Genomic DNA, 72,089 nt, shown 5'->3' on the forward strand with positions numbered 1-72,089 from the left:
CATAAAGGTTGAATTCATTAATCATGCTACAGAGGAAAAAAAAAAACTTCTTTTTGGAGAGAAAAAACAATTCACTTCTTTAAAATATTTAACAGTATATTATAAGGTAGGCTTTGTTTTGGCTTGCTTATTTCTCTTATGTCTCACTTGTATCTACTGTGTCTATAATCCCTTTCCACACCAGTGCTTCGTGTCCTTTTGTAACCGTCCTCTAAGTTATAGGTCAGTACTCCGCTTTTGTGCCCCTCCATTGGACAGCATCATTTATTTATGCCCATTTTTAATTTTTTTATTATTATGGCAGCTACCAAAATGACAGACATGCAGGATGCCTGAGTAGCAGCCCGGCTACTTCAGGCTGAAGATCTCTTCAGTGAGCAACAGGAACTTGCTGTCACTTTGCCCACTACTGGGGCCAGCAAAAAGACTAATCCTAATGTTAGTAAAGAAGTGACTTTATTAAAAGAGCTCGAAAAACTCTGGAGAAAAGAGATATCTAAGTGGTGAAGGAGCACTCTCTTCAAAATTACCTGGACATTGGCAGGATACCTCGTGGTCTGCGAATTATGACCACCCCCTCCTTTGAGGATCAAGACCCACTGATGCTCCAAGAGTGGGGCTAAGCTAGTAAAGGCTGCTCTTAGTTCTTAGACATTCTTGTTAAATATGCCAAATTGGATCGAGAGACAGCACTTAAAGAATTTGCCACAATCGAGATTGAGCCGACCAAAATTCCACCTACAGAGGAAGGCAGACTATTACGCACTAAAATCGATGAAGGTCTAATCCCATACGAGGATGAGATAAAACAATGGAAGCATAGAAAGTTCCTCAGGGATAAAATAGATTACGAGATGGGACGTGTTTTCACTTTTGCCAAAAGCTTCGATTCCCTCCGCAAGACCACTGCCACACAATCAGCCGCTAGACAGTCTGGTGATTCAGTTGCTGCCACATCCGAGTCAGATGTTTCTGCGTCTAAAACAGATGAGCCTACATCCAGGCTGAATTCTTTAGACGAACTGCGGTTCTTGTGCCAAGATGGGAAAAATCAAAAAAGAGGCAAGGGTCGCGGCAAAACAAGAGGAAGAGGACAGAAATCCAAGGCAGAGGGATCAACCGCCGAGGCCGACGTGGGGAACGGTCCAAAGGGGCACCAACAGGGCAGATCAATGCGCTCTGGGATAAAAAATTAACAACAGATACTATGAAGTGTTGCCAAATAATCAATCTATCGTCCCACGTCCTCACTGCATCGCAAACATCGCTCCTCTCTTTGGGTCTAAACATTTGCCCCACCATGAACTTTGACTATGTACAAACACGCATCGATCTGGATAAGTTCTTGCGTAAAATTAAACTTAAGAAGTTATTTGTTGCCAACCCCACACTGGCTAAGCCTTCAACACCACGTACTGGCGGCACTGATCTACTTATCACCGACATACCTTCACTTATGGATCTAGCTTGCCTCAATGATGACACATTCGATTCAACTAACTTTGATTATGCTTGACTTTGATATCAATCCGAATTGGGACATATGTATCAAATTAAAGAGCAAATCAAGATTTAATCCACAATTTCTGGTGGGCGGCTGCATTGAGGCATTTTATGATCTCTGTGTAAGTGATCTGAGAAGACTGCGACAAAGAACCAGTACCAATAAGCAGAATCTTACTCCTGCTCAACGTCTGGCCATTGGTGAACAGTTATCTAGCATTGTTATCAAACCAGCCGACAAAGGCTCTAACATCGTGATACAAGACAGAATCAAATATGTGGCAGAAGCCAATTGGCAATTGAATGACCGTTTGTGCTATACTTATCTCTCCAAAGATCCTTTTGTGGAAATAAGAGCTGCACTTACTGCCCTCTGCACCAAGTGGGTGAGTGAAGACCTATTAGAGGATGATTTGATCAAATTCCTCATCCCTGCATGCCATACAGTTCCTACCATTTATTTTCTTCCAAAAACTCACAAATCACTTAGATATCCCCCTGGTAGGCCTATTTTCACGTTATGTGGCTCATTATTAGAGCATTTGACACAATTCATTGATGAAACTCTTCTACCGTTTGTATCAGTACTGCCATCCTACCTTAGGGATACTAAGGATTATTTACAACATGTGACTAATACACCTTGGGAAGAAGGCTTGATCCTGGCTACAATTGATGCAGTCTCCTTATATACCTCTATTGAACACGCTGTAGGTATTAATGCATGCAAATATTATTTGGACACTTGCTCACTTAATTATATTGGACACAGTTCTATGATTTTAGAGATGCTCCTTTTCTGTCTACAAAATAATGTTTTTCTGTTTGAGGGGTCTTTCTTTCCTCAAGTTAGGGGGACTGCCATGGGCAGCACATTCGCCCTGGCTTATGCTAATCTCACGATGGGGTGGTGGGAGGCCACTTTTCTATCTGATTTACTCTTGTCTTGTTTTCCGACACAGATTGTTTCTTGTGGCGGTACATCGATGATGTGTTTATTATTTGGAAGGGCATAGAAAGTGATGGCTATCTTTTGTCAAGACTATTAATACCAACAAGGCCAATCTTGCCTTCACTGAATGCCATAGCCATTCTAAGATTATTTATCTCGATGTCATCGTTATGTTGGATAGCTCTGGTATTCATACGGCACTCCACAAAAAACCCTCCAACACTGGTCTGCCCCTTCATGCCAACAGCTGTCACCCTCCGGCATGTAAAAAATCAATTCCTTACGGTGAATTCATCCGTTTCTGTCGGAACTGCACTAATATTGCCTGGTTTGACCACCATTGTGCGTTGGCAGATGCTGACTTTGTGAAACAAGGATATGACAAGAGAACCTTTGAAATGGCCTATACTAAGGCACGTGGTATGTCCAGAGACAGACTGCTGTATGATAACAATCGGACCAAATTTAGTATTGATGATGATCCTAGACTGATTATCTCTTTTGACATTGCCTCTAATGACATACGTAAAATTGTTGAGAAACATTGGCGTGTCTTAACTCTCGATAATGACCTCAGATCTGTATTGTCCAAACACCCCACTATGACTTTTAAACGCGTGCCATTTCTTAGAGACAAATTGGTGTCCAGTTTTCTGTCTCCAGCGTCTGCTTTGACCTGGCTTCCCGTCTCTTCCATGGGCTTTACTAAATGCATGAAATGTAAAGCTTACGCACATGCCACTGTGCTGAAATCATTTGTACACCCTGTCACCAAAATCCATTTTAAGATAAAATATTCCATCAATTGTGACACTACCTTTGTGGTGTACGTTCTCTCATGTCCCTGTATGAGATGGTACATTGGAAGTACAACATGCAAACTCAAGTTGCGTATCCTTCAACATCTTAGAGCCATCAAGAACTCAGACCCAGCGTACCCCATGGCCAAACACTTCAAACAGGAACATGGGAATGATTCTAATTTGTTAGAATTCTTTGCAGTGGCACATGTGCCCACACATCCTAGAGGTGGTGACCACGTCTTGAAACTTAGACAACTTGAGACAAGATTAATTTTGGATTTCGACATTAAGTCTCCAAAGGGGCACAATGTGGATGAGGAGCTGTATACCTTTCTGGGGACTTGATTTGCTTCTCCACTTTGTATTCGATTTTATCTTGTCCTTACTCTTTTCTCCTCTTTTTTCTCTTTATGATAACGTGTTCATGAATTTTCACTGTGTGCTTCTATATGGACCTCTTTAGCCCTGCATATGATTTTTACTTTTATCTTATCCTTTTATTCTTGTTTATTTTTGCCTATGATCTGGCTGCTTACTATCGCAATCTGTGGGCAGCGTTATTTGCTTATATATATCTATATTCTTTAGATCCTAGGAGGGATTTAATTCTGATCTGTTTTTCTCTATTTATTGGTGGTCGGTTTATTTAATGCAGGAGACTCTGAGTCATGGCATCTGACTTTTTGGGCTCTTTTTTATCATATGCTCATTTCTATTGCCACTGTGGCTTTTGTTTCTCTGGACTATTCCAGCTTTCTCCTGCATTTGCAATTTAGATTGGCGCCGTCATTACGTGGCCCTAAAGAGATTTTTCTCCTAGCTTGTTGATACTCATGCACTTTATGCGTGGAAGGTCTGTATTTATATTTGCATTATATGTCATATTTATACTCTGCCCTTTTTCTATGATTCGAATAGCGACCATTATGTATACCGGCAGCTGTTGTTGGCCCTCATGGTGGAATGAAATTGCTGTAATTATTTTACATTATGAGGTGTGCACCTTTATACTGTTCTTTCTTTACAAACCCTGCTTGTATTTAATATATAGAATCGTGCTTCTCTATATACAGGACCGTGCAAAATTGTTATGCTTCATGGATAGGCATGGTTGGGCTCTTGCCTTTGACTCTTGACTGTAGGTATTAGTATATTTTACTTCTACTGGTGGTGATCTTATCCACACCCCAGCACTAGCACTTTAGTCATCTTTTTGACTTCAGGTTGCAGTAGCCAGCCTGTTGCATGTTTTAGATTGGGTTTTTAATATTTGCTTATTCGTGTGCATGCCTCATGTTGGTTATTTTATTTCAACTTACAACTCTGTGGTTTTACCATCTATGTATATGGCCCTTTTTACTATGAGGTGCTATTTCATTGACAAAATGCATGCATTGCCAAACCAAATTTGGGGAACATTCTGCCATACTTTGTTCTTATATTTGTCATTATTATTGACTGTGTACTTTACATGTATTTATGGTACTTTGACATTTTTTCTGTATTTTCACATAAGACGGCTCTGCTTTTCCTTTTTTTAGCCTTATTGTCATTTATTCGTACCAGTACTCGTGCACTATGCACTTAAGTATGTGTCTTTTGCCCCATTTGTTTTTGGCTTTCCTTTGACATGCATGCATTTCCACTCCATTCCATCATGACCACCAGCGTGTTCACTCGACTGCTTGGCTTCTACAGAGTTAATCAACAGAGTAGAAGGACCAGTTGTATGATTAATACTTATGTCAGTTATCCCTCCTCCCCCCTTACGTGATCAAGCGCTCAGTGTAGCCCGAAACGCATTGTTTGCAGGTCGTGCAACACGGCGCCCTGCCTCTGTCTGTGTTTTGTGTTGCTGCCCGCTGTGCATTTTATTTTTTGTACAACCTTGTCTTTTTTTAATCATTAAAATGTACATCTGTATTCAGTACATGGTGTTCTTTTTGTCATTTTCCTTGGAGTCTGGCAGCCATTGGCCCGCCGGAGTGCGGTTCATCCCCTCCTCTTTCTTTTTGATATATATATATATATATATATATATATATTACAAATGATATACTATCTCACTTTCTACAAGTATATCTATATGACAGGTTAAACAAAATGTTTAACAATTGTATAAATGAACATGTAAAAAAAACTTCGAAGAATAACAGTTTTAAAGAGAAGGGTTAACTACAGTGTAGTATAGAAAAAATAAACACTGTATGATTACCTCAACTTTACTAAACATTTAGTTAACTACGAACTTGGTTTTGCGTCAGCAAATTCTAAATAGAATTGACCACAATGTCAAGAGTTTGTGCAGCCATAAAGGCATTTCACTAAAATTAAGATATGTTTCAATACTGTACAACCATTAGTTAATATCAAATGATGAGAAATGTGCACATTAATTTATGCAACTTAACCAGGAAACCAAGACATATAACGTAAGTATGTCTTCAGTTTTACAAATAAATGTATGAAGACATGCCAACATTGTACAATTATTTTGAGTATACATCATTATAAAGTGTAGTCATACCAATATTTCAAATAATAGGTAAACAATAAAAATGTTTGTGTGTATATGTATTAACACTTACCAAAAGCTACACCAAGAAGCTAAAAAATGTAATTTTCATACTTCTTGTGAAATATGTGTGTGTCCTTTGTTTGGCCATGTGCACACATGATAAGTTAATAATGACATTTCAACATGTACACACCATATTTGAAGTTTTTAAAAACTGGTAATTGTTATTTAATCTTCAATTTGCACAGATAGTTGTGTACAGTGTGGAATGCTTTTTTCATGAAATCAAACTTCCTTTTAAAATATTATCATTAACTCTACATTGCCAATAGTTCTTTTTTAATATGGTGTGTGTCCTTTTTTGGGCCACCTACATATTTAACAAGCCATTGGAAATTTTGGATAAACTACTATAAAAAAACAAAAAACGTCCACAGAGTAATGGCACAATACATTGTATGACATTTCTGAAAACGTCCACACTGCAAATAGAAGATCTTTAAACATTGAACAAACTAACACTTAAAGTAAGCTATTTTTATGTTTTAATTGAATTGGAATACTCTTTTAAAACGTTGTGTGCGTCCTTATTTTGGCCACCTGCACACTTGACAAGACACAATATATCTAAATCCTTCCCTAAAACTGTTATTAGTAATTAGAGGTAATTTATTTTACGAGCATTGTACTTTATTGATTTTGTATCTACATCCTACTGTTTATTTGTTTCATATGTAAACGGTCATGACCTTCTACACTCCCAAAAACTCAAAATAATGTACATGGAACCATTTATGTAACCTAGTACTTATAGGGAACACTTGTATATATTAAAATGTACAGTGTTTTACACAACAAATCAGAGATAAAAGATTGCAGAATGCTGTTTTCTCTTCTAATGTGTGTAATCTTCGGGTTATTACATGTATTTCATACTGATTTCAAAATAAATTCTAGTAACAATCAATTTTCTACTTTATATAAAACACTTATTATCCTATTTTTCCATTTAAAAGTTATAGCGTGTTTATATTCACAAAGAATATAAAGCATATATTTTAAACCGTGGTTCTAACAACAACATGTAAGCATTGTTTAAACCCTTTGGCAATCTATCTTGGGTGTGTGACTATAGTGTAATTACAAACGAGCCAATATACTTCTGTATCCACTCATGTTGTGAAATGTCCACAGTGAATGGATGTCCCCTCATGAAGAATAATTGCATATGTCTTAAAAGCGTTCTTACTAATAGAAACTTGACTGTTTACAAAATTCATGACTGCATGTTAATTTTCCTACCATCTACACTGTATCTTTGAAACATAATCAATACATTCATAATAAAAACTAGATTATGCAGTGTAGATTGTAAATTACAACAACAGTCACTGCATTGCATGTCATGGAGTGCATTAGTTTGAAGATCAGAAAAATGTACACAGCTTGACAGTGACGCAGAGTCAATCACAGATAAAGTTGCTTGAGACTGCAGCTCTTCTAAGGACTGCCAACGCAGGAGACAGACAGCATCAGGCCTGAAGACTCAGTCTGCCCAGGAACCAGGCCTCTCTTCCTTCCAGTAGTTCTGCCTCCTTCGTCAGTGAGTGGATGCAATGACCCAGTCCTCTCTGCCTCAAGCCTTTTTCACAAAGCACTGTGTCGCTCAAAAAAACACCTCCCCTTGACAACTTGTCACATTCAAATGGCGCGTGATTTCCTTTGTGTCTTTGCTCAAGATACAAACTGCATCGCTGAAGAGTAAATGTTACATCTCTCTGGTGCTTTCTGCCCCGATACAATGCAATGTCTTTAGCAGAATGGATCTCACATTCTACATCTTACAACACAGCGCGTCTTCAAGCCTGCACATTTAAAGTGCATTTTTTTCTTTTACAGACAACCACGCATTCCCATCAACGTGAATCCAGTTTATCATGGACTGATTTGCAATAAATGTTATTATGCAATTCTGTTACATGTTACATGGGAGGGTAAATTAGTATATTAGATTCATGCTAGTTTCACTTTTTAGTGCAACTCAGCCCATTATAATAGCATTGTGGAGCAAAGTGGTAATTTCCCAAAATGTGAATGATGAAATGCAGAGTTTACATCTCAACTCTACCACTCAACTTCTCCTCCTCGGTGACCCCCCTTGGCTTCCTTGCCCTTTCTCTCTTCCTCCTCCTCTGCCCCTCCTAGTGCTCCTTCCCCACAGCAGGGCATACCTCTGATCTGTATCCCTCCCCGGAAGGTCTTTAAGACTGGCAACCTTTTTCATCTTGCCACTCTCAACTCTCCCTCTGATGTCAAACACTCCTCTGACAAATGCCACCTCCTTGAAGAACTAGACCTTGATGTTCTTGGTCTTATTGAGACATGGTTCATGGCCAGCTCTGTCACAAGCTTTGACACTCTCCTCCCTGATGGCTACAAGATCCTCTCTGCACCCAGATCCTCCTGGTCCGGTGGGGGGAAACCCTGATCTTTCCTGAGTGGATTCCTGCCTCTATCATTTCCAATCAGACCTACTCCTCTGTTGAATGCCTTGTCTGTAGGCTCTCTCTCTCCTAACCATTCTCTTACAGTGGCTACTATCTACCGGCCTCCTGGTCAAATCACCTAATTTCTCTTGAGTGGGTGGACCTCTCCTTCTCCCTCCTGGCCTCTACCACTCAACGTCTCCTCCTCGGTGACCTCAATATCCATCTAGACTCTCCTGTTCCTTGTCTTTACTCTTCCGCGATCTCTGCGACTCCCTCTCCCTGTCCATCCTCCCTTCTGGCACGACTCACTCTGCAGGGCACACACTCGATGTCTTGATCTCCTCTGACCTCCCCCTCTCCATCCCTCTGACCACTCCTTTCTCCTGGAGAGATCATTCCTTCTTCTCCTCTCATCTCTCCCTGTCTTCTGCCCAGGCCAAGCCCACCTCAACATTGCCACCTACCTTCTCGGACATCCGCTCATTCAAGCATGTGTCAGTGGGGCTTTCACTACCACCTTCTGCCCCCCTCCACCTCTGGCTGACTCACATCCTGACATAGCCCTGTCTCTGCTCTACTCTTTGATTTCTGATACTCTTGATGCGCTTGCCCTTGTCATGAGGATCCTTTTGAAGTCCAAAGCCAAGTGCAATTCCTGGTACGACTGTGACCTAGCTACACTTAAACTTAAGTGTAAGGTGGCTGAGAGGAAATGGAATGCTTCTTGTTCATCCTCTGCAAACTGGCCTGTCACCTGCTCCAAAGGCAATACTGAATCACTGTCCTCGCCAAGAAGAGAGCCCACATTCAAGCCTGTGTCTCTGCGGCATCTAACAACTCGGCTGAGCTCTTTAAAATCTGCAAGAAGCTGGCCAACCCTGCTGCAGTCTGGACCCCTCCTGTTGCCTCCCAAGCTCTCTGCAACACCCTTGCTCCTAATTTCACCTCAAAAACCCATGACATCCTTTCCACCCTCTCCTACCCTCCCCTTCCCCCCTCGTCTTTACATGATGACCCTCCTTCAACCTTCCCCCACCTTCTTTCTCATCCTTCCCTCTTTTCGCCCCCGATGAAGTTGCGAGACAAGTCCGATCTATGAAAACCTCTTCAATTCAGGTTCTTCCCTGTTCCTCTAAAACCATCAAGGACCAAATTGATACCCTTGCTCCTGCACTTGCCGATTTCTGAAACCACTCCTTTGTCTCAAGTTCCTTCCCCTCCCAACTGAAGCACTCCCTTGTGCAGCCTCCTCCCAAAAAACCCACAGCTGATCCTTCCTGTCCGGCTAACTATCGCCCAATTTCCATCACTCCTTTTCTGGGTAAACCCCTGGAAAAGCTGGCCATCTCTCAGTTTAACCTTCATTTCAATTCTGTTGGTTGTCTCCATGACCACCAGCCTGGCTTCAGAGGTGCCAGAAGCATGGAAACTGCTCTCCTGAACATCCGTGAAGATCTGCTCTCCAACCTTGACTCTAACATTCCCTCTGTCCTCATCCTACTTGATCTCTCTTCTGCCTTCGACACAGTCAACCATACCATTGTGCTCAACCGTCTCTGTGATAACTTGGGTATCACCGATCAAGCTCTGGCCTAGCTGACCTCTTTCCTCTCTGATCGACCCTCCCAGGTCCAACTTGGGTCCTTCCTATCATCTATCTCCCTCTCTACCTGTGGTGTCCCCCAGGGGTCTAACCTCTCGCCCTGGCTTTTTTTTTTTTTTTAAATTTGGTTTTATTGATTTTTAGACAACATGAAAAGAAAAAACAGATGGAACATTTCACTTGTTACATCAATATAAGCGAGTGGTTTCATCAAAGGAACTACATTAAGATCTTTTCGTTCAGCAAGTCGTTGCTATATTCAAGTCCGTTCTTTGGTTATAACAGAAAAGAAAGGAAAAAAGAAGAAAAAAAGAAAAAAAAAAAAAAAAAAGGGTAACATAACCCCCTCCCTCCCACCACCCTCCCGCAGGTTGGACGGACTCCTTTGCGGCTTCATTTTTCTCTTTTTATGTAATTGCAGTGGGTAGAGTTCGACCCACTTATCCTATGCTTCTCTACAGTTCTAGGGTCAGCACCATCTCTCAATGTAGGCCATTGTGTCCTATTTTAACTCAGAGCCCAGTATTATCATCTGATTGGGAGCCCATCGCCTCAGAAAGATGTTTACTGCGGAATTCTGACCATAAGCTCTCACATTGTGACGCTTTGTCGTGCAATGAGGCAGTAATTGTCTCCATTGTGTAGATATTGGTGGCTAGGCAGATCCATTCTTTCTTACTTGGGACTGTTCCAGATTTCCATTTTGTCGCCAGCAATGCTCGGGCTGCGAGGAGTAGCTGCGGGGCAAGACCCCTGAGTCTGGACCATCCATCCTCATCTTTCTCCAGTCCGAAGAGGATCAGGCATGGATCTGCATCTCTTTGTATACCATCTATGTCCTTATTCCATGTTAGGACCTCTTCCCAAAATACCTTTATGTGTGGACAGCTCCACCACATGTGCCAGTAGTCGGCTGTGTCTCCACAGTCCCGCCAGCATCTGGGGCTCAACGTCTGGAACATCCGGGACAGCTTGAGCGGATCATATTGCCAGCGATGTAAGAGTTTAATGACATGCAACTTGTATTGGCTCGAAAGGGACGTTTTGGATGCTGTTTTACACATCAATTCCCATTGTTCAGGGTCTATCTCCTCCCCCAGATCTTTCCCCCATCGACTCCTGAGATGTTCCGTGGATCCAGTGCCTGCTTCAATAAGTTCCTTGTACATTAAAGATATCAGACCCTTTAGCCCAGATTTGGAGTCCAGGATTTTTTCGAACGGGGTGAGTTCCCTCTGGATCTTCTCCTTCCACGCAGGTTTCATAAGGATTCCTTTTATCTGGATGTATTGGAAGACGGATAGTGGACCTATCCCTAGGGCTTCAGTAAGGTCAGGGAGAGATATGAAGACGTCTCTTTGTAGAAGTTGCCCAACTCTTTCAAGGCCTGCCTCATACCATGGTTGGTATCTGCCTACGTCTGGAATTTGGTCGTTCATACCAGGGGACCATAGATGGCTAAGCGGGGACGGCCAGGTGGTGATCTTGCTCATTGCTTTGCCTGGTTGCCAGATTGACCAAATAGTACTCAGTATTGGATGGCCTTTAGTTTTCCGTTGAATTCTTCTACGGGGAGTCCATAACCATTCAGACACCGTGGCAGGGGAGAAATAGTGGTTGTCCATATGAATCCACTGTAAGTGTTTGTGGTTACGTAAGTGTGGGATAAGGAGCTGTGAGGCATTGTAGTATTGTCACAAGTCAGGTAGTCCCACTCCTCCTCTGTCCTTGGGGAGCGTCAAGGTGTCATACCTAATTCTCGCCTTCTTCCCCTGCCAGAGAAATTTCAGCATGAGCTTTTTGGCCTCAATAAAGAACTCATTTGGCAATTCAATAGGTAGCATCTGGAAGGGGTACAGGAATCGGGGAAGGCATACCATTTTAATGGCGTTAATCCGCCCTAACCACGAGATTGTAAGCTTGTCCCATCTTTGCAGGTCCGCCGAAAAGCTGCGGAGGAGGGGGGGGAAGTTAGCTTTATATAGATCCGTGAGGTTTTTAGTGATCTGAATGTCCAAGTATTTAAGCACATAGTGTTCAAGCTTGAGGCCCAGTGGAGAATATCTAGTTTCGTTTTCTTCTTGTGCACCGTGTAACGGGAACAATATTGATTTGGACTTATTTACTTTAAACCCAGAGAGCTGGCCGTATTCCTCTAATAGTTGGAGAGCGTGCGGGACAGATACGGAGGGGTTCGTGATGTGTAAGAGTATGTCATCAGCGTAGAGCGCTATCTTATATTCCTTGGTACCCAGTCGCATACCCTCTATTCTAGAGTCAGCTCGTATATTTTGGGCTAGGGGTTCAAGGGAGAGCGCGAAGAGAATTGCGGAAAGGGGACATCCCTGTCGGGTACCACGCCCTAGTTCAAACCACCTGGAGTATTCCCCGTTGACCAAGATGGACGCCTTGGGGGACGTGTATACTGCCTGTATACCCTTCATAAATCTCGGCCCAATCCCCACTTTGCGAAGGACCGCCCTCAGAAATCCCCACTCCACTCTATCAAAGGCTTTTTCTGCGTCTATCGATAGTAGAGCAGGGTCGCCTGGTAGTTCTGATGATGAGTGGATGAGATGGAGAGTTTTGCGCATGGTATCCGCTCCTTGCCTACCCAGTATGAATCCGACTTGATCGTTATGTATAAGGTGAGGGATTAGTACTTCAAGCCGAGCAGCGAGGACCCTAGTGTAAATTTTGGCATCTAAATTGAGTAAAGATATTGGGCGGTAGGAGCTACAGTGTTTGGGGTTTCTCCCTTCCTTCGGGATAACAGTTATGAGGGCATTCGAGAAGGAGTCGGGGGCTATCCCTGTCTCTAGTATTGCGTTGAAGAGTTCAGTCAGGAATGGTGTAAGTTGAGCGGCGTAGGTTTTATAAAACCCAGCAGTGTACCCATCTTCACCGGGAGATTTGCCCACAGTGAGTCTCTTGATGGCTTCCTGGACCTCGAGTTCAGCTATCGGGGATTCTAAAAGATCAGCTTCGGAGTACGAAATTTTGGGCATGTTTACTAGGGAGAGATAGTGGTCTGTGTCTGAGTGTCCTAGGGTGACTTCTGAGGTGTATAAATGTTCATAGAAATTGGCGAAACTCTCTGGTATAGTGAGGGGGGTCTGGGGAGTCGTGGGATTTTCCTCAGTTATTTCTTTCACTTTTCGTTCTGCCCTTTGTATTCTTAGTCTGGCTGCCAGTAGGGCATCGGCCTTGTCCCCCTTCTCGTAAAATTTTTGTTTGAGAGATCGGAGTTTGCGTACTATTTGTTCATGTTCCAATAATCTTAGCTCTTCCCTTTTACGTTGGGCTACGATGACATTGTCGCTGTTTGCTTCTGGGTGTCCTCTATTCTCACTCTCTAGTTTGCATATTTCCGACCTAAGCCTGTGCTCGATGATCTTTCTTTCCCTTTTCTTGATGGATCCTTCACGTATCAAGATACCTCTTCAGGTGGCCTTACCCGCCTCCCATACTATCTGCTTGGATACTTCCCCATTATTGTTCAGTGTAAGGTATTCTTCGATTTCAGTTGCCATTTCCGTTTTGAATACTGCATCCTTCCACAGGCTTTCATTGCAGCGCCACTTCCCTCCCGGAACAGGCAGCGCCGCTCATTTTATCTATCTATCTATCTATCTATCTATCTATCTATCTATCTATCTATCTATCTATCTATCTATCTATCTATCTATCTATCTATCTATCTATCTATCTATATTCTTGTATAGCGCCACCAACCCATAGGCCTCAGGGCGCTCACAAAAGAAGGAAAGGGACAGAAACAACAAAGAAACAATGGACAGACAAAGGACTAAAAAAAAGACATGAAGACTTGGTGATAACGAAGCCTCGTGAGGCCAGCAGAAGGGGGAGGAGATAACGGAAATTAATTTCAGATGCCGAGAGGTCTACGCTAAGAAGGCAGAAAAGGACCTAGCCTTTATCGAACAGGAAGGTCTTCAATTTCTTTTTGAAGATAGGCAGAGACTCACTATTAGAGAGGTATTTAGGGAGAGCATTCCAGAGAGCTGGAGCCCAGGAATTAAAGCTAATACCCCCAAATCTTTTTAGGATAGATGGGGGCTGAACCAAGACAATATTGCTACTTGAGCGCAAGAGACGGGTAACAGGTTTCTTTTTGATCCTGGTAGCGAGATAGGATGGAGCTTGGCCATGAAGGCATTTAAACACAGTAGTAAGGTCTTTGTGGTGTAAGCGCTGTTTCACAGGGAGCCAGTGAAGGCTACGCCTGGCGCCAGAGACGTGCATATTGCGCTTAAGGCCCATTACAGCGCGTGCTGCGTTGTTTTGTATGATCTGCAAGGTTTTGATGTTGGCCTGGGAGGTACCGATCATAAGGCTGTTGCAGTAATCGAGCTTGCAGTTTACAATGGCGGCTGCAATCAGAGCAAGGTTCTCTTTCGACAGATAAGGACGGATCTGCCATAGGAGCTGGATGTAATAGTGACACGAGGATTTGAGATAATTAGCCTGACGGGTAAAAGATAACTGCGGGTCAAAGTAAACTCCTAAGGTCTTTACTGACTTAGATACAGGAATTGTATGTTGTCCAATCAGAAAGTTGTCGTAGTTTGTGTCTAGTTTCTTCAAATTTTTCTGGGTGCCTAAAATCAACAACTCTGTTTTCGCATTGTTGAGGGCTAGTGAGTTTAAGGCCATCCACTTCTGGATTTCAGTGAAAATTGAGTTGATGTGCTCAACATCTTTTTGATACTCACCAGTGAGTTTAATAACCACCTGCGTGTCGTCAGCATAGTTGGCAAAGTAAATTCCTAGAGCTGACAGGAGGGCACAGAGAAGACGAGAGTAGATGTTAAAGAGAAGAGGCGAGAGACATGAGCCCTGTGGAACACCACATAGTAGTAGGGAGGCCATGGAGTGAGCATTATCCTTAGTAACTCTCATGTTCCGTGGTCCCAAAAATGATTTGAACCAGGCAGAGGCTTCAGGGGAACATTTGCCGATTGTGATTAGTCTATCCGCCAGTAGTTGATGATCGACTAAATCGAATGCGGCGGATAGGTCTAATAATAATAACAGGGCAGTATGTCCTTTGTCAATAAGGCCAGCAATGTAGGATTTCAAATCTAGCAGTGCAGTCTCAGTCCCGTGATTGGGGCGAAACCCAGATTGTTGAGGGGCCAGAATATCATGTTCCTCGACAAAAGTTTGGTATTGACAATAAGCGATCTTATCTATGATTTTCAGCAAAAAGGGAACATTAGTAATTGGGCGATAGTTTCCTGCCTCTGCAGGATCCAGATTTTCCTTCTTAAGCAAAGGAGTAACCCATGCTTCCTTTATGTTTTCGGGGACGTATGATTCACTGAAGGATCTGTTGACAAAGGTAGTGACCCATGGGGCAAGGGTGTGGATATGATCTTTAAATAAGGAGGCCGGAAAGGCATCTCCCCTACAGGATGTGGGTTTAAGTTTTACGACGATGTCAATAACTTCCGCTGTAGAAACGGGTTTAAAGGTGAAGACATGAGAGTCATTAGGCGAAGCCATGTTATCTAAAATGGAGGGGGTATTAGTCAATAGTTTGACCTGAGAATTAATATTGTTTTGATGAGTAAGAGTTTTTTTGGTGAAGCTGTTGTGGATGTTTTGACACCAGGTACTGTCTGCCGTGGGCAGTGAAATGGTAGTACAGCCTTTAAGCTCCTGGAGAATGACGAAAAGCTCTTTGGAGCTAGATTTGGCTTTAGAGATCCTAGAGTTAAGATGCGATTCTTTTGTTGAACGAATAAGGGATTTATACTGAAAAAGCGCCTGCTTATAGGCGTACAAACTGGACTCAGATGGTTGTTTGTGCCATTGTCGTTCCATTTTGCGTTTTTTAGAGCGGGCCTCAGTAATTTCAACTGAGAATGGGGTATAGGGAGCATTTTTAACCTTTTTTTTGTTAGAGGGTTTCAAAGGGGCTAGTATTTCTAAAGTGGTATCGAGTGCGGATCTTATGTTAGCTACAAAGTTGCAAAGTGGCATGGTCATCTCTAGAGAGGGTAATAGAGGAATAACCGTAGTACGAAAGGCCTCTTGGGTGACTTTACGTAGGTTCCTTGACATAACAGGGATAGTAGGCTGATTATCTTTTCTCAGAATACACTTGTGGTTGGTCTGAAAGATTATGGAGAAATGATCTGACCAGATGCATGGCTTTACATCGATGTTGATAATAGGGACATTTTTTGCTATTACCCAGTCCAGTATGTTGCCGCCAATATGAGTGGGGGTTTTAACGTGTTGAGTAAAGGATAAGGAGAGCAGGGAATCTGCTAGGGAGATGGACGAGGTGTCCAAAGGATTGTCAGCCCAGAGGTTAATATCACCCAAAATAATAGTAGGTGTATGAGGTTTACAGAAATTGCCAATAAAAGCCAGCAGTTGTTCTTCGAAAGAGGGAGTATCAACAGGTGGTCTATAGAGCACTAAAAGGTTAAGAGAAATTGTAGCAGAGAGGGTCAATTTGAGAAAGAGAGTTTCACATTGATCCACGACTAGTTTGACAGATTCGTGTATATTGATAGTACTTCTATAGATCACTGCCACACCACCACCACGTTTTTCCTGTCTATCAGAATGGAGGAAGGAATAACCTGTTGGAGTGGCCAATAATAAGGAGTGGAGGGCGGCGTCATGTAGCCATGTTTCAGTAAGTGCGCATATATCCACTTTTTCCTGAATAATGAGGTCAGCTACTTCATGACAATGCTTGACCAGGGAGCGTGTATTAAGTAATAGGTATTTCAGTCCAGTCCCAGCAGGACCATATCGTGGTCCGACCATGTTATCGGAATGATTTCTGATAATGTTGCAGATTCTAGAAGGTCCTTGGTGAGGTACAAATAGTCGATCCGAGTGAAGGTTTTGTGTGGGTTAGAATAAAAAGTGTAACCTTTGTCATGCGGGTGTTGCGCTCGCCATACGTCTTCCAGATCATATAGCGCCATTATGTCGGGGAGTCCCGGGTAATCATATCTTGGTTGGTTTCTTGTTTCAGGGTTACCCGGTTCCCAGTGTGTAGTCGGGTCTGCCCACATATTAAAGTCTCCTCCCAGAACAACCTGGCCAGATGCTTCCAACATTATTTTAGGTATTGTTTTCTCCAGAAACTTGAATTGTCCTGTGTTGGGAGAATATACTACTGCCACCGTTATTCTGACCTTGGCGATTGTCCCGGAGATCAGGAGGGCACGCCCACTCACATCGGACCAAGTCTTTTCCACTTCGAAGTTGATTCTGTTTTTGACCAAGATTCCAACTCCACCCTTCCTCATTGGGCCGGAGCCCCAGAATTCTTTACCCTCTTTTCTCCTCAATACCCCTCTTTCATCTCCCTTAGCAAACTTGGTCTCTTGTAGGAGGAGGACGTCAATATGAGATCTATGGAATTCCCTTGCCACCAGCGATCTCTTGGTTGGTGAGTTGAGGCCTTTCACATTAAGCGTGCCTATCCTGAGGGACCCCTTGTCCTTCTGTTCTTCAACTGGTGCCATTTTTAGAGTGCATCATTCTTAAGTTTGTGACCCGCAACATGTAGGTGTGTCTTAGATAGAGACTCATGGATACTTGAACAATCTTTAGTGTTGCCGCTAGCACATTACAGTCAGTATATTTCTTGTCCGCCCAACTCCCCCTCCCCCAACTCTTCGCAACTTGGCGGCGTTCGTGCAGACCCAAGTGGAAACACTGATCCTGCATCGAACCACCCCTGGGGACCGTTACTTCACGTCCCCAAGATCATTATACCATCGTAGTCTTGACTGAGCCCCTTGCCACCCCCCTTCTTCGATTCCACGGCCCAATTCTCTTCAAAGCTCCTACTTTCTCATGTAGTTTGGGTCGTGAGCATATGTATCAAAGTGTTTGCCATCTTACCAGTGTTGTGGTTCGTCAGTTCTCACCCTCTGGGGGGTATTACCTCTCCGATATTTTCTTGAACCCTTGACTCGTTTCCTTCTGGGACCCTGTATACGCCATCCTCTTTCCTCTCGACGCGGGTCATCTCGGCCATTCTCTTCCGCATTTACACCAAGGAGATCCGAAATACATGCTTTGATTTCCTTTTCCGAACTCAACTTGATTTTGTTCCCATTATATTCGAAGGACAGAGAGAAGGGGTATCCCCATCTGTATTTTATACCCTTTTCCTTCAGATGTTTGGTGAGGGGTGCGCACGTGCGCCGGAGTGCCAAGGTCATCGAGGACAGATCTTGATATATCGTGATCTGGGCTCCTTGGAAGGTAATTGAGTCGCTGCTTCTTGCTTTCTCTAGGATCCTTGATTTGTCCTGGAAGCGGTGGAATCGTGCTAAGACTGATCTAGGTCCACCTAGGGGTCCACCGGCTCTGTGTATTCTCTCTGTCTTTGGTTCATCAACCTCGTCATCAACTAGTAAGAGTTTTATAATGTCGTGCAGGGTGTTCCTCAGATCACTCTCCGTTTCGCCATCTCGCTCCGGAATTCCGAAGATTCTCAGGTTGTTCCGTCTCTCCCGATTTTCCAAGTCGTCAAGTTTAAGTTTGAAGGTCTCTTCATGTTGCTCCAATTCGGTCATCCGCAGGTCTAATTGCATCTCCAGGGTGTCAATAGACGCTTGGTTATTCTCAACCCCTTCCAGTCTTTCCTCCATGGTGTCGAGTCGTTGGGTAATTTTGTCAATTTTGGAGCCGATGCTGGCACCCATATTTTTGATTTCGCCCAGGAGGGCAGCAATGTCTCCCTTGGTAGCCGCGGACTCACTCACCGGGGGGTTTTGATTCGCCATGGTAGAGTCCAAGTTCTCGGCAGGTGTCGGGACGTAGGTGAATGTAGCTAGTTTTCTCTTTATGTCCATTGGTTTTCCCGAAATACTGTGGCGTTGTTTGAGTTATCTGAGTAGCAGATTGCAGAGGAGGCACACGCCCCTGAATCGGGGGCCCTACCCTCCGCACGTCTATGCAGGTGTGTGAAATCGCGGAAAATCAAATGTTCAGATCTCCACAGTAGTGTAGTAGGGCTGAGGGGGTGCTTGCATGCTTCACTTCATGCTCCACAGTTCGGACAGCGTCGCTGTTATGGGTCCGATGACGTCACAGCACTGTGGGGGAGGACCCCTTACAGGTCTCAACGTTGATGTTGCTTATTCAGAGGGGTACCTGTACTAGTGTCTCCTCTGAGTTTATTGCCGAACCGTCCGCGTTGCTCTTAGTGAGGGCAAATGAGTATACGGTGCGCAGAGGAGGGCACACGCCCCAATGGTGGGGGCCCAAACCTCAGCGTTGTATTCTGTTTAGGGGCCACCCCTTGTACCATATGGCAGTGCTCCTAGTGGTATATCCTTGAAACGTTCTCCCAGAAATGAGCGGTGGGTCTCAACCGGCAGACTGTGACAGATGGCGGAGGATAGGACTCAACGTTGGGCGTTGTGGATGGAGAAACCCATGTGAGGGTTTGAGTTGCTGTGGGTTGTGGTGTGGCCAGGGGTTGAGCTCGTGGCTTGTGTCAGGCCTATGGTGGGGAGCCTGGGCCGCAGGTGGCAGTTTGTATAGGCCTCCGGGCCTCTCAGGTTGCCCTGGCTTTTTAACCAATATCTGGCAACTCTTGCCCAATGCATTGCCATTTTCTGCTCCAATTTCCAGTGCTATGCTGAGGACACTCAACTCATTTTCAGGCTGCCCTCGGCCACCTCCTCTCCTTCTCTCATCTCTGATTGCCTAACTTCCATTCAAGATTGGTGTGCCGCCAACGAGCTTTGTCTGAATGCTAGCAAAATGGAGATCCTCTTCATTGGCATACCTTCACCCTCCTTTCCCCTCACTCTCTGGCAGGCCACTCTTGGCCCTCCTCCTACCCCACATGCAAGGCTAAGAACCTCAGGGTCATCTTTGATTCCACACTTTCCTTCTCTGCCCACATCTCTTATGTCTCAAAAAAGTCAAACTTCCTACTTCACCTCCTCAGAGGTACTCTTCCTTTCCTCTCCTTCCCACAGAAGCTCATTGTCTCCCAAGCTCTGGGTTTCTATAGGTTGAACTATTTTAACAGCCTCCTTCTAAATCTACCTGCCTCTACTCTCTGCTCTCTGCAACTAATCCAGAACAGGACTGCAAGACTTGTCCTTGGCCTCAAGCCCTGGGATTGTATATCTCCGGCTCTGAAATCTCTCCATTGGCCCCCAGTGGATTTTGGCCCCCAGTGTAATCCAAGGATTACATTCAAAACCCTCTGCATTGTCCAGAAGACTTTCTGGGGCCTGGGTACAAAATACCTTCAGCTATCCCTCTGCAAATACCTCCCCTCTCGAGCTCTTCACTCCTCTACCTCTAACTCCCTCAAGGACAGTCGTTTTTCAAAGAAACAAGCAGGGCTAGATCTCTGTCTTTGGCTGGGGCCGCCCTCTGGTACAGCCTCCCTACCACTCTGAAACTTGAGGAGCACCATCTCCGGTTCCGGAAGCACCTCAAGACCTTCCTCTTTGCTTCTGCCTTTGCACCTCTCCCCTTCTCATTTGGTCTCTCTGTCACCCGGGCCCAAGTACCTGTTCACCCTGCCACCCTCCTGCACTGCCTCTGGGCCACCCATTGCACTAGGGTCTGTATCTTTACCCATACAGTCCCCCTCCTTTTCCCTTCCTGCACTTATTAGACATACCCTGTCTGCTGCCTTAAACCCAGCACTTGCCACTTGCTGGCTGCACTACCACTGTTTGTTTGCCTTTATTATTTATTTTATTTATTATATTCATCTGTTTTTTCCTTCGCTCTCCACTTGTCACTTCTCCCCCCTCTCATGCACTTTTCCCCTCGCCCTCTCCCATGCACTTGCGTGTTCTCAATGTGACTGGGCCTATTAAGATCATTGTTTTGTTCTCCTCTGTTCCCCTCCCTTGCCTTGTCGTGCTCTGAAACACTTGTGTACGAGCGCGATATAAATAAAATATCAATATCAATTTCAATATCCCTGCAGGTGATATCGCCATAAAACCTGACTCCAATTTTTATTCAAAATCGATCTAATTGATTTTAAATAAGTGACGACAACAAAGTGAAAGTCTGGTTCTTTAATGTTGACTATAAAATTTGCTTTTATAAACTGCACTCCTCAAATGATGACTAAATGACTATGGGCCTCATTCCGAGTGCGGCGGTAAGGGGTTAACGGCGCCGGTAAGTGTGCTGGTGCCGTTAACCCCTTACTGCTGCATTACGAGGTCCTTTAGCGGGTGCCGCTAAATGACCAGGGAGCTAACAACGGGAATGGCGGACATGTAGATTATGCATGAACCGGGTCAAGACGCAAAGGCATATCATTACCTTTGTGCTGCACTGGAAGGGGAATATGAGAAAGGCTACCAGAACTCTAGGTTAGTGTCAGCAGACCAATTTTGGGCTATGATTATAGCAGAATCGCTGGTGATAGCCTCAGTCGCGTTCCATATTTGGCAACAGGCATTGGTCAGGGCGAACATTTCAGCTGAATGAATTACATCTTGGACTCTTCTATTTATCAATTTTAAGCAAAAGGGGTGAAATGAAGTAATGAGTTGAATGGTTGATATTTTTTATGTGTCTAGTATTAAAAATTACTTGTTTTATTGGGTTTTGAGATGAAGTAATTACTTGAATGTTTGATTATTTAAAGTGTTTCGTAATGCGAATAATTTGTTCTAAAGTGTTAAAAGGTTGACAATGTTCTTTCAAATGCACTAATAAAAAAAGAAATGTGCCATGCTGTCTGGAATAAGAAGTCTCTAATGGTAGAAAAAATATACATCTGTGACAGACCATATCTCATAAAAACATAAGTCACAGAGAACACGAATAACAACATGTATCAAAAACAGGAACAGATAAATAAAAAATGCAAAAGAGGGGATACATTAAAACAAACAAATAATACATGAATAACAAGGTGTAAAATGTAATGTTTATGAACATATTAAAAATAACAATAGTAGAGCGGATAGATACCTGGAACCGAGTTAATTTAGTGTTCACTCTGCTGATGAGGCAAGTTGATGTGGCGCACTTGAGGTTCGAAACTTGTTGCTCAATCTATCATGGGTACTCAAAGTAAACGTTCAACCATACATCCGCCACTGCTACAGAGAATGAGCAGCACCTGAACGCCGATATACCTGAAATGACTCATACATCAAGCACAAAACCTATATACCTGAAATGACTCATACCTCAATCAAACTCTATTCAGAGCAGTGTGCTTGTGAAGGTGTGCCAAGGAGCCACAACTGCTGAATAGTGACAAGGAGCCACCTAGTGGCGAAATGATAAACATTGTTTAGATAGGGAGTGTATTGTGTGTATGAAAGATCAAATTGGACCAAATAATGTTAAGGTCTGATACTGAATTCGGCAAATTTTAAAAAAGCAACACAAATGATGCTCTCAGGTTCTCTACAGGCACTGTGATATGATATGATAAGATGTGGCATTTATAACGCGCCTATACAAAAGTGTTTCAAGGTGTGACAAGGCAAGGGAGGGGAAACAGAGGGAAGACAGAGACAGCGACCCTACTATGCCAAGCAACATTGAGATTGCGCAAGTGCAGGGGAGGGGGAAAAGTGCAAGGGGAAAGGGGAGGGGGCAGTGCAGAACATAGGATAACAGTAAAATAAATAAAGACAATAAATAAGAGTGTAGCCAGGTGGTGGCAAGTGCAAGGGTAAGTGCAGACATCAGGTGTCAAGTGCTACTAGAGGCTGTGGGGATACAGAAACAGTCCCTGTGTGCAAGGGTTGCCAGGGGGCAGTGAGGGTGTGGAACTGGTGGAGAGGAGACCTGGGCCCATCACTTTTTCCTCTTCTTGAAGCATATGCGTATATTGTGTTACTTATAGTACACATCACTTAAGTGATTACATTTAGTAACATCTGAGACCCATGAGACAACTTATTTCTAAACTGTTTTTTAATGGAAAATTGTGGGGGTTAATTAAAACATATGGCATGGATTATTAATGTTTATGCATTTTAATAATTGATATTGAGCTTTTTGCGCACTTTGTTGCATGAGTTAACTAGAGCAGGTAAAACCCTACAAAAAGAAGTGTGGTGTATTGAAACACACGCATGTTTTTAGAATCTCTTTCTGGAAAATATATATTAAACTGTTTCCGTTTTTGAAAACGTACATGGTGTCTAGTGAGTTAAAATCGCTATCCTCTCTGCCATTAGTTGATAGGCCCAGGCTCCAACACCCTGAGAGCACTAGCTAAGAGTGTTCAAGATCAGGCGGTACAAGCAAGGAAATTAGGTGATTCAAAACACTGATGTATGATGATTCCTTTGGAACTGTGGCTGTGATAGGTTTTTAAATGAACTGTGCACACTCACTTCTATTTGATACACTTTTTGCTTCACATAAAATCAAATTCCTTTATTTGTTCTGCAGACCCCTGTTGTTAACAAACAACATCAGCCAAAAAACATCATAAAAGCAAGAACAAAAAAGAATAACAAAAAACAATAATCCAACAAACCACCCCTGGAGATAATGCACAGATCTGCTGTTTACAAACTTCCATCCAGGGGCACATCTCCTCCAAATAACAACCCATTTAGGAAAATACTAATTTCATACACATTGCCTGTGATGTACTATGATTAATGATGGAAATGTACGAGCAATGTTCACATTTTTTTTTATGTTTGAGCCCCATAAATTGTTATTGTAGTTTTAACATTTGTTAATGTGTTCGCTATTAATTACAAACTTCAGACACAATCTCTCCTCAGTCTTAAATGAAAGAAAGGCTTCTGCCCCATCAAATACAAAGTCGTATTGTTAAAGAGGCATGTGCACTTTCCAAAATTGAACGTTTGTGTGTGTGCAGTGTCTTGTGACATGCTTAAAAAGGAAAGGTCTCTCTAGTAAATGAAAACTTTTGTAGTGCGTCGAAAGGCCTTAATATCCGAAAGATGTGGAGGCATGCTAACATCTGTTAAAGATGCAGTTCTCAGGCACATTTTGTCCAAACCGGTGCACACCTTTTTTCTTTAGTTGAAACCTAATCTCCGACGTTCTCCTTTAATATTTTAAAAGTCCTTTCTTCTATGAAGACTGAAGAGTTGGCAGCTAGATTTCCCTTGGCATAGCAAGGGTCGCCTTTGCTTTTATATCCTTCACATTGTTTTAAGAAGCATTACCTCTCGTGCACCTTTGACGAGACCAAAAAAAAAAGAAGATTCCACAGGGCGATGAAAGAAGGGATTCTCGAAAATATGTTAAGTATGGCCATCAAAGTATTGTTCTTCACGGATAAATTGTTATTGCCACAGAGAGCATGCCTGATCCTTCTGGTTTCAATTCTGAAAGGTTAAAGTCTTTGGTTAAAGGAAAAAATGTTAATGCAGAGATGTCCAACATGTCAAAAAAAGCTATGTCTTGTCCCAGATGTTGTAAGCCATGCTTGCAACAAGTTTGAACAAATCGATTATGCACTGCAGGTTGTCTTAGATTATGCCTCAACATAAAGAAAGCAATGAAAAGCACACATTTTTAGCAATGTTACTTTTCAAACTTCCATTACTTCTATAATCTAGCAAATTGCTGCTTTCACAAGTTTTCGAGCTTCTTTCTACTTTGATCCTAACATATGTATCTTTTGTCCTGAAGCAAGCCTGGGATTTTGATGAGGCTTTACGGCTGCCTTGGGGGGTTGGGAAGAGGGAGGGGGATACGGAAATGGGGTTTGCGTTGAATTTGGCCCTGAGAGTTACATCACAGCAGATTTTAATGTTGCTGTGCTAACCCTCTCATTCCGTATACATACATGTAAAATAATACTGTATTCTGATTGATTTAAGGCATCATTAAAGCACATATCATGGCAGGCACCGACACTGCATATATGGCCATGGTAGTGGCCATGTAGCTATGGTTAAATTGGTGTTTCCATAGGAAGAGCACTTTTTGGGCGGCTTATAACTTCGCTCCCCCTGGACGGATCCTCACCAATCTTTGCAAAAATAGTACATGGCCCCATCTGAATATTTCTGCAAAGTTTGGTGAGGATCCGTCCAGGGGGGGAAAAGTTATAGGGGGGTCCCAAAATGTCTTTTTTTTCCCACAGACTGAATGGGAAAAAAACTTTGCTCGCACCTACAGCCCAAACCGCTGGACGGATTTTCACCAAATTTGGACCAGGAGCAGCGGCTTTTGCAGATTTGGTGAAAATCCGGCCAGTAGTTTTTTTTAAAATGACCAAAAAGTGGGTCATAAAAGATTTGTGATATCTGTGTTCGGTCCGTGGACACACTTCCCTGTTCGCTCCGCGGACAGTGTCCTGATTGGCCGATCGGTTTACATCATGTCCGCGGACATGCAACGTGTTTGCTGATTGGACGGTGTGGAGCGTGAAGCGCGTTACATTTTCGGTGGCGCCCGCCATCTTGGATTCGCGGCCGTCCGCGGACAGCACAGTGAAACTTGGTTCAAAATTTGTATTTAGTAGAGTGTGTTAGTGTGTAGGAGTGTTTGGGGAGGGTGGGAGAATATGAGATAGGTTGAAAGTTGTGTTTTTTCATGTGGAAGTCGTTCTTGTTCTGTTCGATTTGTCTGCGGACATCACAGGTGTTCTGAAATATTCTAAATAAACTGAATGGGGGGTGTTCTGAGTACTCAATATGTGTCCGTTTTGTTCGGAAGCAAGCTGAAACTGTTCTAAGAACACTCGCGGTGTCCAGAAATGTTTGTAAATAAACAAAATGGGGGTGTCCTGGGGACGCCATCTGTATTGTTCTCTGGCAAGTTGAATGTGTTCTAAGAACACTCGCAGTGTCCTGAAATGTTCGCAAATAAACAAAATGGGGGTGTCCTGAGGAGGCTATCCGTATTGTTCGTTGTCAAGTTGAAAATGTTCTAAGAACTCTTACAGTGTCCTTAAATGTTCGTAAATAAACAAAATGGGGGTGTTCTGAGGACGCTGTCCGTATTGTTTGTTGTCAAGTTGAAAATGTTCTGAGAACTCTTGCGTTGTCCTGAAATGTTCGTAGGGGATGTCCTGAGGACGCTGTCCGTATTGTTCTCTGGCAAGTTGAATGTGTTCTAAGAACGCTCGCGGTGTCCTGAAATGTTCGCAAATAAACAAAATGGGGGTGTCCTGAGGACACTGTCCATATTGTTCGTTGTGAAGTTGAAAGTGTTCGAAGAACTCTTGCGTTGTCCTGAAATGTTCGTAGGGGGTGTCCTGAAGACGCTGTCCGTATTGTTCGATGGCAAGTTGAATGTGTTCCAAGAACACTTGCAGTGTCCTGAAATGTTCGTAGGGGGTGTTCTGAAGACGCTGTCCGTATTGTTCGATAGCAAGTTGAATGTGTTCTAAGAACACTCGTGGTGTCCTGAAATGTTCATAGGGGGTGTTCTGATGATGCTGTCCGTCCTGAGGACGCTGTCCGTATTGTTCTCTGGCAAGCTGAATGTGTTCTAAGAACACTCGCGGTGTCCTGAAATGTTTGCAAATAAACAAAATGGGGGTGTCCTGAGGAGGCTATCCGTATTGTTCGTTGTCAAGTTGAAAATGTTCTAAGAACTCTTACAGTGTCCTTAAATGTTCGTAAATAAACAAAATGGGGGTGTTCTGAGGATGCTGTCCGTATTGTTTGTTGGCAAGTTGAAAATGTTCTGAGAACTCTCGCGTTGTCCTGAAATGTTCGTAGGGGATGTCCTGAGGACGCTGTCCGTATTCTTCTCTGGTAAGTTGAATGTGTTCTAAGAACGCTTGCGGTGTCCTGAAATGTTCGCAAATAAACAAAATGGGGGTGTCCTGAGGACGCTGTCCATATTGTTCGTTGTGAAGTTGAAAGTGTTCGAAGAACTCTTGCGTTGTCCTGAAATGTTCGTAGGGGGTGTCCTGTAGACGCTGTCCGTATTGTTCGATGGCAAGTTGAATGTGTTCCAAGAACACTTGCGGTGTCCTGAAATGTTCGTAGGGGGTGTTCTGAAGACGCTGTCCATATTGTTCGATAGCAAGTTGAATGTGTTCTAAGAACACTCGTGGTGTCCTGAAATGTTCATAGGGGGTGTTCTGATGATGCTGTCCATCCTGAGGACGCTGTCCGTATTGTTCTCTGGCAAGCTGAATGTGTTCTAAGAACACTCGCGGTGTCCTGAAATGTTCGCAAATAAACAAAATGGGGGTGTCCTGAGGACGCTGTCCGTATTGTTAGCTGTGAAGTTGAAAGTGTTCTAAGAACTCTCGCGTTTTCCTGAAATGTTCGTAGGGGGTGTTCTGAAGACGCTGTCCGTATTGTTCGATAGCAAGTTGAATGTGTTCTAAGAACACTCGTGGTGTCCTGAAATGTTCGTAGGGGGTGTTCTGATGACGCTGTCCGTCCTGAGGACACTGTCTGTATTGTTCTCTGGAAAGTTGAATGTGTTCTAAGAACACTTGCAGTGTCCTGAAATGTTCGTAAATGAACAAAATGGGGGTGTTCCGAGGACGCTGTCTGCATTGTTCTCTGGCAAGTTGAATGTGTTCTAAGAACTCTCACGGTGTCCTGAAATGTTCGTAAATAAACAAAATGGGGGTGTTCTGTGGACGCTGTCCGTAGTGTTCTTTGTCAAGTTGATTCTGTTCTAAGAACACTCGTGGTGTCCTGAAATGTTTGCAAATAAACGAAATGGGGGTGTTCTGAGGACACTGTCCGTATTGTTCTTGAATTTATATGCTACTAAACTGGGGTTCAGATGACAGAAAAAAGTAAGCTAGTGGTGTGGATAAGTACAAATAGTAAATCTAATGTATACAATTAAAACAGTTGTTTGTTCTATAATATCCAAATTGTGGCGGTTGAGTTGGGTAATTTGTGTGTCCAAAAATAGGAATTTGTAGGCCATTCTGTCTGTAAATCGCTGTTTAAGACATGGGGATTTTTGGACAGAATGGTGCACAATCTCTATTTTTATGCACAGAAATAGCATGAATTAACTTTACAGTGTGTTTCAGTAATAATACAAATAGTATTGTGATATTCTACTTACTTTTTTTCTAAAATGAACAGGTTACTTCTTAGTTCTTCTTTGTTCTTCAAATTCGGTTGCTTCTTTTCAGGAGAATGGTCTTCACTGCAATTGTAAAAGAAACAAATTAGTAATTTTGTTTGTATATAGCACTGTTTTTAATTTAGTCATTGATTTTTTTAATTGAAATACTCAGCGCCTTCCTCAAAACCATTAAAACTATCTTATTTACATAGGATACCTCGCACAAGTTCAATACATATGATATGTTCTTAATGAACAAATTGTATTGTAATGACTAACTTTAGCAAACCAAATATCTTTACTATGTTTGTGAAATTCATAATGTACCACTGAATACCACTATTTCTGTAACTAAGCTCTTCCAGGTAATAGTGCCTCAATGTCATGCTTAAATTAAAGTAATTGAATAAATAAAGAAATAAAACAAAAATATTAAGTCAGTTTGAAAATGTGTTCATGTATTGTACAAAAAATATGCATACCTGTAGTTTGTGTTCATGCATTTGGATATGCATGGAGCTGCAAGTAGAAATCTTGGAGACTTGTACAGTATTCCTTGTAGATGGCGCTTGCCAATGATATGACACTTGTACTCAGAGAGATTCACAGTACATTTGCAGTGCTGATCTATGATGATGCAGTTAGATGTAGAGGTCTTGAATGTGATTGGTGGATGGTCATGTGACTTCTTAGCTACATCCAATGAGGGAATGGCACAGAAAGTGAAGTGGAAATGGTAGAAGGGCTGTTCATGTTACGAAATGTCCGCGGACATGGCGGTAGTTTGCAGACATCGCGTGTTACATCCGGGGATTTTTGGGTTCAGAAGTCATGCAAATGAGAATGAGCACTGAAAGGGATTGGTCAGGATAGTTTAGTGGGTGTGTTGTGCCAGGAGAGAGTTTCTCAGATACTCTTTTTGCTGAGAGAACAACAGATAGCTATGGCTGTGTGTTTCAGAAAACAGATTGTTTGGATTTTGGGAGATTCATGGATACATTGGTTGAAGGTGCATGCAGAAAGCTGTGGAGTAGCTGTAGATCTTGGATTTCCACATGTGGAAGTACACTGGCATGGAGTACGTGGTTGGACTTGCTACCTCTTTGTGCTACTTTGGAGACAGAGCAACATCCAGACATAATTGTAATTCATTGTGGAGGGAACAGTTTAGGACATGTGTCTGGAATTTCTTTGCAATTTTCTATGAAAGAAGGACTTGGGAAGGTCATGGACATGTTTCCTAATTCTCAAGTAATATTTTCACGGATTGCACAGAGACAAATGTGGCTTCATTCTTCTTCATTTGGTCCACAAATGGAAAAAGCAAGGCGCAATGTTAATAAGGCTGTTTGTGCCTTTCTAAGAGATTTTGGCATGTCCTCTTTTCATAATGAAAATATTATGTTTCGTAGTACATACATTTTTTGCAGAGATGGAGTCCATCTTACTTATGCTGGCAATCAGATTTTTTTGACAAATATACAAAACGCATTACGACCTTTTTTAGATTTACAGCATCCATTTTGAAGTAGGTGTAAAGTATTTATAATTTTTGACATACAAACACTTCCCAAAGGCTCTTTTCAGAGCCACCACTTCCTACCAGAGAAAATTGCAATGGTTATGATAGGGTATCAACCCAATTTTTTTGATGTCCGCGGACTGTCCGCGGACTTCTAAAAAATACAAATGGCCCTGCTTCATTTATTTTCACTTCTATTTTTTAACTGTGAAAGGCGGCTCTGAAAAGAGCCTTATTTTTTTTTTATTTTTGTGATTTTGTTTTTGTTTGGGTTTTTTATACACGTCACACTAGGCGAGGAGGGGAAACGAGGTTAAAGGGGAGGACACCAATCACAGGGATAAGAAAGGGTGAGCTGAGAGAGGAAGATGTAGAGTGGGTTTTATTTGGGTAGTGAGCAGGTCTTCTCATGCTCTGAGACGATAGTCTCAAAAGCACTGTGAAGTCGCTCCCCCCTGCAGAGTACTGTGTCACATACATACATACATACAACTGTGACCCTCGAAAGGTAAGGGTCATCAGAATTCTGTATGGCCTGTGAGGCAGCTTGAGGAAGACGCTGTCCCACAGAGGTGGTCCTTATGGTGACAGGATCAGAAACAGAGGATGAAGTAGAGGAAATCAACCTACTACGTTCTTCGCAAGGTACAACCTTGCGAATAGCCGCAGAGTGAAATGACCTCAGGTGTCGCTTTATGGTAGTGGTGCCAAAGCTGTACGAACCGTGCATCCCGCGACTGAGTATCATTTTGCACTCACTGCAGGTGACACGGTTCTCACAAGCCTTAGGACCATTCCCATGAATGGTAAACAACCGCCACACCCAAGACTCACGGGTGCCACACCCAAGACCGCCTAGTGCGGGTAGTAGGGATTTCCTCTACCTCATTCTCCTCATCCTCTTCTTCCTCCTCTGCATCCTCACTCCTGTTCCCCTCTTCAGGCCCTTGAGGAGGTGGTGGTGGTGGAGGGGGTGGGGGTGGTGCTGAAGCAGGTGCAGCACCAGGTGGCAGTAGTGCAGCCATGGATGCCATCAAAGATGAGATGGAAATCTGCAGTTCGCAGTTGGCAGCAAAATGTGCTGTGCACTGTACAAAAGGCAGAAACGCAATGAGAATAAGCTCTAGGGCGTGGTCTTTTTTAGGGGTGCTTGTACGCAGTTCGCGGACATGCGCGCTGTCCGTGGACAGAACGAACACAAAAAAAGGTTCAAAAAGTTTCAAAAAGTATGTAGGACTTGTGCCATGGTGAGTTTTTATGGAAAAATATTGTGGATTACTTGAAAATGTACTTTTAAATTGTTCGGGGACACGAACAGTGTCCGCATTCAGAACACGCGATCAACGTGGGCGCGGTCACATGATCGCTTCGCGAAGGAAGCGGCTGTCCGCAGGACACCAAATGCTCGGACATTGGTTTGCGCATGCACGTTGATGTTCTATGGACACTGTTCGGGTCCTGAAGTAATTAAAAGTGCGTCACACGTCAAACGAACAGTTACGGACAGGCATTTGTTCTTAGAACCGTTTCAACTTGCTTGCGAACAATACGGATAGACATAGCGTCCTCAGGACACCTCCATTTTTGTTTCTTTACGGACATTTCAGGACACTGCGTGTGTTCTTAGAACAGTTTCAACTAGCTAGCGAACAGTACGGACAGGTATAGTGTTCTTCAGGACACCTCCATTTTTGTTTATTTACGAACATTTCAGGACACCGCGTGTGTTCTTAGAAAAGTTTCAACTTGTTAGCGAACAGTACAGACAGGTATAGTGTTCTTCAGGACACCTACATTTTCGTTTATTTACGAATCAGTGATGTAATCAATGACATTTGTGATGTCATCTTTGATGTCCTGGGTGTTAGTCTTAGCAGTGCACGGTGGTGGCGCGAGTTATAGTTTATATATATATATATATATATATGTATATGGCCCACTCTGAATTTTTTTGCAAAGTTTGGTGAAGTTTGGTCAAGAGGGGGAAGTTATAGGGGGGTCCCAAAACTTCTTTTTTTCCTATAGACATAATGGGAAAAACTTTGCTCACGCCTACAGCCCAAACCGCTGGACGGATTTAAACCAAATTTGTGGCGGGAGCGGCATCTTGGTCCTGAAAGCATGCTTTTTTTATTTGGTGTAAATCCATCCAGTAGTTTTTTTTAAAAATGACAAAAATGTAAGTGCAAAAAATTAGTGATACTTCCCTGTTCGCTCCGTGGACAGGACGGGGATCGGGCAAGCGCTTGCGTGATGTCCACGGACATCTGACGTGCACTCTGATTGGCTGCCATGAAGCGTGCAGTGCATCTATTGTGAGAGACGCCCGCCATCTTTGTTCATCGTTTCATGGAGCGTTTCACAGTAAGCTCTGTGTGTTCCTCCAGTTCCCCCCACCCCCGCTCATGCTCCGTGTCTCTCTCCTATTCCCCCCACCCCCCGCTCATGGCCCGTGTCTCTCTACCATTCCCCCCACTCCCTGCTCATGCCCTGTGTCTCCCCTGTTCCCCCAACCCAAGCTCATGCCTCGTGTCACCCTCCCACCCCCCACTCATGCCCCGTGTCTCCTCTGTTCCCCCCACCACCCGCTCATGCCCCGTGTCTCCCCTGTTCCCCCCACCCCCCCGCACATGCCTCTTGTCTCTCTCCCGTTCCCCCCAACCCCCACTCATGACCCGTGTCTCTATCCCATTCCCCCACCCCCCGCTCATGGCCCGTGTCTCTCTCCCGTTCCCCCCACCCCCTGCTCATGCCCCGTGTCTCCTTCCCCCCACCCCCACTCATGCCCCATGTTTCCCTTGTGTTACCCCCCACACCCCTGCTCATGCCCCATGTCTCCTTTGTGTACCCCCCACCCCCCGCTCATGCCCTCTGTCTTCCTCGTGTACCCCCACCCCCGCTCATGCCCCGTGTCTCCCTCGTGTTTCCCCCAACCCCCCGCTCATGCCCCGTGTCTCTCTCTTGTTCCCCCCACCCCCGCTCATGCCCTGTGTCTCTTTCCTTTCCCCCCCACCCCCTGCTCATGCCCCTTGTCTCCCTCCTGTACCCCCCACCCCCCCGCTCATGCCCAGTATCTGCCCTATTCCCCCCACTCCCTGCTCATGCCCCGTTTCTCTCTTGTTTCCCCCACCCCCCGCTCATGCCCTGTGTCTCCCTCCTGTACCCCCCACCCCGGCTCATGCCTGTGTCTCTCTTGTTTCCCCCACCCCCCGCTCATGCCCCGTGTCTCCCCCCTGTACCCCCCACCCCCGCTCATGTCCAGTATCTGCCCTGTTCCCCCTACCCCCGCTCATGCCCCGTGTCTCCCTCCTTTCCCCCATCCCCCGCTCATGCTCCATGTCTCCCCTGTTCCCCCACCCCCTGCTCATGCCCCGTGTGTGCCCTGTTCCCCCCCACCCCCTGCTCATGCCCCATGTGTGCCCTGTTCCCCCCCACCCCCGCTCATGCCCCGTGTGTGCCCTGTTCCCTCCCACCCCCCGCTCATGTCCCGTGTCTCCCTCCTGTACCCCACCACCCATGCCCCAAGTTTTCCCTGTTCCCCCCTCCCCCTGCTCATGCCCCGTGTCTCCCCTGTTCCACCCCACCCCCCGCTCATGCCCCGTGTCTCCCCTGTTCCCCCCATCCCCCGCTCATGCCCACGTGTCTCCCCTGTTCCCCCAACCCGCTCATGCCCACGTGTCTCCCCTGTTCCCCCCCACCCCTCGCTCATGCCCACGTGTCTCCCCTGTTCCCCCCATTCCCGCTCATGCCCACATGTCTCCCCTGTTCCCCCCATTCCCGCTCATGCCCACTTGTCTCCCCTGTTCCCATCCACCCCCCGCTCATGGCCCTGTGTTTCCCTACTGTTCCCCCCCACCCCCGCTCATGGCCCGTGTCTCTCTCTTGTTCCCCCACCCCCTGCTCATGCCTGTGTCTCCCTCCTTTTCCCCCCCACCCCCTGCTCATGCCCTGTGTGTGCCCTGTTCCCCCCCCGCTCATGCCCACATGTCTCCCCTGTTCCCCCCCACCCCCCGCTCATGCCCTGTGTCTCCGTCCTTTTCCCCCCACCCCAATGATATTTGTGATGTCATCTTTGATGTCCTGGGTGTTAGGCTTAGCAGTGCACAGTGGTGGCGTGAGTTATGGCTGCTTAGCTTACCATAATTGGCAAATTTCAGGGGTTTTCGATTTTACTTGTAACCATAACGTCCCCTGAACAAAGTTTTTTTACTGAATTTCATAGGTTTTTATTAGTGCAACGTAACCATAACATCCTTTTAAATGGATGAAGACCATTACTACCCTAGGTTCCCAAAGCAGGAACCCGGGGTGCTAAAAAAAAGATTTTTCTTCCCAAACCGATATGCCTGCGGCGTCCCGGTGTAGGAAGGAAAATCCTTTAACAAGATAGCCACCATGGAAAGGGAAGGCTGGGTTCCATACAGGTCCCCTCTTCACTTCACAATAAGTGTACTCGGTCTTCGCAGCTACGTGTTTTCTACAGCGCATGTGCATGTTCAAATGAGGCGCGTGTGAGCTTGGATTTATGTAATTTCGGCGTGTTTTTCTTCAATGCGTGTGTGTGGTCTTCTCAGCTATGTGTTATGTACAGCGCGTGTGCGTGGTCTTCGCAGCTACGTGTTATGTACAGCGCGTGTGCGTGGTCTTTGCAGCTAAGTGTTATCTACAGTGCCAGCGCGTGTGCGTGGTCTTTTCGTGTTTTCTACAGCGCGTGTGCCCGGTCTTCACTAGTACGTGTTTTCCATTAACTCCTGTGCACGGTTTTGTTCAACGCGTGTGCATGGTCTTCTCAGCTACGTGTTATCTATAGCGCATCTGCGTATTCGGATAAGGAGCGTGTGACTCGGAAATGCGTGTGCGTGGTCTTTGTAGCTATGTGTTTTCTACAACGCGTGTGCGTGCTCTTCGCAGCTATGTGTTATCTACAGCGCCAGCGCATGTGCGTGGTCTTCGCAGCTATGTGTTATCTACAGCGCGTGTGTGTGGTCTTCGCAGCTACGTGTTATGTGCATCGCATGTGTGCAGTCTTTGCAGGTATGTGTTTTCTACAGCGCGTGAGCACGGTTTTGACTGCTATGTGTTTTCCGTTAACTCCTGTGCGCGGTCATCATTTTTGCGCGTTTTCTTAAATGCGTGTCCATGTTTGGATGAGGCGCACATGTGAGTTTGAAAAAGAAAGTGTGTGTGCATTTTGACTGGCGCCTTATTTGTCAAGAGCAGGTGAAGTAGTTCTGCGCATGCGCCTTACTGCGTGAGCGTGGTGTACACCGCTACGTGCTTTCTTCGTGTTCAGATGTTATTTACTTATCACGTTTTTGTGCTTCTTGCAGCCATATTCCATCCCATCCTCATCACCCCTCACCTTCCCAAACATTATTTGATCAGTTTGATGAGTGCAATGTTGTTTTTTTTTAATATGTTTTGCCGCGATGTCCGTGGACACTGGACGAGAATCCAAGATGGTGGGCGTCTCCAAAAATATGTCGCACTTCACGCTTCACCCCAGCCAATCGCAGAGCACGTCGTATGTCCACGGACATCACGCAAGCCGCTTGGCCAATCCATGTCCTGTTCGCGGAGCGAACAGCTAAGTGTGTCCGCAGAGCGTACATAGATATCACTAATTTTTGCGCCTTACGTTTTGGTCATTTTAAAGAAAACTATTGGACGGATTTACACCAAATTAACAAAAGCAAGCTTTTGGGACCAATCCGCTGCTCCTGCCGCAACTCTGGTGTAAATCTGTCCAACGGTTTGGGCTGTAGGCGTGAGCAAAGTTTTTTCCCATTATGTCTATGGGAAAAAAAGACACTTTGGGACTCCGCCTATAACTTTTCCCCCCCTGGACCAAGCCTCACCAAACTTTGCAAAAATATTCGGAGTGGGCCATATACTGTTTATGCAAAGTTTGTTGAGGATCCGTCCAGGGGGAGCAAAGTTATAAGCCGCCCAAAAAGTGCTCTTCCTATGGAAACAGCAACTTAACTATAACTACGCGGCCACTACCGTATATATTTTGAAGGGTGGCAGTCGCCGCTCTATAGTCTAGTTGAGTCGGACTCCCACAGGAACCTCAAAAATTCGATTGGTAATAACATTTGATTCATGTGATGGATTTGGCAAAAATTTTGAAGTCGAAGAACGACAAATGGACCCCAAGACTGCAAAGTTTGGGAAAGATTTGTTAAAAAACAAAAAAAAATGTTAAGAATATTTTTTTTAATCAAAGTTGCAGCATACTTCCCATTCATTTTCCCATAGACAAACAAGGTACATTTTTGCAGGACCTCACAGCCGAAACCACTGAATGGATTTGGAGCAGGTCCAAATCAACTTGGGCACAAAGAGTTTACTGGAGACCTTTTTGTAGTTTAGGCCTATTCCGTGCAGTTGTTTTTTGAATACTAAAAATACAAAATAGATAGCTATACCTTGGGTAAATAGCGAAAACCAGGGTTTTTTAGAAATTAAACAAAAGGCATCTTTGTTTTTGTTTGATGCGAGAGATAGCCGCGCATATAGCTGAGGTTATAGGAAAATGAAACGCAGAAAAAATGCCATTTGCAGGTGAAAAATATGCAAATGCCATTAGTCTAGAGGCGTGGGGGGTGGCTAGAGTACACCAAGTGAAATTTAGGATTTGGAGGGGGCCAAGGGACTGAGTTTGCAACACAAAGCTTTTCTGTAACCTTGTCTATATCTGCGAATAGCCGACATCTCAAAGCAAACTGCATCACAGAAACAGCGTGTGTTGTGGGGGAATGGAAGAGGACAGAGGAGGTGAGAAGGCCATATGGGGAGTGGGGGAAGCTGGTGCAGATGAGGGTGCACATGGTGAGGGCGTGGACGGGAAAGAAAGCATTATTTATTCATCTGTTTTTACAATATATGTGGCTATAATACTACAGTTAGCCAAGGTTATCTGCAGCCCATACATATAATGACTACAGATAGCCAAGGTATCCAGGACTCACATCCATGCAGTAACCAGGACTGTCCCTGCTAAGCTTCAAAGAAAATTAGCGGCCCGCTCCCTCAGGGCATGGGCCTAATAAACAGACAGAAATAGACAGAAATTACAAGACCACTTAGAGCAACATAGCCTGAGGGGGCAGGCCCCTTCATTGCTTTTAAACTAAGCAGGGTCAGTCCAGGTTACTGCTTGGATGGGAGACAGTCCACAGTCCCGAATGCTGTGTGTTTTCTTAGTTTTAAATATCTCATAAAACAGAGAAAACAAATGGCATCTGCAGTATTTAATGTTTAAACTGTGCTACTATTATTCCTTGAAAGTATTGCACTTAGAGACCATGGGCCCGATTCATGGAATTATTTGTGAGGTAAACAGAGACCTTGCACGCCACACTGCATGGAAATTCCTGTTTGTTGATCCATGGAATCGACTGCACTGCCTTTTTTTGTACTTTTAGGGGTCTTCGCGCAGGCTTGGCATTTCTCTGCGTGCGTCCGAGTGCCTTGCACAAAATGCCACACAGAGCGTGGGTGTGGCTTGCGTGGAGGGCAGGGAAGGGGGTAGAACTCGGAAAATGAGGAAGAACAAGGGAAAATGTGTGTATTACGAGGGATGGCCCACAGGCAGTCCATAGCTTGCCCACTATTGCGCAGAAACAAAACGTATTCAGGTATCCGACCGTGCAATTTCCTGGTAGGGAAATGGCCATGCAAAACCCTCATACTATCCACCACCCAGAGGGAGGCGTACAGACACTTGCGCATGGGATTCACCATTCAGAGGTAAGATCCAGTGTCAGATTTAGGGCTGCGTGCTTACAGCTGGGTTTATGATCTTACTTAGGGGTATACGTACGCATTGTAGCGGGGTGCAGGAATGGTTTGCGGTGGTTCGCACACAGATTTTCTGAGTTTTTCCAGAGTTACAATAAATCATACGCATGTTGTCGGGGTGCCAGAAACAGTTACTGGGAACATGACAACCTGAGTAAAATCCTGGTAGCCAAATACTTGAGCAAGCCTGCCAACCTAAAAAAAAACAAGGGTTTGTGTCCGCCCTCTGAAAAAATGTTATGCTGTCCACCCACATATGTCCTTTACTTGTGCCCTGAAAAGCAGCCACATTCAGGGGCACATAAATGCACCGGGGTCCAGGATTGCAAACTCTCTTGCCTCATCATGGGCAAATACTCATGACTTACTTGCACTCTCATAATTTTCCCTCCTCACCCCTTAACTGGCTTTCAACAATACTTTGCTTTATAAAGCTAACTTGGAAAGTACACACACTCAAATATATATATCCTTACAGAACTATGTTAGGATGAGTAGAGATTTCATGTTATTCATTGGTATTATTTTTTATCAATTAATTATTTTTTATTTGGAATGGTTCTTTAGAATATTTGGAAGAGTATGTTTCTGATCTGAACAGAAAACTTGAATCTAAATTTGACAGTGATTTCTAGTATGAATGAGATTGTCTTTTTAGACACTCAGTTTCAGGTTGTTAAGAATCAGGTTACCTACAAGTTATTTAGGAAACCAACCTTATTTAGGAAACCAACCTCTTCTAATTCAATTCTACATGTGGATAGCCATCCTAAAGTTTTTAAAATGCAGTATTCTATATGGAGAATTGTTATGACCCAAACGAAAATGTACTCTTGATAGTGACTTTGTTTCTGAAGGTAAATTTATTGGAGATCATTTTTTAGTGAGCGGATACTCACTAAATGTATTTTAAAAAGCATTTGATTGAACCAAAAATGTGAGTCATCTACAGTTATTGAAAGCATCTGACAAGAAATCTGATAATCCAGCGTTGTCGATTTATCACCAAATGCATCAATACATCTAAATATATTAGGTTAGTACTATCTAAATATTGATTGGCTATTCTCAGAAGTGATCCAGATTTAGCAATGATACTTGATGACCGTCCTAAAATAACTTTTTCTAAAGCTCCATCTACTAAAGATGAAATATCTCCTAGTGGTCTTGCTCCTACTGAACCAGAAACAAATTGGCTTTCTTCGGTTTTCAAACCCCGTGGCTTGGCTTTGCTAAATTTGCAAATTTGCTTTCTTGTTGAATAGAATAATGGTCATGAAATTTGGAAAATTAATCAATCACTTACCTGTTTAGGAAAATATGTTGTTTAGCATTATTTTGCTCCTGAAATTTGCTTTACATTGGCTCCACTGTAGGACAAATTAAATTGTGTATCCTTCAGCATTACAGAGCCATAAAGAATCAACATGTTACATATCCGCTAGCACTTCACTTTGCACAATGTCATGCTGGTAAGGTTGACTAAGATTTTTAGCTTTGAGACATTTGCCAGAACATATCAGAAAGGGCAATCGAGAATTGAAATTAAGGCAGTTGGAGTCTAAACTAATCATCAAATTCAACTCAATGCAATCAAAGGGCCTTAATGGGGACACGCAATTGCATGCTTTTTACGATGATGATGAATTATGTTTTGTTGTATCTTGAAATTTCTGCTGTTAGTTGAATCTGCTATTTTAAGATGTGTGTGTATATATTTTTGTGGCATTATTTAGAATTTGATTTCTATGACATATTGTGGACTATATTAGTATACCCATTTGGGAATGATGGTATCTTAAATTGAATGTATAGTTATTTATGGCAGCTACTTGACATTCAGGCTTTTCTTTAGACTCATGATATTTTCACGTGCTATTTATTGCACATCTTTATGGTGAATCTTTTGTGAATATTTTGTGAATATTTTGCACTTGCACTTTAACTTGATATTTAACATTGTATATTCATGTATCATCAGCTAATTATATTTATATATTCACAATTTAATTTGCATTTGTAACGTTACATTTAGGTACTTACCTTTATGTTTTAGAACTTTTAAGATGGCATTCTTAAGTGACTAACTAATGTTTGAGCATTTTGTCATTTCCAGTTGAACACATTTTCTGTGATGTCAGAGCAGGATGTGGAGTGTTCTTTCTTTTACATTTTATGAGCTGGTCTTCTATTTTATTATTTCCCTTTGGCAGTCCTGTTGCTAGATGGAATGCATGGCTACATCCCTATTTCACTGGTTTCTGCTCCTCATTGCTGTGTTAAAATGCTTTTATGATGAGAGATATTTCTCAATAAAGCTATGTTTCTTGCACTTTCTGCACTTTAAAAAAGATGTGTCTTTTTTAACTGTTTTCTGCTACTCTGAAAGGATTTGTCATATTAGTAGTGTGGTGTTCTTGGACAATATATATATATCTATATATTATAGGGTGGCGGCTGGCGCCCTAGAGCTAAGTTGATTTGGACTGCCATAGTAAAGCCCCAAAAAATAACTGTTAATAATGTTTGACTCGTGCGATGGTGTTGGCCGAAATTCTGAATAAAATAAGGGACACATGGGCCTCCCGAAGACTGTAAAATTTGTGAAAGATCTGTAAAAATATCTGGATATTTATTAAAAAATAAAACACAAAAAAACAAAGTTCTGGCCTACTCCCTATTAATTTTCCCAGGGACAACAAAGGGCAATTTTTGCTCCACCCCACGCCCAAACCGCTGCATGGATTTGGACCAAGACCAAAACAACTTGGGCACGAAGCGCTGACTCACAATCCTTTTGTTTTTGGGGTTTTTCTATCCAGTAGTTTTTTGTAATATTTGATCGAAAATGGGGTGCCCCCTATTCCAAAATAGATAGCTAAATGTCAGGTAAATTGACAAAATTCTGGGTCTTTATGAATGAAAAAGGCTGCCACCTTTTTTTCATCGATGCAAGAGATAGCCATGGTTATAGCCAACGGTATCGGAAAATGAAACATTAGAAAAAAGCCATTTGCTGTTCAAAAAACATACAAAAGTCCAGAGGTGTGTGGGCAAGAGGACACCAGGTGAAATTTGGGAGTTGGAGTATGCTTACGGACTGAGTTTGCAACACAAAGCTTTTCTGTAGCCTTGGCTATCGGAAAGAATAGCTGCGGCTACCCGACATCAAAACTGAAGCTGCATTGTAGAAATGACGAGTGTTATAGGGGAAAGGGCCAGAGAGGTGAGGAGGCCATCAGGGGAGGGGGGAAAGCTGGCATAGATGAAGGGGCCTATTGGTGAGAGCTTTGCAGAGCAGGAAAGCATATAATTCACTGTTATTACTGATAGCCACGGCTACGACATACAGTTATTGGGTGTTGTCATACGCTGACATTTTGACTGAAACTGCATCACATAAATGACTAGTGTTATAGGGTGAATGGGAGAGGGTAGGGGAAGTGAGGAGGCCATCAGGGATGGGGGAGAGCTGGCATGGATGTTTTTTTGCTGTTTTACCTAGCAGCCATTGCTCCAACAAACAGAAACAGTCTATTGTATTGGGTGTTGTCATACACGTGGATATAGAGCAACACGCCGGTACTAGCTTGGTATATACTCGCAGCTAGCAGACATTTTTTCTGAAACTGCACCACAGAAATGATGAGCTTTATAGTGTCAATTGGAGAGGGCAGGGGAGGTGAGGAGGCCATCAGGGGAGTGGGGGAGCTTGCAAAGATGTTGCAGGCACTTGGTGATGGCTTGGGAGAGCAGGAAAGCATTTTCTTTTGCTATTTTGCCTGATGGCCACAGCTATGAAAAACAGAAACAGACAATGTTTTGGGCGTTGTCATAGGCACAGTTGTAGAGCAATGCTGGCGCATACCCGCGAATAAACAACATTTTGACTGAAACTGCCTCACAGAAATTACAAATGTTATAGGGGGAATGGAAAAGGGCAGGGGACGTGAGGAGGCACTCAGTGTGGTTTGGGAGAGCAGGAAGGCATTTTCTCTTTGTTTTTCCTGATAGCTGTGGCTTTGAAGCAAACAACACCATTGGGTGTTTGCATATCCACTGTTGGTGAGACACCTGGTATACCAGAGGTCCAGGGACTGCTCTCCCGAGGACCCAACAACCCTCTCCCCCGGAATAATGGAGGACTCAGCCAAGGGCAAGTCACACTGTCATTTATTACAAAAAACCGACAGGGATCATACAAGACAATCACAATTCTCCAGTACTTCTCCACTCCCCATTGCGCACACCACAGTTTTATCCTCAAAAGGTGTCATCAGCTGGGCCCTCCCCCAAAAACCTATCTGCTCTATTGTTTGGGTGCTTAGAGTGGTATCACCTATGGCTAGCCTATATAGAGGTTATTCTACTGGACCTCGCATGCCAGGTCGCTGACCTGTCCCAGCCCCAAGTAATTATCTATTATATTGTTGCAGGGTTGTAGACTTACCATTGGCCCTTGCCCTCTGCCATCCACACCTGGATTTCTGTGTCTTGATTGGTTAAATCTGGTCTCCCCAGGCCTGGAACCCAGTTCAGTTCTCAGCCCTCTGTACACCTCTTCAAGGTGATGTAAAATGACTATGTGTCCCAATTGTATCTGGTAGTAACGCCACCTTTGCTTAAGAGAGTGTGATCCACGTTGCAACATTTGTTTCACTTCTTGTCTGGGTTGCTGAGAATGACTCGTCTTCCCACCACGGGTGAACGCCCATTGTCTAGTCCCGCTGTATCATGTGGTTGTGGACCGCAGAATCAATCTCTTTGGGTCTGCATTTATGAGGATTGATTCTGTTTTCCTGCAGCTGGCCCCTAGTCATTTGGAGCTTAGAATGCGCCTGTTCATCTCTGACCTTGGCTGTGAGTTCGGTCTTGGCTTTGTGCAGCCTGAGCCTGCTTCTTGTGTCTGGTGTCCTGTAGCTTGAGCCCTTCTGTAATTTTCCTTAGACTTATAATGTGATTTATAAATGCTCATATGGTGCTTAAGTTACCTATGGGTTAGTCGTACTTGGTCCTACCAGGCTCCACATATATACTCCTCTAGTTCCATAGGGTAAGTTGCCATAAGCATCAGCAAGCTTGCTCAGGATCACTTGTTGCCTTGCATTTCAGCATTACTGCATTTGGCTAATGACAAAAATAATAAAAGCTTTGACAGTATGTATATGTATCTGTCCCTGATCTACAGAACTGTGTAAGCATGTTCTTCGTGTATAGGAGTGTGTGTTTGTGTAATGCTGTGCAGGGCTGCAAGTGTTCTTCAGGACTAACAATGCTACATCGTGGTGTCACCAGTGATGTCGGCTGAGGTTTTTCATGGGATTTAATAATAGATGCAGTCTATTATAGTGTTTGCATCCACGATCACCGGCGAGTCCCCTGTGTTTGAAAGGATATGCACTGGATATGGTTGGAATGGCTGTCTGAGGGGATACCTACATGCATGTGTGCCAGTCAATGATACATTTGGAGATTGTCCAAAAAATGAATGACTGTGCGTTCTTGGCTCTTCGAGTCGCCATGTTCATGGGGGTGAGGAGGGGCATTCCTGGAACCTTCTCTTCACCACGGGTATACAGCATGCAACCAGGCATACGTAGGTATGTTAATGTATCACGTCAGTTGATTGGTTGCTGCTGTACATGCAGCTATATAAATAGTCGTGAGTATTAAGCCATACATTTCTTTGCAATAATCATATTATTCTGTGGATATTAGATCACACAATTTTAAATGTATTTCTCTTGCCATGTCATCACCTTTACCCTTGTCTCATTTGAAGTTTTAAAGGTTGGCAATGTGTACTTTGAGTTAATACAAAATGTGCTTGTATCTGTGGCTACAAGAAGGTGTTTATAGCTGCGGGTGGAAAACAGAGAAGTTTGGTATGTGTTTCAGTGTTTGCAATTGGTTGTTGTTACTGTTGCAATTGTACTTACCTGTGATAGGTTGCAGTGTCGGCCAGTTAGTAGTTTACTATAGTACTATTTGTGTGCCATTGATTTTGGCTACTCACACAGTGCACATGCTGAGTGTGTGGCTGATGTGAACACATTTTGATCTTCTGCATTAGTTGCCAGTACATGTTTACATATTTAAAGGTTTATTTGCAGTGTGGATAATCATAGCTATCAGATGGCACATATTGACACTATTTTCCACCTGCTCACATCAAGTGGCAGTTCATTGTACCATAAAGGTGTTCAGAAAGTGCATTCTTCTTAACTTCACAGAATTAGAAAAGAGTTAGTGCACTCACTATGCATTATCAGTGTTTTTCTCTGACGCTATTAAAATATAGCTATCCCTAAAATGACACTTGTTTCCCTATATGTAAAGCTGCACTATTTTATAAGCACTGCTACAAGATTGCAAGTAAGACCAACATAGTACACCTGATCACACCAAGTTCCACTTACCAGTATTGTATAAATGTGTTCAGTTTCTTTATCCTTACTTGTAAAAAAAAAGTACAAATGGTCGGGCTCCTAATTCACCTATGCATTTTTTTAAGAAAATGCTACAAAAAAGATACATTTTTAAAAGAAAAGCATTCATATTCAACTTCTTCCCTTTTTCTATGCAGGTTTCTCTTCAATAAAAAATGAGAACATATTTTAAAAGAAATGTACACTCTCAGTGGAGTTGGTGTATATGTTGTATGAGGATGGATGTCCCTAAGTTTTGCGATAGCAAGTTAGCTGTTTTTTACAGAAATTTCACTACACCTTTTCTATCTCTTTTCGGGAATGGTGCTCCTTCAACAGGAAGTACCTCTAGCAGTTTTGTCTTGGTAGGAAAATGGAACAAAAATCGAACAAGATTTGAGAAATAGCACTGTGCCACTGAACATAAAAATATTTAAGTAGAAAAGAAAATAACTAAGTGAAATAATGAATTTTCAAATTCCTGTGAGGTTAAAGGTTTATTCAGTTGCACTTGTCCTAAACCTTGTTTGCAATAAAATAGGACCACATGAACATTGCCCCTTTGGAGCCGCAATAACTGTTTATTGAGTACGGAGGTCCCCAACTCTGTGATTGCACGTTATAATGTCAACAGCGTAGAACCTTCTTGCAGAACTTGCACTGCACTTTTTCGATCACACTGTGGCATGTAAATCATAGACAGTGTGTGGGGTGGTGATGGTGTCGCAACTCAGAAGACATTGATGCTGATACTACTGTGGTGCGACACAGTGGATAAAGTCTGAATGCAGAGGTTTCCATTGTGGTTGGGTTGTTAGTGAAGTGGTGGATGCCACAGCAGTTGTTGATCGCCGTACAGAGTTAGGCCCATGTGATTTTATTTTGTGTTGCTCATGGGCCTCTCTACCACCATCTGTGCTGGCACTGCTCTCTTTAGCCCCACTCATTCTAATCCACCCTGTCTGCCTTCATCCTCTCTACCTCCAGTTACCTACCCTACCACATGCTTTGTTCAGCCACCCAGCCCCCTCTACCATTGCCCACAAATCGTACCCCCACCCTATGTACCGCTGTGAACCATACCTTCACTATTTATATTCAACCCATCCTCTTCCCACCCTTCCAATATCACCCACTCTACCCTAGTCTCAGTTCCCCCACCCACCATACTTCCAGCATCTGTACTCTCACCCACCCTAATGCACCCTGTGTACCCATACCCACCCACTGAACCCACGCCCACTCTACTCCCACCCATTCACCATATTGATTTCTTAGGCTAGGTTTCTTTTTAAAATCTACATTGGATTTTTTTCCCACTGGCCCAATTATTATTATATATGAAGACAACAGTGTAGTATTTGCAAATGTTGTATCGAACATAGTGCATACGATTCACTACATGTTAGGGTAAAATAATAAACATATGTGTACAACTGTAACTAAATATATTTCATAAAGTATGTTCTCTAATTATATTTTCTTTTTTTTTTACAGACAGATAAGCGCAAGTTATACCTTTCTCACCCTATCTATTATGTTTCCATACCTAATACGATGCTTATTGCAGTTTGTAAGCACAGTAACCATTTTAATCTGTTTTTAATGTTCATATTCAATAAATAATCACTGTGCACACTTTTCTCTGCCCATGGCATTTCTCTTTGCTCATCGATATACCCTACCCACACCCTCTCGACCCCTACCCATCCTACCACAAGCCTCTTGACCCCTACCCACTCACCCGACCACTACAGAATATATTTATGCTTCTGAGCCCTACTCACATCATCTCTTACACGGTATATATCTCAAAATATAACTTACAACGACTACTGAATATACACATACATGCATATGTAATATAAAACATTTTTTTTTCCATAACTGCGGCTACCATTTAAACTGATGGGATTGGCTGAACCGCACACGCGATTAATTTTAGCAACGACTGAAATACGTTGCTGTGGCTACACTCAGATCAATGGGACGTTTTGTATCTGCAGCTATAACTGTCCCTTGTTTAGCTTTGTCTATCATTTTGGGCTGTGTTCGTAGCTATAAAGGTGATGTGAACTAATGTGTGATTAGTTCAATGAAGATATATTATGAAACATGTATTGGAGGGTGGTGTTTATGTATCATTATATCGAGAGTGACCTGTGTAACTAGCAGTTCTGAGGTTGAAGAGTGAAAATTTGATATTTGACAGATATTTGTGGAACATTTGTATAGGCTGAGAAATGGAGAGAAATATTGAAGAAGACGCTGGCAACTCTTCTACTGATTTCAAAGATGCTGAATGTTTTTCAGAAGATTGCAAGGGATAAATGATTTTGACTTAACATCAAACAGTGATGTGGAAGAAATTGGGGAACAATTTGAGAAGCAAGTTTATTTTTTGATATGAGGATGGTAATGTGGGAAGATTAGCAGTATGTCTGATTTGTGAATAGCAATTTTTGGTAGGGAATACAAGATATTTTTATTTTTGGGAAAAGGCATTTAATACAGCATTTAGGGAAAGTGTACAGAGACACATTGAATTTTTGAAATCTTCAAATGGACCTTATTGTGATATATTGTAAGAATAAAAAAAAGTATAACATCATAGCAGTACTCAAAATGTGCTGAAATACTACACTTAGTGTACCGGAAAAGAGATCATGTAAGGACTACCTATTAAATAAATATGTATATATGTGTAAAAACATCTGTAACCATGTCATATGTAACCACGTGTACGGTTTCAGCCAATAGACACCAGGATATGTGGACGCGGCTATGAGTCCTGTGTCCCTGCGTTACCCAAAAGTGGAATTTGATTGGTCAATGCACCTGGTCATAGCCGCGCTAACCCACTGCATCAACCAATTGGCTGATTTTGTACATGTGGCTCTAGATCATGTGTAGGCACGTAAGTGCAGCATGCAGTCTGATTGGCCGGTGCAGATGGTGCAAATCCGTATAGCGGCATTAAAGAAAAGTGCCACCTGATTGGGCCTTCTCATTGACATGGCTATATAATGCATGCAACCCGATTGGTGAGCGCGGAAGGTGTGAATCCACGTAGCCATGTTAATGAACCGCACCACTTTATTGCGCCATCCCATTGACATGGCTATGAGTCATGTCTAGTCGTGGAAGTGCAGCACGCAAACTGATTGGTTGATGGTTTAGGTACAAATATGTCTTTTTGATGCTTGATGAGTGAACTTGCTTGTGAGCCTCCAGGAACTTTTAAAGAGCGGTATCCTAATTTTTCCATTCCTTTTTTTACCACTCTTGCTCCTATACCTTTGTCCTTTGTACAGTCATTTGTAGTTTGTGTTTTTTTTAATTTTAGCTAATTATATATTACAGGGACGGGTAGTGGCCCTTTAGTTATGTCTAAGTTGCTTAACTCATAGAAAGAGTACTTTTTGGGTGTCTTATAAATCTCGTGTCATTCGACAAATCCAAACTATGCAAAAAAAGCAATTGCCCACTTCAGAATGCTTTTGCGAAGCTAGGCGTGGTGTCGTCCGGGAGGGAAAAGTTATAGGGGGTTCCAAAATGTCTGATATCCTCAATGACGTAAATGGAAATGGAAAAAATGTTTTGTTCGCGCCAACAGCCAAAACCGTTGAATGGATTTTCACCAAACTTGCGCGAGGAGCACCGGCTTGCTCCCGAAAAGTGGTGTACATTCGTCCAGTAGTTTTTTTTTTTTTAAATGAGCAAAAGGTAGGTACAAAAGAAATTGAGATTTCTGGGTCTGGTCCGCTGACTCATTTGCTGATTCGGAGTCCGCAGAAACATCTGGCCCAATCAGGGGTTGGCTTTGTGTCTGCAGACATTAAAGACATACGCTGACTGGATGTATAAAAACATGAGATGCATCATCATATTTTTAATGGTCTCCATATTGGATCCGCGGACAGCCACCATTGTCCGTGGACAGCGCAGTGAGACAAAAGTCTGGAAATGTTGGGGTTATTTTTTGGCCGAAGGGGGAAGTGGGGAATAGGGAGCCATTTTTATTGGTGAAAAAAAGTGGTGCAAGTGCCGCCGAGTCCGCAGTCTATTTTACTGTACGCGGACGTCTTTGGTAGTGGGGAGGTTCAGAGTGAGCCTTGTTATTTGAAGGTGTACAGTCATGCCCCTAAGAATCTGGACACTGGTCACGGCCATAGTAATATGTGTATATAGTAATTATAGGTTCTGTAGTGGGAAGTATACCCTATTTGTAATATGGTGCAATGATAGAGTTCAAGTATATATCATATTTATGATCGTAGTAGAATTGGGGATAGTGCTTATGGAATCTGTATTAAAAAAATAGGATAATACTGGGTATGCTTACTTAGTTGCATATGGTAATTAAGCTGGAATCTCTGGTTCTTTTTTCAGTTACAAAAGTATAATTTGTTAAACAAGATAGTTTAAAACCTTAAATTGCATACAATTGTACATATAGATTTACTTTTTTGGCATCATAAATAGTACATTCTATGTACTATGGTTGGTACAACATTAGTGCGTGATATACTGTTCTTGTATTGACATGAAATAATCAATGGGTCATTCATAGTGGATTGAAAAAACTCTACTCTAATTACAAATAGTTTTTGTCATTGACGTAGCTCTAATGAATGGACATGTTACAGAATACTTGTGTGTGGTAGCATGGATATATTATGTGAGTGTTTGAAAGGATGTTTGTTTGAAGTGTGTTTTAATTAAGGGTATGTTTAAAGTATTTAGATACCCATTAGTGTATTCTAACTATATTGGAGTTTACAATAACTTTTACAGTAACAATAACTGTAATTGTATATTTTAATTGTATTACAATAAAACATATTTTTAAAGCAGTTAGATACCCATTTAGCGTATTCTAACCATACTGGATTTTAAAATTACTTTTGTAGTATTATAGATGTAGTTAGATACCTGTTGGTATGTTATAACTGTTTTGGATTAAAAAAAATACCATTGTAATATTATGGATGTAGTTAAATACCTGTTGGTGTATTCTAACTCTGCATTGTACTATACTTTAGTGAATACATTTGTGATGATGGAATATTAAGTAGGCATATGTTAGATTTGCTGGGAACCTATATTTTGGAATAATGGAAGTGTTGTTACATGCAAACCAACCAATGTATTTTTTTGATATGTACCTTATAGTGACCTGGAGAGGTTGTGGCACAGAGTGGTAGATTATGCCTACTGTTGTGAAGGTTTTCTTGCCAAGAGATACTTGGCCGTGTGTGAAACTAGTAAGCTTTCCAATATTTTTGGTACCATCTGCATTGCACCTTAGAAGCATTAGTATCACATATTGGCCATGTAAGTTTATTTGTATGATGGGACAATTGTCTGAATTGCAAAAAGTGCTTAATGTGTCATGATTTGCATTTTGCAAAAGCTGATGAAATGGAATGGATTCACAATTTGGTACGGATGGACATATACGCACAATTATGGATGTGCTCTTGTAAAACATGGTTGCAGAGAGTGCGTGTACATATGTCCACGTGTATGAAATCTGGAAGATTTCATCCATAGGGATGTTTTTGGTTTCTAGTACATGTAGTAAGTACATTAGGAATTCTTGTGCATGTTCCTGTGTTTTTATGGTGAAATGTACCGTTCCTGTAGAGTAGTCCAATTCTTGCCTTATAGCCGAGACACTGTAAGTGCTGTCAAGATTTTCTGTGTTTTTTTGATGAAGGATGAGCATTTGCCAACACAACTGGTCCAAGACGTTTAAGTAAATGCTGTGAACAATTGGTGGCAATTGGAAGAGAAGATTGATTGCTACATTTGCATGGCAATTTACTCCAGTTGTGTTGCTGAATTTAAATGGGCAAGAGAGTTGTGCCTCTGTATCATTAGATGCAACTGCAGTTGTTTTTTTAGAAGAGACATTTGTTTCTTTGTCTTCTGATAGATGTGCGGTTACGTTTGGGCTAGAGAGTTTCGTGGTTGTACTGTTTGATGCAGCAGAAGTTTTTTCAGCAGTGTTGCTGAGAGATCTGCTATAGGTTCTGTTTGTATTAGTTTTCGTTTTAAAGGTTTTCTTATTTGAGGTACAGGGTATATATCTAGATAGAGGGTGGATATTGCACATAGCCTGTTTTAATCTAGGATGCAACAAATGTCCGTGTTGACTTTGTTTGCAACAAAGTTAACTAGGAACAAGTCATTGAGTGTACGGAGATGTGAAAGTGCTATGTACCTCATACCTTCTTTGAAGACTGTGCTGCCAATGTCAACCAATGACTGATCTAGGGTTCGGCCTTGCTATTTGTGAATAGTGAGAGCATATGCAAGAGACAGAGAGAATTGTTCTCTGCATACTCACATTTCTTTAAAAAGAAGGAAACCTGCTATTGTGCGGCCTATTATTTTAACTTCTAAACATTTTTGAAAGTGGATGTTGACCAACTGAATGTTGTTGTCATGTGGATATGTTTGGAAGCCAACAACTGTACCAATTGCTACTTTGACTGAACCTTGTTCGGCATCAATGTTATGTTTTAGAATTACTCTGTAGTTTAGACACAGAGTTAATACTTTTTCTAATCCAGCTGTGTTGGAGATACATTTTTCTAAGCTATTTAGTTATGTTGTTGCTTGTTGACGCATAAGGAGTGCCCTGCTGTGTATCGTTGAATTGACTACAGTGTGCAAGGGTTGGAATTATGGACATGCACTTTATATTTGGTTGATGTCATTGTTCCATTACATCAGGGGCAGATTCTTTTTGCCCATATAGTTCATGTATAAGTCTAGTTTTTAAGGTGGATTGTGCATCTTTAGTAAGCAGACCAGGCATAATGCTTTTCACAACGTTAGCATAGTTGTGATCAGCAGACTATTGCATGTTTTGGGTTAGTTCTTTGTATCAAAAATGTTGCAGAAAATTACATTTCTAATGCTGCCGGATATGTTGCAGCATTCTTTGCATCCTAATGTTTTGGAAATAGGCTGATCTTTTACTGGTGTTAACTGTAGGAGGTCTCCAAAAACAATAATGTGTTGTCCTCCAAAACAGTTCTTCATAGTCGGTTTTTAGAACGTCTTGCATTGTGAGATGAATTAAAGCCAACATGAGATTGGAAACCATGCTTACTTCATCTATCAGGATCACTTTCATTTGTTTCAGAATTCTGTGTAATTCTGTAGCAGCTTCTGCTGATAATGTGCAGTAATCTAATTTGTTTTAGTGTTCTATTAGGAGGAGCAATAGTCAGTGCAAAGTAACACCTCCAATGCTGTAACCCGTGAGGGATGTTACAACAGTTGAAAGGTTGTTGTTTGTTAAGTCTTGTAGAAATGTCCTCATTATTTCAATTAAGAACATTTTGCCAGAACCACCTTCCCCACTTACATACAGGGGCAGACGTTTATAATTTGTATAGCTACACGTTTTAGTTTCATGTTTAAAACCATGTTCAATTTATTCAGTGACTTCCAGATGAATGGTGAGTTGTTAAACATTTAGCTGTTATTTGAGCACTGGCAAGTCTTCAGATTGTTTAGATTGATACATGGTATTTTCTACCTCAGTCATGGCTATTTCTGCTTCATTTAGAATTAATTGTTCTCCAAGTGGTTCTCAGCTTCCTGTAAAGAAGGTGACTACCTCAGGAGTGACTTTATCTAGTAGAGCTTCAATTTCTTCCTCTTGTTGGCATTCATTGTCCATTTGTTTGTATTGTTTAAAATGAACATTTGTTATTCTGCTTTCATTTGTTCTCTATGTTGTGGAGATTTAAATGATAACTTGATATGATTAATAAGACCTTTTACACTGTGTCTAACAGAAGACATCAAGCTTTTTACTTATCCTTTTTTGCAAACTGGTCTAGTATTTACCTTGTGATTATAACAACTTTGACAGTATTTGCCATACTTATGTTTTTGGAAGCATAAGGTTTATGTATCTAGCTCTAGGTATCTAGGTCACTATGTGTGGTTGTTGAAGGGTTTTCACAGGTAATGTATTTTTGAATACATTGTGAAACATTGGCATCACTGTCATGGACAAAGTTTGGAGCATATTTAATCCACAAAAGCATGTGGATGTGTGGTGCTCCTGTGGATTTGTATTCTTTTTCTCCAAAAGAGATGTTCCACTTCTCTGAGTGGATGGGTATTTGTATTGCAGATTAAGTGCAGCATGACAATGAAGGAATGGTGACAGTACCATAATACATTGACACGGTCAAGAGAACAGATTTCTCCTGGTGTTTTTCCATCTATTCCCTCTTTATTTTGGTGCGTAAGAAGTCATGCAAGTCATCCATGTGTATTCTGCACAACTTAAAGTAACAAGCCATGTGCGTGGGCCGAGGTTCCTTAGCATTCAACACACATCAGAGTAACATTGGAACCAGTTTTCTTTTGTACCACGCATGTTTGCCAAGAGATTTGTGATACTTGAGTGCAAAACGTCATCTTTGTCTTTTATCTTTTGAAGGAGTTGGGTAGCAGACATTTTTTAAAAGGTTAGAGCCTGTTTTTAATGTGTGTGCTACTCCACAAAATAGAGTTGCTAGTTCACTTTCAAACAGGAGGTGGAAAATGTATTTTATATTTTGTCTGAATCTGTGGTCTTCAGAATACATTTGTAAAAAGCAATATTCTGATGCAGTAATTTGTGTGGCTCTTTCATCATATCTTCCTCCTTTCCCTGTAGGAAAGAGTAGAGGAAAAGAATGTGCTTCTAAACTTTTCTCCCATTGGGCCTCATTACGACCCAGGCGGTAAGTTACCGCCTGGGCCGTGACTTTACCACCATGGCGTAAACTACATTTACGCCATGGTGGTTGGCGGACTTACCGCCCCATTCCGACCTAGGCGGGGCGGTAAGTCCCCAATCCCCATTTACCCTTCCCCATTCCCATTTTTGCCCCATAGGGCATAATGGGAGTGGGGAAGGCGTTAATTACGCCACCGTAAATTACGGTGGCGTAATTAACTCCATGGTCCCTTAGCGCCATGGATTTTAACACCTGCTAAAAGCAGGTGTTAAAAGCACCATGGCGCTAGGGGACCTCGTAATTGGCGGTAAGGGGTCGGCGCAGCTAACGCTGGCGTAGACCCCTTACCGCCAGGGTCGTAATGAGGCCCATAGTCTCATGGGGGATCCATTGGCTTGACCCATTTGATTTTGAAAGTTGGTTTGTTGACAGAGGATGGGGACTTGCACCAGATGACTTTGAGGTGCGTTTCTTAGCATGCATGGACTGGAGGTCGGGTGTGACCCAGGTATTAACATGCAAGGAAGGTTTAGCGCTGCAAAGTTTGAGTGGGGCAATAACGTTTTTCGCTGACTTGATGGCTATTTTGTATGTGTCATCCAGGTTAGAGGGGCTAGAGGAGAGAGGGGCTGAGGCGTGGTTGCTTTCGGCAATGAGGAGAGGGAGAAGTTGTTAATCTTGTGACTGATGGAGTAAGGGAGTGGGTATTGGTAGTTTGGGCAAAGGAGGACAGCATCTTAAAGGCAATTGTGTTTTGATCCGACCAGAGATTAGGGGTGATGGCTAAATTGGATATGCTGCAGTTAAGGTCTGCAAGCCCATCAAGAGCTTTGCCTACATTGTTGATGTGTTGGGTTGGAGCTACATTGCGCGAATCCTACAGAGGCTAAAGAGTTTGAGTGTGTGGAAGCGTCTTTGTCTGTGGGGTCATTGAGACCCAAGTTTAGGTCTCCCTGAAGGAGGACTCTGGAGGTGGAGTTGATGCTTGTGCTATGGAGATGTGCAAGGTCATAATCAAAGGAATTAGCTTGGCATGGAGTGCAGTAGGTGTCATGAATAGTTATGATGGAGGTGAGTGTGAGTGTGAGCTTAGTCACTTGAATGAGAGCACAGGTAGGCAAAGCTCTGAGAAAAAGAGTCTTTGTAAATGCGGGCATCTCCACCCACTTTCTGAGAAGGGTGGTCGCTAGGTAGGATAGTGTAGCCATCTGTGACCGCAATGGAGAGGGCAGAGCCAGCAGCAGGGTGAAGCCAAGTTTCTGTGATGGCTAGGATGTCAAGTTTCTGGTTTGAGATAAGGTCTTTGATATCAGTGGCATGGGCTATGAGTGAGTGAGCATTGATGAGTGTGCAGATAAGAAGCGTGACTGTTGTAGTGCTGGTATTGGAGGGAGATGTAGTTGTCCCTGACAGTTTCCAATGTGTGTATGTGCAGGGATGTGCAAGGCAGTACTTATTTGGTGGTGGGTAGAGGTAAGGTATGTATGGAGCATATGTATGGGATGAGAGCCTTGTGGTTTGGTCAGTGCCTGTACAGGGAAGGATGGAAGGCCTAGCAAGTAGGTGAGGCATTGTGGGCAATTCCAGGTGCAGGGAGACCTGGCAAGCCTAGGAATGATGGTGGGGCTAGCCTGCTGGGTATGGTGTTTAGAGATGTGGGAGGGCTGAGTACCTGTGGCAGTGGGCTGGCAGACCTATGGCATGTCCAGGTAAGAAAGATGCCTTGGAGAAAAGTGGAAGCTTTGAAGTGTCTGCCGATGTGGATGGTCATGTGGGACAGCTCCAGGCAGTGAGGGAGGGTCTACTGTGCTGCTGCTGTTAAAGAGCATGACGGGTCCAGACAACCCTATTGAGGTAGAAGGGTTGACAAACACGGTCATAGCTTATGAGGCAGAGGAACAATGTAACAGTCTGATCACCCATGTTTTAGGATCAGCAGATGGGAGGACAGAAGGTGGTATTGTGAGGCATGGGATGAGGGATGGGATAAACTTGTAGGCCCCATTGTTTGAGGGCGTGCGTGTGGCTGTTTGACTGCTATGCAAGGAGTTTCTCGGTATCAGGGGTGTTATCCCAGATGAGACTGGGTGCAGCAAGAAAGCAGTAGCAGGCAGTGGGTAGGGGATGAGTGCTGGTGCCCACTATGCAGGCATGGTCACAGTTACAATCACAGCGAGTGACTACATGCAGTAGGATGGGGCTCCAGGCATAGGAATGCTAGGGTCCAAGGAGCACGGTGCAAGCACAGGTGGTTGGAATCAGAAAGGTGCAGATACGGCATGTAGGTCAGACAGGTAAAGGATTTTGCAAGGACTTTATGGATACGGTTCTGGGCTGCTGATCGTATGGGAAAAGGCAAGTGGGTGGGAGTGAGATGGCAAGGAAGGAAGTCTGGATAAGTGGGAGTGCAGGGTTGACAATACGATACCGGTCGTGAGGGTTTCTTACCTTCTTTGCGAAATGAAAGATCTGCATGAGGTGTGCATAGAGAGTATGCTGGAAGTCACCAGACAGGGCCAGACAGGGGACCTTTGAGATGGCATTGGAAGTAGGCCTTTGCAGGGGGCCAGCATGGCTAGCCAGCTCCAGAGGCCAGGAAGCAAAAATTCATGGGCCATCCAAACAGAAGGCATTGGAGGTGGCTGTCCTCCAGGCACCAAGCATTTATGGCTATTGCATGCACTTTTACCTTAGATCTGCTTCATGTTACGATGGGTTTTATATTGCCAACTAACTTCCCAAACTCCCCTAGTACATTGACTTCTAAAGCCCCCTGCTTTAGAATGTTTGTTAGATTTGGCAGCATCGTCTCGGAAACTGGTAGTGTACCATCACGTTCAACCAATTTAGCACACTTACCCGCTCTTTGAAAGTGGACTATAAAATTGATGGCTTGCACACACTGGGGTTCTCTATTGGACCCCAAATGACTCCTTGGCCAGGCCAGAGTAACCAGTCACTTTCCTTAAGCGGTTCCAAATATCAGTTAAGTGGGCTAAGCTGGTGAAACGTGATGGTAAGGTACCACTTTATGAGATGATGAGACTTTTCCTTTTGTCAAGAATTTCACAATGGGTAATCCAACCTCAAACTTTGGCTGATATGACAATATAATCTGTAAGAGACAATCCATTCGGACCAACAAATGTTTCCTATGCAGACTGGTTGCTACAAAAGTGGCCCTTACATGCCCTTAGGTCCAGTAAATACAAGGCTCGGGCAACATCAACAGCAAATTTATCGGTCCTTGGGGACCTGGAGACCATTAATTGGGGGATCTCCCAAGCTACATCTTGTTCCTCCCACATGTCGTCCAGATCAGGCAGTGGCTCAAACCGCAGGTTGAAATCTCCAACCACCAATGTGCGTACCTTATACGTAACTCAACTTTCACTTGCACCCAACAAGTCAACCAACAAATCAATTGTGGCCATCATATTGGATGTACTATAGACATTAAGCATCAAAATGATGGTCCTCTGGAGTTTTGGCATCAATTGATTGTAAATCCATTGTGCCTGGGTCTTGTACTGACAATCTCTAATTCAGGGAGGAATCGAACCAAGAAGTCAAACCTCTACACGGTCTTCCCTTTGTTACCTTGAGTGCTGGGTTATGAAAGGATCGATATCCTTTGAGATCTATCAGCGCCACAACCCAATTCTCCTACAGGAAGGCAATTTGATATTGCCTTATAAAGTATAGCCAACTTGGATCCTGAAGATTTTTGATGACTCCAGCAATAGTCCAGGAAAGGACTTTACATATAGGTGCCACAATGATTATAATGACACTTTCAACATGTCAATTGGCTCCATCAAGTCCCTCTTTGATGGCTGATGGCAAGGAAACCCTTAGGACATGGATATTAGATAATACCACTTTTAGAGTATTCCCCTCATTATTCTGTTCTAAGGGATGGGATTGGTCAGTATGCTTCTGCTGCCGGGGATGGCCCATTGGGGGGTATGTTAGGACATCAATAGAGAGTAAGCCCTCTGACAAGGAATTATTTACAAAGACGATTTGCATGTAAATACAAATACTGAATGGCATTTGTGACCACTGGCATCTTACTATGTCCTCCCTAATAATCTATGTACACACTTTCACTGTCCTAATCCAGTGTATGGTTATTGGTCAAACATGTTTGAGACTCAAAAACATTGGGTAAAAGCCTAGGGACATTGAACATGGTAATTTATGGAACATCCCACCACAGGTTAGGTGATCTCTGTCGATGGGGCTGAGCTCTACCATTACTCCATGGTGGTACACCATCTAGATTCCTCACAAGTATTAAAGGGGGATAGTTTTCTGCATGCCGGTTGATGACATCAGTCAGGGGACTGGTTATTTGGAGAGGGGCACTATCCCCAGGTACGCTTACCGGGAGACCAGAACCCCGGTTGTTCCATACTTTCAATGCAAGTGGGTTGTTAGGACTAAAAGAGACCTAATAGCAGGCTCCCTAGGTCCTCTGTTGTATGTATTACTTTCTCTTAGAGGGTCATGTGTCCCCACCATTATCTTAAGCGGGTGGGGGTGGAACATTTCTCATTCCACCTCCATCCTGGCGTAGTTGCACCAATAACTGCATTTGAGCGGTCAGCCCTCCTATCTTCTGAACTATATCACACACAACAATGTCATTTATACTAGTTTTTAGGTTCTTCATCTCTTCCACCAAGTTGGAGAGGATGGTTGCCCAGCTACAGTTTTGTAAACCTTGTTAAGGAATACAATGAATTTTACTCATCTAATTTCTGGGCCACCTTCATGTTCTGAGTAGACTTTCTATTTTTAGTGTCCGCTTTTACTAATGGGGCACTTTTCTTCTGTGCTGTACTGGGAAAGCCTTCATTTACACTGTTTTTGTTTCAGTTGTTTTTTTCTGAGTTCAAGACACTAAACCTATTTATTAGAACAAGAGATAGAGTAATCACAAACACTTCTGCAATTTTATCAGCTCCCACTCCCCTTTCCTTCCCCAGGGACCGATCATCTAATATGCTTCCAAACACTTCAGAACTGACTTACTGGGGCATAATAAGCCACCTCATATCCCTCCCAGTTATGGTGGGGTGAATCTCAAAATGTACCTAGACATCCCTTGAGCAGAATTGGTATCTTTATGGCCTAAAGTGGCTTGCAAAAGGAAATGTCTCCCCACCTCCTGCCCATCTCTTTTTCCAATCTCCAGGTTGAACAGGGGATCTTGACTCTTGTCACGCCGGTTTGACGTACAGGGCTCACAAGGACGAGCAAATGGTTCTGTGTCTCCTAAATCTGAGCTAATAGTTTCAACGTCGTCGACCTCCACCATACAGTTACCACCTATGCCACCTATACCTATAGCTACACCTGCACCAGTGTGTCCCCCTTGCACTTTACCTTCTGAGTTTGACTCCTTCTTCCCCTCAAGGCAGTCAATGTCCTGTGTCAACCCTTGTATTTTGGATATCAAGACATTGAACTCCCGACGGGTTCAAACATCTTAAATATCTTGTTCGAACATTCCTTAGGTGAAATAGATGTTAAGGCCTTATGTGTAGAGATGTTGTGTCAGTATGCACAGTTTTGGTGTTGGTATTAAAAGTAAATGCATATATATCAGCCTTGTTAAGTCCGCTTGGAAGGTCTGCTGTAACGGCTGTCTCTGGATCGGTCGGTGACATTTTGCTATGCTCTATGCTGCCAAACGTGCTCCGCCTCCACATTCACTATATTTACACGGTGCACGTGCTTGTGCGCGCGCGCTTGTGAAGTCCGCTTGGAAAGTCTGCTGTTACGGCTGTCTCTGGATTGGTCGGCGACTTTTTGCTACGCTCTACGCTGCCGAACTTGATATGACCAGCTAATTACAGCGCTCTGCCTGCACATGTGGCCCTTGTTTGTGGACCTTTGTGGACCCCTTTGTGGACCTTGTTACAGCTAATGCTGTTTTGTGTTTCAGATCCACCTCCACGTTCACTATATTTACACGGCACACGCGCTTGTGCACGCGCGCTTGTGAAGTTCGCTTTGAAAATCTGCTGTTATGGCTGTTAAGCTGTGACAGCGGTGCAGCGGGACTACTCTCCTTTGGATTTTATTTTGTGATAATTGGTTTCTTCACTCCCAGGTAACAATAAGTGCCATATAACTGGCTTGTCTCTAATCGACCTGCATTGACTGTTTTAAAGTGTGTGACACATCGACTCAACTGCCAGTGTTGCCTGGTTTCAGTGTAGGTAAATTAAGGGAATTGTTTGCACCTTAAAGTCGGGTATGCCGGAGAACACCATGGTCAATCGGGCCTCTATGCTGTTAAAAGCGGTATCCGACAAATCCTCTCCAACTATTGCATTAAAAAAGAAACTAATTGGTCAGCCTACGAAACCCCCGGATTCTGGGTTGCCAGCAGGGGATATCCGTGGATTTTGTTTTCCTACATGTGAATCCAATGTCATACCAGTTGCAAACTCTATAAACTCTTTAGAGCTACCTCCTGGTGTGACTCTTGAGACTCAACCTAAAAATATAACAATTTCTGACAACACTATAATTTCGGAAATCCGCAACACTCAAAAAGAACATACGGAGTGCCTTATCGACTTAACAACTCAGGCTGCCATTCCTACCAGGCCTAATGTAGCCTTCTCATTGCCGGCTTTGATAACTTTGAAGACAGGAGTTGCTATGTTTCCATTACGTCTCTTGAACACTGTTTCCACCTCTCCTAAAATTCCTAATGAGAATGACGGGTTGGATGTAGTGAATATATCCTTCTGTCCCTCCCCCATTACTATTGACAGAACGAACGAGCATAACAGGAGCCTATATGGCTCCCCGAGCCTTTTTAAAAACTCTCCACAGAGATCAGAAATGGCAACCTCCTCGTTCATCCACCCACGCCTCGTAGGTTACCTAAACCCCTGACTACAGTTATGCCTTCTGAAAAATCTAATTTTGCGACTTTGCAAGGACACTTGTTAGAAATTACCCTTGTTTACATGAATAATTCTATTGTTTCCCTATTCAAACTGTTTGACTCTTTGGATCTAAAACTCACTCGGCAAGCTAATCAAATAAATTACCTAGTTAAACAACTTAGTGTATTAAACAAACGTGCAAATTACTCTTTGCCGCAAGATTCAGTGTCAGTAACACACACCGAACCTTCTTTTAAGGCAGACTCACGCATTACTAATTGGAATGGAAGTTCAGACACAAAAGATGCCCAATGTTTGCCTGTGCTCCCTACATTTCAAGCGATTATCTCAACATACAACCTCATGGCTGAGACAAATTTTGATGTCGCTGTAAATGTGAATCAGGGACACATGACTAGTGTAGATCAGGAGAAATTTGCTCCTAAACAGGTGGGGCTTTACAATATGTTTCGCCCAAGATCAAATAGTGACACTGAAAGTAAAAATCCATCATACAAGGTCCTTCCCAAACAGAAAAAAATGTCTCTATCGCCAGGAAGGGACATCCGGTCCTGCCCTTTGGAGGGTACTTCAAAACCACAAAAACCTTTCTTACACTAAAAATGATGCTATTTGTCTAAAATATACCCGTATTAGACGCCTAAGAAATTCAAAATTTAGTGCACGCCCCTTGACAGAATTGCCTCCTGCCCATGCCCCGCTTAATGACTTGGTCTCTCTTCTCAACGAACCACAAATGACAGAGGAAAGAAAACTGACGGCTGTCCCTATCCCCTCGACCACACTGACTATAAACTCGCTCAGTGATAAGACCCTAACTGGACAGGTTTTACTTCCGAGTAGATTGGGACAGCCTTCAACAATCCCCTCAGTGAGTAATCAAACCACAGCCCAGTCTAATGTCGATATTGTTAAAGATCTACTTCCGGGAATCGGGGAGAAATACACAGAACAATCAGTAAATAGCTCACATCTAAACAAATCCCTCCCCTTCCTACCCTTCATCAACCCTCCGCTGAAGAACTTAAAACAGATGCTTACATGCAGGCTGTATCCAGCAACCGCACGCTCTCAAATATTCCATCTAAATTAACGAGCTACCCAGAAATCGACTCCAGGACTCAGAAAAACTCCCCAAACACAGGTCAAACTGCAATAGCTGTTAAATCGAAACACTCTCTTTCTATCGACAATCATCATCATTTCATTTTGAAGTGTAGAAATGCTCTGTATTTAAGTTACGATTTAAATAGAACTAGTGTTTTAGCTATTTTCGACGAAATTGAGACCTTGGCCAACATTAGTTCGGCAGACATCCAACAAGTGGAGTTTATTCCCAAAGATGATTTAGGGATTGTCAGGCTATGGATTGGTTCAAACCTAGTTTTCAACATTATCTGGCAAGCAAGAATGGAGCTCTTCTCCTTAGGCTTTCTTCTAGCAGTGGATCCAACTGTTTTGAACTTGCCCTTTGCCAACGAATTTGGAGCTCATCAAGATTATGCTGCTCCTCCAAGAACATCAAAAATGTATCAAGCCCAGGATACAAGACAACAACAAACTTGCATCTCTTGCACTTTACCGAGTGTATCCAGGGTGCAAAACATATCGTCATAACTAGACAGGACCCCTGCACTTGAAGTAATCACTTTGGCCAGTTGGAATACTTATGGCTTCATGCACCTAACTGGCCCTAGTGCGAACATCCTCAACAAATTCAATATCATTGTATTACAAGAAACCTGGTTGCTTGAACAACAAGTTTGGCACGGTCACGATATCGCTTTCCATGCAGCTAGTAGTAAATTGAGGGGTCGCCCCTCTGCAGGGCTACTAGTAGCAATTAAATCAGACCAGGGGTTATTGATCTATCCCTGGGCCGCGCCTAACCTCTCATTACAAATGGTTAAAATCAAATATCCAGCTGGTGTAATAGTGGTGATTAACATCTATCGGAACCCCCTGGCAATTACTGATAATGTTTTTTTCAAGGAACTGGCTAATCTCCTCAATACCATTGCTGAAACCCCAGAAATAACGAACACTATCCTGGCAGGTGATCTAAACCTAAAATGCTTTGATCTGAAAAAAACAAATAAAACTTCTGCTGTCGAAAAATGGTGTGTGATGATGGCTGACCGTGGCCTACATATGCTGAACGGATCTATTAATGGGGACGTTCTACCTCACACCACATGGGCTAGAGGTTTAAGTAGTTCTATTATCGACTATGTTTACACAGATAAGTCCACGTTTCAGTTGACCATAGAATTTACTATCAAACCTCAACCTTATAGTGACCATGAGCTTCTGGCCGAACAGTGGAGTTATAATAATCTCTCTACCAAAGAGATAAAAGGAAGCTATTTGCCAAAACGTGTGGTGAACAACGCGAGATGTCGCTTCCGTTGGTCGCCTTCTTCTTTAATTGAATTAAATGAAGGCATCCTAATTAATCAAACTTCTTCTGAATGGCCATGTGTCCCTTATAATGTTGTTCTGCAATCATTTAAGGCAATTTCAAACCTAGACCACAATCAGCTCTTTGCACCTAAACACACTTACAATGCAGATATACAAAAATGAAGAGCCATGATGAACCAACAAAGAACGCTGCGCTTCTGCTCCCCATTGTAAGTAGGGCTTCCACAATACTTGCTATCAAACAATCCTACAAGAACTGGATCAGATCACAAAAAAGTATTTTATACCAATACGATGGAGAAGCAATGCTAAAAGCTATAATAACAAAAGATACGGCAGGGATATGGGCTCCCCTTAATCTCGCGGGGAACGCTAGACAGCTACCAGCTCAGATCAATGGGGTTCCTGAGCACATTTGGATGTCCCACTACACTGACTTGTATGCCCTTTTTGACTCTTGGGTAGACAGACAAGAGATCAAGGACAATTGTAACGATCATCTATACATTTCCCAGAGCGAGGTTCTCAACTTTATACTGAAATCTAATAACTCAAGAGCACCAGGTCCAGATGGCTTGACAAATCTAATGATAAAACGTCATCTCCATGCATGGGCACAGATTCTATTTAACATCTTTTTACAAGTCATCAAAACTAACATTATCCCGACCTCTTGGCAATCATCCATAATTGTTCTGATTTTCAAGAGGGGGATCAGTCCTGCCCGGTTAATTCTTGGACATCCCTGGCAAGATTTTTGCGCAGTTTATTCTGAGAGATTTCTAAGAGTGGGTGCTTGCTGCGGAGAAACAAGATCCTCACCAGACTGGATTTATTCCAGGGATGGGGACTGCTATTAATCTATTCACACTTACAGCTATTATCCAGCACCATCACTACTTGAAACAACCAATATATTTTGTTTTGGTTGATTTTATCGTTGCTTTTGGTTCGGTATCACAAACATTATTATTAAACAAACTACTAAACGAAAGATGCCCTACTTATCTGATAAGGTTAATACAGGACTTGCACTCTGATACTACTTTTCAAGTGAGACTGGATCTGCAAGGGACATTGTCATCTCCCATCAAGATTTTCCACGGCCTATGTCAGGGCTGCATATTTGCCGGCACACTATTTAACTTTTTCATCTCTGACATTAGTGTAGCGTTTGAAAGTGTGATTGCTGATGCCCCTAAACTTGCTGGTAAACAGATCTCTGCACTCCTATACACAGATAATCTTGTTCTGGTATCTAAGACCCCTCGTGGCCTCCAAAATCTTTTAGATGCCTTAGCTCTATATGTACACAAGAATTGTTTGACAATTAACCTCAACAAAACTAAGGTGATGACTGTCAACACACCCAGACCTACGAAAACAGGGAGCTCAAATAGACACTTGCAATGGCACATTCAAGGGTCCCCTCTTGAAGTAGTACCTACATTCACATACCTTGGCGTAGTTATCTTGGATCCCAACAACAAGCATCATTTATTGAACCTGGGCAACAAGCTGAAAACATTGACCTCACAGGCCATGGTCATCCAAGCCAAGTACGGTACATTTTCCTCCATCCCGATCATAACCTTTTTTAAACAAAAGGTCGTCCCAGTACTCCTATATGGCTCAGAGACAAAAACGGTGATCTCTGAAAACATATGGGTAAGATTTGAAGGGAGGTTTTGGAAAGAAATTCTACACTTATCAAAATGTATACCAATTGCTTGGATTCGTACAGAATTAGGTCTCACCTCTCTTTATGTCAGATACCTATGGCAGGTTATCTTGCTCTTTAGAAAATGTATTTTGGCTGTAAAATCGGGAAAATTGATAAGTACATTGTCTAACTTTGTATTTCAGTCTGTCGACTTGTTTATAAAGCAATGGCGGGAGTTGGTTGTAAACCCCATGGCAGTAGCTGATGTGTCTCTTGATGACCTGCTATCTAATCCAAACCGAGCCAAAACGAAATTGTTCCAGATAGTTTGGCAGAATACAAGAGAGAAATGTCTCAAGCACTGTGATTTCCCTAAAAGCATATTTGTGCATAAGAAAGCGGGTCTCTTTGAAAGATATCTTCTTAGATCTCCTTCGCACATTCACAGAGAACAATTTATGCGATTCAGATTAAATTTGTGGCCCTCTAAACACTTATATGTAAGACGGAAGTTGATCCCTGCTGAAAATAAATTCTGCAGATTTTGTGAACTAGCAGATCAACCTGAGACCAATCGACATATGTTAACGGAATGTGAAAAACTGAGGCCGAAACTAATGTTCCACTTTCTGGAGATCGTTCTGAACTATGCAAACTTGGCCCCGGATAATATGTGGTGGATGCTTTACTGTGGCCAAACTCTATCTATGAGAATTGCAGTTATAGCTTTCCTAAATGACCTAACTCTAAGTATGGAACCATTTTCTTTTGAACTTCCTAATTGTGTGTAATACATTTTGATGTATGCCTGGTTGGTTTACCCTGTGTTTTTTCTTTTCTTTTCCTCTGCTGATTGAATTTTATGATACACAAATTTTCACCTTGTCCCTTCTCTTGTGAAAATTATGTTTTATCAAATTGGTAAAATGATTTTATTTTATGCTCAGTGGAATTTTATTGTTAAAATTTAAAATGTAAAATGTAAATATGTTTCTTAAGTTAAATATTGTAAAGCTGATTAAGTTCAGTTATATCAATAACAAAAAAACAAAAAAAAAGATATACCAGCCTTTTACAGTAATCTCTAATGGCAGTCATGCCACACAACAGACAGCACATGGGACCACAATATTGCCAATTTATGGATAATTCCAGGCTTTTGCTTATACTAGTGCATAAAGGATATAAAATACAAATATGTACAAATTCACAGTAACACTTAAGATTTCACCATGCGTTTGCACTTGCGCTTGTTAAATATATTGCTAGTACATTGTTACTCCTTGCAGGTGTCTGGATTTCCACAAAATATGTATTGAGTTCAAATAAGGAATGAAAAAGTTGCTCTTATGAAAGCGGACTGCATTTGTACATTTGATCAAATGCAACGTTTTGAATTGGCAAAATCATTCTCTGCAGTGGAAAAACCGAGGGGAACTCTTCCCTCTTATTTACAATGGTTTCCGAACACAAAGTGGAGTTAGGAGTTCCTAAGATTTCATCTGAGATTTTTAGTATTCGGAATAAGCAACAGCATTTAGACAATAATTGTAACTTGTGTGGGGAATTAAAGGTTCAGAATTTGAAACATTTGATAGTTGACTGTGGAGCAGCACAGGAATTGAGACTAATGTTTATTTGTGTTTTGTTGGGAGAAAAGAATAGCTAAATGTTGAGAATTTTGGATTCGACTGCCTGCAGGTCATGAAACATTTCTTACTCTAGAAGTGTTCAGATTACTAAATGAATAATTAAATTTAAAATTTAATTGATGAAACCTGATAAATGTATTTTGTATATGAATTGTTATGTGAAAAGTCGAGATGTCGACTAACCACAATAAAAATAATAAGAATGAACAAGAGTACACAGCAGTAGGCTGGTCTGTGATTAAAGCACAAAGCACATAGCGAGGAACATATACATTGTTTAAGGGGCATCCATAGTCCAACTCCCCCTCGCTCCTATGCCAGGCAGGCTCTTCGAACACTGAGGCCATCCTGTTGTAATCCCGTATAGTCCTCCAGAACCAAAGTGAAGTTTGAAAAAGAAAATTTGAGCAAATTCGAGCACAACAGAAATAACAATACCAATGTCATTTAATCAAATTAACGAAGGGGTGGCTTCACAGATCCCTCACTCAGAGGAAGCACAGGCTGCTGTGTAACAAACTTTGTGCTGACTTGTCAAACAAGTGCCGCAGCTTCTTGCATCAGCTTCTTACTGTCGTGAATGGTAAGCAGTATGATTCCTAATATTGGTCTCATATGAGGTGTAAACCCTATTTACTGTGGGGTGCTATGGAATATGAACGCAACAAACAAACCAAAGGAGTGCAGTGCAAATATGCTGAAGCAGGGAGGAGGAGGGTGCTCGGCATCTGAACCACCTCTCCCCTGAAGCCCCACCTCACGTGTGCCCAGATACCATCAATAAAATGCAATGGGGTTAACGCACTTCAACCACCTATAATAAGAAGGATAAACACAAACACCCTGGCAAAAATACACGCTGGCAATGCAGGCAAGCATACTATAATAAGTCAATTCACTTGCTTCGTTTTAAGTAGGGATAAAAAAGTCATATGTCACCAAATGGTGTCACCACATTTCCCCTACCTCACTTGTAGTCACTTGGCTAGAGTATGCACACTCCCAATGCTCCCAGGCTCTGTATACATGTGCGTGTGCAGAGTATCGTCCACTGCACCCAGCTTCCAACGGCAAACAATGAAGATTACCCCTGCTAACTGTGCAGGGAGTATTAATTCTATTAAAGACTAGGAGACGGGTATTATGCTTCAACTTCTTTTATTACTACTCCTCAGCAGTTTCAACAAACCAATAACAACACACTGTAAAAATGTCCAAAGTGACTTTTTCCTTTTTAGAACTACAACTCCCATAGTCTCTGTAGTACATCTCCATCCCTGCTCAGCTATGACCACATCCTGTCCCTGAGCTCCTCCTCTCTTTTACATGCTCTGAACTGTATTTAAAACTCCAACTACGTCCTGCCAACCGAGCGAAGACTTCAAACAATCAAACTGACGCACCGATACTCCTCGGCTTTCTGAACGATCTTGGCGAGCAGGCTCCATCCTCAATTATTCTTCTGCTCTTTCTCTAGTAAAAATACAAATCAGAAGCATCAGGGTGGCACCCATTTATTTCTATCATCATACAAAGCACATCATAGACAATACATGATTGGGGGGGAAATTAATGCTCGCCTCCTAGTCTTTAATAGAATTAATACTCCCTGCGCAGTTAGCTGGGCTAATCTTCATTCTATGACAACACTGCAGACGAGCATTATGCTTGTTCAAAGCTTCCACAACACAGTAACCGCTAGACTTTCGGTTGGCTTAAAGTAAAATTCCTTAAAGGTATACTCACTAGCCCAATCTGCTGCTAGCATAAATTCACTCAATGACACCCCTGCTGTAAAGGCCATGGATGCCATAGCCCCTCTGACTGAGTGTGCGCCGTACCTCCTTAGATTAATGCCCTCTACTTGCATAACTTCCTTAACCCACCTAGCAATGGTAGCTGTTGATACAGCATGAAAAGGCTTCCTACGAGCTATGAGCAATTCTGTGGTACTAGCTGCTCTATACTCCGCTGTCCTACCTTCATACTCTTTAATACAGCTCACACCACACCATTTGGACTTACACAATATTTGGCCTTATTTGGGAAATACGGATAGTGAACCGATAAAATTCCAGTCTTAGTCCTTTTAGCTATTGAGAAGGTAACCCCTTCTGGCCGGAAGGTTCTCCTACTCACTTTTAGTGCTTTGACGTCTGATATGCGCTTACAAGAAACCAGACATAATAGCATTGCCAGCTTGCCTGACAATTGCTTAAGGGACAAGTATCTGTCTGTGGGCCAGTCCTCCAATAGGCATAGGACTGTCATCACATCCCATACCGTATTATACTTTGGTTCCAAGGTACTTTAAATCTGGCTCCTCTGATGAGCCTCACCACTGCCGGATGCTCGCCCGCTGGCACTCCTTCAATCGGCAGGTGCCCCGCTGAGATTGCTAATCTGTACACCCCTATGGTGCAGAACGCTCTTCCGTCCTACAGTAACTGCGCTAGGAAATTCAGGATGACTACTACAGGGGCCGAAATGGGATGAACACCTCTCTCCTTGCATCAACTAGACCACTTGGCCCAAGCCACGTCTTAGCTCCTCCTAGTGGAGGTAGCCCAGGATTCTGCAATAAGCTCTGCAGCCTGCACCGAAATGCCTGCCAGCGCCCAGCGTCTCCTGATATCCTGCACGCGATGAGCGGGAGTGTCCCTCTCACTCTCAGAGGATGGCACGACCCAACTTGGTCCGTGAGTAGTCGGTCCCCTTCGGGCAGTACTCTCTGCAGGTCCACTGTCAGCTCCATCAGAGTCTGAAACCACACTTGTGACTTCCACAGCGGTGCTATTAGCACCAACTCTGCTCTCTCCCTCCGACACTTTGCTAGAACTCTGCTCAGCATCACGCGTAGTGCGGCCCGCCTGCCCACTCTTGTAGAAAGCGTCCGTTCCCTCACGCTCCTGGGTCCAGCCTCCAGCTGAAGTAATCGGTCGTCTGCGCATTGAGGCGAGATGCAAATAGGTCTATGTGTACTGGACCCCACCTCTGATCCAGTGTCTGAAACACTGCCGGATCCAACTTCCAATCACTGGAGTCCATGAGGTAACGCGAGTTCCAGTCGGCTATTACATTCAGTGTTCTGGGTAGATACTCCACCATCACTGACCTCTCCGATTGGAGGCAAAAATGCCAAAAAACCTTTGTGAGCTCAGCCAGCATCCTGGATTTTGTTCCTCCTAGACGATTTATATAGTGGACTGCTGAAATGTGTTCCATCTACAGTAGAATGCAGGACTTCAGCTTCCCTCTTGTGAAAGCTTTGATCGCGAAGGACCCTGCTAGGATCTTTAGGCAGTTTATGTGAAGACAAAGCTCTTCTTCGCTCCACTTCCCTCCTGTCTGCAAGCGTCCGCATCGATCACCCCTGCTCAGATGGCTGACGTCCGATTCTGTGATCAGGTCTGGATGATCTCCGAAAATGGCACGCCCTTTCCAGGTGTCCATATTCTTCAACCACCATTCCAGTTCTGTGATGGATTCTAGATCCAAAGGCACTAGCTGATTATATTTCCAACCTTGCTGCAAGTGTTTTATCTTCAATCTTTGCAGCGCCCGATAGTGCAAAGGACCTGGAAATATGGCTTGGTTGGAGGGCGCTAATAGCCCCACGATCCTCGCTAGTACTCTGAGGGAAACCACTTGTCTCTGCAAGCACCCTCTGATCTCCCTCTTGATATCTTGAATCTTCCGGGCCGGAAGTTCCAGAGTAGTTTTCCTGGTGTCCAGGACAAATCCTAGGAAATCTAGTCGTTCAACTGGAGTGGAGTCTGACTTCTCTGCGTTCACTAGGAATCCTTGGGACAAAAGCAGATCTTGGACCCATTTCGTCTGGTAGACTAGCATCTCTCGGCCCGCAGCCAGTAGTAGCAGGTCGTCTAGGTATATGATCAACCTTATTCCTTTCGGATTGCTGCTGCCTCTGGCTTCATCAGCTTGGTAAAAGCCCAGGGTGCTGATGCAAGACCGAAGGGCATCATCTTGAATTGCCAGAATTGCCCTTTCTAATGAAAAGCCAGGAATGTCCTGAACTTCTCTAGCACTGGGACTGTCAGGTAGGCATCCTTCAGGTCCAGTCTTGTCATCCAGTCTCCTTCCCGGAGGGAGTCTCTGAGCTGATGAATGCCTTCCATCTTGAAATGACAGTAGACTACCCAGCCATTCAATTCTTTCAAGTTTATCATTGGCCGCACTTTCTCTTTCCTGTGCACCAGGAACATGTTGCTCACGAAACTGGGCATCCCTGGACACTTCTCTATGGTTTTCTTCAGTGCAAGCTGGGACAGCTCATGATCTAAATAGCTTTGCTCCGCACGTACTAGGTGCTGCTGGTGTGGCCAGCGCTTCGCACTGGTGGCTCTTTGAATGCTAGGTGCAGACCGCTCATGGTTTGCAGTATCCAAGCATCGCTGGAAAGCGCGTGCCAATTTTCTATAAACATATCCGTCCTCCCCCCAACTTCCGGTAAAATGTATAACTTTCACCTTGGGTGAATCCTTGCCCTCGGCCGGCTCCTCTTCCTCTACGTCCTCTAGGGAAACGTCCCCAGGCCAGGAAGAAGGTATCCTGTTGTTTATTTTCCCAGTACTGGGCTCTGGGATTGTGGGGTCTTCGCCCTCCTTGTTTCCGAGCGGCCGTGTGACCCCTGAAGCGGCCTGTCCCGGCAAAAACTCTGCTCGGGAAGATTTCACGAATGGAAGCCTGTGTTTTCTCCAAGGAGGTGTAAGTGCCGACAAACCAGCCCATTTCTTTCCCAAAAGTTTCACTGAAGAGGAGGCCTTGTGCTGCCTCTCCTGCTTCGTACGAAGCGAGGTCGCTGAGCTTGGGGTCGATCTTCAGCAGCAAACCTCTCCTCCTTTCTGAGGCAATGGTGCAGTTGGCGTTACCCAGAAGGCATACAGTCCTTTGCACCCAGCCTACCAAGACATCAGGGTCTACTTCCTTCCCCGTATCTTTAGCTCTCTCCGCTAGATCCATTATCTTTGCTAGCGGGCCAGCTAAGTCCAATACCTTTTGCTGACAGCTCGTCAATACCCTTTCTGGGATCCTTTGTGATCTTCGACACAAATGTTAACATTTTGGGGTCCAGCTCAGGGGTCTCTGCCACTTTTCCGGGAAGGTCCAGTCTTGGACACTATGCGCAAAGGCACTGTCTAACATCTTTGTTGAGGGCTTTCCTTAACCTCACCATCATGTACTGCGCAACCCTGGGAGATGGTTGCCAGTCTGAGGACCTTAGATTTCGGATACTGTCTGGGTCAAACATGTCATCCTGATCCTCCTCAAGGTGCTTCTCCTTGTGGGTTCTCTTACCCCCGCTGGGCTTAGCCCACTCTTCCTCTACTGTCTCTTCCCCATCGTGTGAGGACAGGTCTCCTTCTGCCGGCTCCTCTTCCGAGCCTGGGTCTTCTCCTCCATCAATCTCTTCCCCTGGAGTGGGGGTCGTGAGGCTTGGCACTGTCTGGCGCTGCTCTGAGCTTTGCGAAGGCATTGACAACCTCCGTGGCCTACTCTTTCACCCCATCCGAAGGGCCCTAGGGGTCGAAAGAGGATTTCCTCTTTCGGGCCTGAGTACTCCCCTTAGACCCTGTTTCTGAGGGTTCTGTGGGCATGCGTTCTGCCCCTATGGCTTTCTTTGGGCTGGTTCAGCATTGCCTCCAGAGTCTCCAGCCTTTCCTGCAGTGGTCTCAATCCCTGAGCCACAGCATCGACCAGCACATTTCCGAGCACCTCCACGAAGCTGGCAGCGAGATCTAGGGACTGCTCCTCCTTGCTCCACTCAAACTCCGACATCACCGGGAGTGTGCTCTGTGCCTGGTACCTGTTATGGTGTCTTGGTACGCCCACCTTGCTTGGTCAGATGCCTGTATACCCTTGATAATACAAGCTTTATCCTTTTCTTTATTTTTATATATATTTTGTTTTGGTATACTAGTGGCTGCACCGGGCTTATAATTCGTTTGACTGCCTAAAGTAGGCTGTATATGAAAGAGTCTGCCCCCCTGCGGAGGCTTTTGTGCCTTTGGAGGCTATTCTTCATTTGCTTACTAGGGCAGAGATTCAATCTTTCAGCTGCACGCTCTGCTGCCCAGCTGCCTGTAATCTTAATAAGCCATGTCGCGGCTTGTGAATCGTGATGTTTATGATGCTCTAAACACTCGTTCGAGTGCGAGGGATCTCACCGCTGGGCCGGTCCTTTCTCTTGTTGTGTCGGAATAACGTGCTACGACACTGAAAGGGGGGTTCCGGCTCCGCCTTCCCAAGGGTGGGGGCCGGAGCGCTCTTCTGCAAAGCTGATCCCGGCTTACTATGGCCCTGCCGGGACTCCGACTCTGCCTCCCCAAAGGTGGGGGCCGAGCGTCCTGCGCTCCTTATTCTTCACGGCTTCCGCTGAGCCCCGCGGCTGAGGCGAAACTCCAAGGGTGCCTATAATACGGCACGGGCCGCTCACTGCGGAGGCTAGAAAATATTAAATAAATAAAGATCCTTTACTTACCGGCGAGGCGCGCAGCCTCAGAACTGGTTAGAGGAAGTTTCCCTCAATGTCTCTGACGGCGCGCCGTCAATACTACCCTAGTCTGACTAGGAAATGCATGTATATATCTAGCTCAAATGTTGTAAACATGCAAGAAAACTGAATCATAACTCCTGCAAAGCTTTTACTTCCATAAATATTATTATCACACACAGTACATAACGTATCATGAAGAGAGAGTAAAATGGTAATTATCTGCTTGAAAAGCAGTAAAAGAAGAGGAGGGACTCAGGGACAGGATGAGGTCATAGCTGAGCAGGGATAGAGATGGACTACAGAGATTATGGGAGTTGTAGTTCTAAAAAGGAAAAAGTCACTTTGGACATTTTTACTGTGTTTTTTTATTGGTTTGTTGAAACTGCTAAGGAGTAGTAATAAAAGAATTTGAAGCATAATGGTTGCCTCCAGTCTTGTCATAGAATGGGAAACAACAAAGCACGCCCTTTGCAAAGGCTTTGCCACAGTCTGGTGTTCTGCAG

Source organism: Ambystoma mexicanum, chromosome 7q, assembly GCF_040938575.1.
Source record: "Ambystoma mexicanum isolate Mex_15411 chromosome 7q, UKY_AmexF1_1, whole genome shotgun sequence".
Classification (NCBI taxonomy): Eukaryota; Metazoa; Chordata; class Amphibia; order Caudata; family Ambystomatidae; genus Ambystoma; species Ambystoma mexicanum.